Source organism: Mangifera indica, chromosome 13 (genome assembly GCF_011075055.1).
Source record: "Mangifera indica cultivar Alphonso chromosome 13, CATAS_Mindica_2.1, whole genome shotgun sequence".
Classification (NCBI taxonomy): domain Eukaryota; kingdom Viridiplantae; phylum Streptophyta; class Magnoliopsida; order Sapindales; family Anacardiaceae; genus Mangifera; species Mangifera indica.
Genome location: NC_058149.1, coordinates 435,890 through 496,158, shown reverse-complemented (window position 1 = coordinate 496,158; position 60,269 = coordinate 435,890). Strand labels below are relative to the sequence as shown.

Genomic DNA, 60,269 nt, shown 5'->3' with positions numbered 1-60,269 from the left:
TTATGACTAAAATTCATTGTAGATATCAAACTAACTTGATATGAGATTGAATTATGAGAATCGTGTTGGGTTGTGAGTCAATTGTCAATTTTAACCATCATATTGTTAACATTTAGAGATGGGTAACTTGACCCTAAATATTATGTCACTATTCCACTTTATCTCATACGGGAATAAGATTCTCTGAAATAAGCAAGAACAAGAATAAAAACAATCCCCATAAAGTAAGTATAAGGCAAGAACGAGAATAGATATATTTTTATTCCGTAACGATTTCTAAAACAAAATTTACCTAAATATTTATTACACTTTTAATTATTTACCACAATATTTTTAGTGTGATAGTACTTAAGTTAAAATGAATATGACAAGTGAGGAAACGAAGAAGATTATTTCTTATAGGTAGGGGACGATGATTCTCTGTAATCCTCGTAACAAGAATAATGAGACGATAAAATATATCCCACCCTATGATGATTGGATATCCATCACCTCTTTGTTTTGCCCCACCCTATTGTCATGCTTATTGACGACAATATTACTAAAATTCAATATTTTTATTATATTATATTAATAATAATCGCTAGACCAACTGACCTTCAAACCGACCTTTTTAACTAAATCAATATCTAAGTCGGTCTTAAAATATTAGTATAGACAAAGTTTATACAGTTTTGTATTATTCTTTCATAAGTTTAATGGTTTATTTTCTAATTAGAGGAAAATAAAATTTTAAATAAATATAAAAAATAGTCCTTTTTTGGGGAGAATATTACTAAAACCATGTCTTTAAAACACATAAATGAAAGTGAAATGTGAATGGAGTCCACTTTCTTCCAAATTCTATGTGCGAAAACGGTGTTCAACAGTTAAAACGGTGTACATCACATGCCATGACCAAAAATAGAAACTTGCTTTTTCTCAAATCTTAATCAAATTTTAGAATTCATTGCATTTTACAAATTAATTAGACATGTGAAAAACATTCATTTATAGCATGAATCATATGATAAAAAACACATAATTTCACTCCAATATGAAAACTCATTTGCTGAAACTTGAAAAGTGGGCAGAGAAAGTTACGGATTTGAGTCAAACTCAACTTGGCTCAAATCCGTGCATGACCTTGTCTTTCTTTTGTATAACTTTATGATGCCAATTGTCACAAAATTTTCATTTCCAAAGAGATTTTACTTCCCTGCCAATCTTTCTATAAGGCAGAGGTGGCACGCAACATAAGAAATCTATATGGTTGGTTGGTTGGTTGGAGATTTGATATCAACTTATATCTGGGTCTCTACTCTAATGGATGTGTCAAGTTTTTCTAATAGTATTTTAATGAAGTAAGTGCATATTCAAATTGTATAGAGTTTAAATATGAGTTTTATTTAAATTTGAATTTATTTAAATTAATTAAAGATATTATTAAAAATAGTTAATAAGATGAATAATATTATCGATTTGATAAATAGTGTAATAGATTGATGAATAATATTATAAATATAATAAATAGTGTCATTGGAAGAGTATTCAAAATTGAATTCAAACTAAATTATCGAATTAAAATTTTAACTTAAATTTAATTTGAATTGAATCGAGCAGGCTATAAAAGATTTATTTCAACTCCATGCCAAGAAATGTTTGTTTTTTTGTATAATATATTTTTGTTTTTTTTTTTCCAATTGGGTCCAATTACTTTTCAAGTATATATATTAGAGCACCCCATAAGTAAATTCCATATTGGTAGAACAAATATATATAAACATTTCACATCGTTTAAAAATTATAAAAAAAAATATTAGTTAAATAATTTATGAATTTTTAATTTATGAGATTTGAAGCTTGATTACAAGGGTTGAAAGTGGGCAGCTAAATAGTTCTCTTTAAACATAAACCCTAATTCGCAAAATTCAACAATCCTTAATATACCTTGAAATTTTATATCAGTACACAATGATTAGGATTAAATTCGATTTGAATAATTTAAGCTTGAGTTGAGTGAGTTAAGTTTCAACAAAAGATTATACTTATATTCATAAAATGAACTGAATTCAAGTCAATCTAAATATTTGAGTTTGAATCAATTTAGATCAAATTAATAATTAAATTGTTTTTAAATCAAAGTTTGTTGATCTCAAATCGGCTCTTTTACATTCAACCCAATTCTAGTTCAACCCTGATGATGTTTGACTTTGACCCAAATGAAAGCCAATCCTAAACTGTGACGTGTACAATAACGTTACTAAAACCATGGGCCGGTACGTAAAGAAAGGTCCATCAAATCTATATTAAAAATACACATAGTACTTTCAGCCTGCCTTTTTTTCACTCTTATCAGTCGGCAATTTAAGACATAGAATTAAATTTATTAGAGTATTGATGTCAACCAATATTTATTTTTAATATATAAATAATATATTATTATATAATTAAATATTATTTTATTTTTAATTCAAAATTATTTAATCACATAATAACGTATCATTTATTTATATACTTAAATTATGTATAAAAAATATGTATACATAGTTTTATTAATATCTATATAAGAATTAAAACACAGGGTATATAGATAAACTTGGTAGTTTGTGTCTTTGGTCATGTTCCGGTTTTAGGGTAGTTTGTATCTAAAGCATAGTCAATAGATAACATGTGAATATTTTTGTATTACTTTTTATTGATTCTGAGGGATAGAGGAAGTTAAGTTAGTCAAAAGATGGTTATCAGTTCAAGGATATAAAGTGTCTTTACCTTTTCAAGGTAAGAAAGGGTAGAGAAAATGCTCTGAGTTGACACAATACGATTTAAACTAACACGGAAAAAGAATGTATCGTATCAAAATACAACTCATTTTAATTGACTTTATCTGTCTGATAAGTTTTAACTCAAAATGCTAGGTTTTATATATTTTTCACTAATGCACACCATTGAATTGAATAATTTGACCTTTTTTTATTAAAACAAAAAAAGGACCAAACACAATGGTTATATATGAGTTGTGTTCGAGACTTTGAGTAATAAAAAATCAACTCAAACACAACTGGATTCATAAATAGTTCCCTATCATAAATCAAATTAGAATTTGTGTCAAAATATTCAATCCAAAACCATTTTTTATTAACAAATCATATCGAAAATTGTCAATTTAAATTATATTCTTTAACTGTTTAGAACTGTTTTTAAAGATTAATAGCAACTCAGTTATTTAATAATCAGTGATGAACCCCATTCAGCCGGCCCCGTAAGAGCTGCAAAATTTGGGATTGATGTTTGAATAGCTTCATTGGAAATTTGTTGGCAAATGTAAGAACAATATCACAAAATAAACTGGAATAAAAGTCCACCTCAGCTAATTCTCTAAAATTAAGTCATTCTCATGATAATTATTAAGTTTACTTTCTGTCAAAACACTTCCTTAAAGTTATCAATAATAATATAAACATAAACTTCCAAAGCTATCATAACATTTTGTACAAGATTTAAAATTGTATATATCTGTTATTGATGAGAAATTACAACAACATTATAAATTATTTCAATGGTGATTATAAATCAGTTCATCAATATTAATATGAAAACAGGCTAACTACGTCAATTACCGATTCCATCCAAATTGAAGTTTTGGGTGGAACGTCAATTCACCACATTGGAATGCCTGTTCTGTCGCGGGAACACCTGTTCTTGAACCTGGAGTCAATACGTCCAACATTCAAATTGAAATGGCATGGCTGACCGACCTAGTCAGCCAATAAGAACATGGGCAGTTTGTCTTCAAGCAAAATGGCAAAGACTGAAAATCATCTTCTTAATGCTTTAAGCTAAGTTGTTTATTTCCCCCTAGAAGAAAACAATCAAGCTCCAAACAGAAATCATCAATGGCTTCCACCCGTCTCTTCTCTTCCATCTTCATCATATTTTTATTCAACTCCATCAAGATCAGTTCTAGTATAAACAGAAAGGCCAATTTCACTTAACCCAATTCTCAATCTTTGATCATTCTACTAACATTAATTTAATTTTCTTTTTTTTTTTTTTTCCAGGCAATTGCTCTTTGAATTTCACACAATTCCCATATGAATCACAGAGCGAGTGTTTCGACATGGCGAAAGATCTAACAATTCAGTCCTGTTGCGACTCAGCTCTTCAATATATCTTCCGAGCAATGGCTATAAGGTCAAACCAGTCAAACTCGATCTTCCTGGAACCGTTCGAAGCTCAGGATTGTATTGTTGCATTTCAGAATCTTCACCAGAGGATTAACCTCTCCAGGTGCCAATTCCAGGATCTTCTCTCCTCTTCAGCCCTGAATCCGTGCACGGACAACATTGATTCAGTCATAAATGTCCTTGGAATAGAAAAATATACTTCATTTCGATCGACTTGCCAGGATTTATCGGGAAAAAATTACAGCGATGATGCCTGTTTTAATTGTGCGGTGTCGTTCAGAGACTCTCAGAAAATCCTGGAAGAAAAAACTGGAGATAATCCTGAAGGAAAACAGTGTGGAGAAGCTCTTCTTCTCGGCCTGGCAAGTTCAGATGTAAACTCTCCCAATTGGGTTCCCGGAATTTTCTCCTGTTTATGGAATGAAATCCGTAAGGATAATTTTTCATCCATTTTCCTCCGGAATGATTTCATCTTTCAATTTTTTCAGGTTTTGAGGTTTCTGATTTTGAGTTTCAGGTTCCCCATTGCATCAACGAAATCCTGGAAAAAATTCCGGTAAATTTCAAAACGAAGCTAATTACAATGAAATAAATTTTCTTCATTCTGTTGAGGTTTATCAATCCAGAGAGCTTCATAATAAGCTCTAATTAACATGGGCTATGAATAAATTTGCAGGAGGTTTTCCTATGGATTCCAAGATACTCCTTGCTATAATAATTTTGGCAGCAGCTTTGGTCCTTGCAGCTCCAATTCTTTACAAGTTAACAAAGAAGCAACTAAGACATTCAAGTCAAAATGATATTGACAATTTATCAGGTAAGTGTTGTATATATTTTACAAAGTTCAGAGTAGAGGTGTATTCAATTCGAATCAAGATTGTCCATAATGTCTAATTCAAATCTATTATGTTTAATTTTAGATCAAACTCAAACTCAATTAAATTGATAAATAATATCATTAGAGATTTGTTGATAGGATGAATAGCTTCATTGTTGGATGAAGCTGGAGCTCTCCCAGGGCCCTTTATCCATGGGTTTGGGCCTTGGGGATTCAGCCTGAGCCCAGACCCCTAGCCCAAGCTTACCATGGATTTTCGATTTAATGTATTTTTTCTTCCTCTGCTGCGGTTTTTTCCAATTTGGGATTTTAATGTAATATTTTACATATATATATATATATGTATATTATATTTGTGGATGCAGTTACAGCTCTAAGAAAGAAACTAGAGGATGAATCAAAGAGTTCCTTCATCTGTTCGGACCTCCTTATCTTCTCACCAGAAGAAATCGAAAAAGCTACCAATTTTTTTAACCCCAAGAATGTCATTGGAGAGGGCTCTCCTGGTAAACTACTTTTTCTAATTTCATGATATGCAATAATAACATAGTTTTGTGCATAAAAAAAATCGTCTAGTGTTCATTTCCAATTAATATGAAAATTATTTATGTAGGCAAGGTTTATATGGGAGTTTTGCCTAATGGAATGAAAATGGCGGCCAAGAGACTTGATGAAGGAAATTATAAGCTTCAAAATATGATGGCTGAAATTTATAGAAAAGCAAAAGTGAGACATCCAAATTTGGTGAGCACTTTGGGATATTGTGAAAGAGGAGATAGATACATATGTCTTGTTTATGAGTTCTGCTTTGGCCATGACTTGTCACACTGGCTTCTCGGTAAGTTAATTTCTTTTAAACAATGTTTTTAGACTTGGATTAGTCATGACAACTTAATCAAAGAGTTGGTGGTCGATCTCTGATCGATTGGACATATCAATAACATTAATATGATGTTAGTATGATATAATTAAAATTTTTAAAGTGATTTAATTATATTTACATCAACATAACATTTGGACCAATCCAACAAAACAATTGAACTGTCACCCAAGACAATTTATTTAGTTCAACTCCAAGTTAATCCGTCTTGGTAGTTAAACAAGTTTTACCCATAACTCAACTAAATTTGTCATCAGCTTTTGGTCGGACTAGCTTGTGATAGCCCTAAGGAAATTAGTTGACCATTATTGATTTTGAAAAAATTTTAATTTAGTATATGTGAAATATTAATATAACCCTTAAATATTTACTTGACCTCTTAAATTTCATTAGTTTTTCATTGACCTATTATAATTTGCTTCTATTTATCTTAAACCCTTAGTTTTATTTTTGGGTCGGACACTAATTGATCTAATTTAGGCTTAAAGCATTAACGATAAACTCTAAAAAGGGAGGCAAAGCACTGAGTTTTCTTTTTCCTTTTTTAATATACATTTCATTTTCAGGTGATATAAGGACACCAATTTTATCATGGGAGCAAAGGATCCAAATATTAATTGGAATTGCAAGAGGCTTATGTTTTCTACATACCAATCCTATTGAGCCAATGGTTCATGGAGATATCAAGGTAAAATCAATTTGGGTTACTTCATTAATAGCTCAATCCAACCATTTGAACCCACTGGCAAACATATTTATTAATATTTAATAATATATGGTGTATATTTTACGATACAATATAACATAAGTAAAAAACTATATATATAATAAAGTGTATAAAAAAATCAATACGATGTCGTGTATAAAATGTACAACATGATACATATGATCGGCATAATCAATATATCTTTTTGGAAGAGTAATGACGTGGTAAGAATGTATATAATTTTTTTTTAATTTCAAATAGTATTTCTGATATTTTCTAAAATAATAATAAGATAATTATATTTTTTAATTATTTTTATCATTATTATTCAATAAAAATATATATCCTATGATGCAAAAGATAGCTTTACAACTTACAAGCTTATTAATTATTTTTCTAACAATTTTTTTTCCTATCATTCCCAAACGACATAGTATGTCTATATATATTTAATATCTCTTTCATATTTTGTCAATATAGGATTGTTTGGGATTTTTTTTGGTTATATGATCGAATTCTTTTTTTTCTTCATTGTTGTGTTTAAATGATTTATTTTTTTTTTTAAGATGCTTAACACTTTGATGAATGAATGATGGCTCAGTTAAGCAACATATTATTAAATGAAAAATTGGAAGCCAAGATTTCAGACTTCATTACCGCAAGTTTCAAGCCAAAGGATGGAAGAAGAAGCTTGGGAGCAACCAGAGAAAATGATGTCTTTCAATTTGGGATTGTGCTCCTCCAAATTTTAACAGGAAGAAACTCAGAGTCTCTTGTTGAAGAGGTTGGTTGATTTCATTTATTTATTTTCACATATTTTTTAGAAATTAAAAAAAAAAAAAAACTAGTTCAAATCCAATTTTTTTCTATGGAAGTTATGCATTCCATCCTAAACCATCTATTCAGTTTGCATTTTTTTTTTTTACTTATAATGAGTGCTAATCTATGTATTAGTTGAATGAATAAATCCAGAGTATAGTGACCAAACCCACAATCTTGATTTGCCTTTTTGTTTTTGGACTTACAATGAGTTGAATAGATAAATCTGGGGTATAGTGACCGAACCCATAATCTCGATTTGCATTTTTTTTTTGGACTTACAATAAGTGCTAATTCATGTATTAAGGACTCCGTCCGTATTAGTTGGATGTATAAATCTGAAGTATAGTGACCAAACTCATAATCACGGTACTAGGTAAGTTAAGATTTTATAAACATGACAAAGACTCAAACATAGGCCTTCTCCCTTAAAATTATAATACTTTATTAGTTTTATTAACCATTGAGGTTATAATTGAGTGATTTTGTATTAGAAATAAAATACAACTCAATAATATAATAATATATTATTATTATTATTATATAAATTAATTTTGATTGTTGCACATTGTTTTACTCATGGTCACAAAAAAAATAAAATAAAATAAAAAATAAAAAATAGAGAAATTAACTGATATAATTTTGGGTTGAAATTTCTGCAACAGGCCAGAGATGCAAAATTGAAAGGAGGAAGAGGAAGCATCAGCGTCATGGCAGATCCAAGATTAAATGGGAAATATGCTTCCAGTCAATTCAAGAATATATTTTCGATAGGTGTTCTTTGTACAAACCCTGAAGAAAATGAAAGGCCAAACATGGATGAAGTTGCAAGGATGCTAGAGAAGTCGGATCAAAACAGAGACAAGCTTAATAGATCATCAGAATCAATCTAGGGTCTTGATCCCATTTTGATCAAATGACAATAAACTATCAACTTTTTACTCGGGATTATTTTCAAGATATTATTTATTTTGAATATATAATTTAATTTTATTTTCGAAGTTTGTAAAATGCAAACCAGAACTCTTTCTGGGTTTTATTTCCAAAGTTTACAATTTAAAACCCGTTTTAATAAATCTCATGTATATTTTAATCAATTTTTTTTTTCAATCATTAATAGAAGATATTAGGAAAAACATAGTGGGATGTTCAAAATATTTGTATGATTGATGGTCTTCTAAAGTTTGTCTTGCTATTTATACAAGATGGTGTTGTTTTGGAAAAAGGCTAAATTGACTACTACTCACCCCAACTTTGATAAAAGGAATTTTTTATTTTTTAAATTTAAAAAATTTATTTATTCACCCACTATTGACTTTTTTTAAATAAAAATTGTTTCAAAAAAGAGAATGAGTGTTATTTTACATAAAAAGTAAAACTTAAAAATAAATAATAAATTATATAAAAAATAGTCGTCTAATACATGTAACTGTCAAAAGGTTGGTCGATAAATTGACTATTTTGAGCAATCTAATTAAATGATTAGACCAAAGAAATCAACAAAGCATACTTAAATATTTAAAACAAATTTTAATTATATAATATTAATATAGTGGTTAAATCGAGCTAATTTTATAGTTGAAATACATTTAAATATTAACCATTTAATTCATTAGTGAATTAATCTAACTTAATGACTAAAATACCCATAACGCAAACTGGATTTGACGACAATCCTGACAGATCCATTCCAGTTTTTAAACTATTAATTTTCATTTTTGAGGTTATTTTTTAAAAAATTATTTAATCAATTTTCTTATTATTTCAAATAATTTAAATTAATATCTAAATTACGTGTAACGCATTAGTATGTCCATGTCAGCAACGGCGCACCATGAGTCGGTAGCTAATAATTTCTCTCTCAACAGGCAACATCAAGGACATGGCTTCGATTAATCGCTTTCAAAAAAAGCAATCGGCTTTTTTCTCACCAAACAAACACGCCCTTATTTGACCAACAAGCCAAAATTTCTATTTATTTTCAAATTTGCGTCTGCTTCTACCTCTGCTTCTGCTTCTGCTTCTGCTGCAGCTTCTTCGTTTTCCGTTTCTTTTACAACAAGTCAAGCTCAGCTTGCTCTCGTTTAAACATCTCCAAATTGAAAGCGCTTCCTCTCCATGTGCGAAAGGCGTCCTTAATTCAAATTTCATGGAGCTCTCTCTGAGAGGTTACGACAGTTGAAATGGCGTTGCTTCGAAGACTGTTCCATCGGAAGCCTCCTGATGGACTGCTCGAGATCTCCGACCGAATTTACGGTTTGTTCTTTCTTCTACTTCTTCTTCTGTTTTTTTTTTCATTTTTTGAAATTTATTTGATTAATTGTGCTGTGTTTGGTTAATTTGTGATTGTTATTCCTTTTTCTTTTTTTTTTTTGAAACCGAGCTGAGTTGACTTGAAGTTGAAGATATTAGATTTTAGTTTTTTGTTATATTTATTTTTTTAGCTGAACTTTTTGCCGCCAAATTCGGCTTCGTGGACATTATTGATTCAATGACAAGTTTATCACGTTACGTTTTACTTGGATGGAAAGATGAATTTGATGTTGGAGTTGTTGAATCGGATATTGTGTATTATGTGCTGGCATATGAAGACTTGGGGATAATTTGAAATGGATGAAAAGTTTCCCTGTTATTTGCTAGTATATGAACAAAGTTTGACTTCTAGATCAATTTTCTGTTTTTGAAATCAGTGGAGAATGGAGATTACGGAACTCCAATTAAATGAGTCCAATGTTTTCAACCTTGACCTGACATTGACATAGTGACATAGGGAAGGAGTCGGGGTTTACCGGTGGTCAGACCTGTATATGGTTTAAATATATATAAAAAAAAAAAATGTAAGATAATTTTGACTATTTAAGTATTATATATTAAATGTTGATTAAATTTAACCAAAATTAAATTTGGCCTGGTGGTAAAATGTCCATATTCATTTGCCAAGATGTTAGCTTTGACTCCCAATAAAGCCAATATAAATGGTCCTTCAAAAAATCTAATTTTTAAGCTTTGCTAACGAGGATGGTTTCAATGGTTCGACCATGATTCTCCTTGGTCCAACTGCTTAAAGCCAATCCTGGATGGCCGGTCCAGTTTTTAAATCATTGGTTGAGTTTACTTGAAGTGGCTGGATTAGTGAACTCTATTTAAAGAAACAGATTTTTGAATAATGAAACCAAAGATGTGTGTAAAATGTGGTTGGCATGGAGAACAGTTTTCTGATTATACTATCAGATACTGAAATTAGCAAAGTTAGTGAATGCATGGAAATTTAAGATTGTTGAATTTCAGCATGTTAGAATGAGATCTTGAGTGTTTAGATTGATACAGTTGAAGAATTGCAGAACCTAATTGAGACATAGTAGTCAATATGAGTTGGTGATTGTTGAAAGAAATGACATGGGTGACTGAAATGTTGTGTTGCTTGTTCATGAAAAATGAGGTAGTTCAGTTTATGGACTTTCAGTTTTGAGAGAGAGAAATAAAGGAGTTTCTATTGGCAGAGGAAGTTTTGATTTTATTTAGAGCTAATCAGGTTAGGCTTTTGATAATCAATAAAACTATGCGTACATAAATAGATACACACTTGATGTGTGTCACCATGTGTGAGAATTCAATTTCACCTGGCCTACATTTTGTTGGCAGAATTAAAGTTTTACATGTTTTCCTCTCACTTATTAGGTTTACATGTTTCACTCTCATGTTTGATTTATGGGAACTGCCATAAAAATCTTCATTCTATTAATTTCTTTCCATTTTATTCATCTTATTTACGATGTAGTGCTGGGCTAATTTTATATAATTTCTTTTCTATCTGTTCAAGGAGGAAAACATTATCTTTTACACTATTTGTCATTGTCTACAGTTTTTTTTTTTCCTTCATGAATTTTTGTCTACTTATGTAGCCCACTAATTAATATTCTTTAATATTGTACAAGAATCCCGTATATAAAAAAAATAAGAATAATAATAACCTCTATGCTTGCTTGGAAAAAAAAAATTAAGACATAATTGCCTACATGGAATATTTCATTTGAAACTTGAAAACTAAGCTTCCATTGGTGACTAATGGGTTATCATTTTGTGCATATTTAGTTTTCAACTGCTGCTTTACTACTGATGCTTTGGAAGAAGAGAATTACAAAGGGTACTTAGGAGGAATAGTTGATCAATTACGAGAACACTTTCCAGATGCCCAGTTCTTGGTGTTCAATTTCTGTGAAGAAAAGACCAAAAGTCTTATGGCTGATGTCTTGGCTGAGCATGACATAACCATAATGGACTACCCTCGACATTATGAGGGTTGCCCATTGCTCCCAATTGAGGTCATCCACCATTTTCTGAGATCTACTGAAAGTTGGCTCTCACTTGGGCTGCAAAATGTGCTGATGATGCATTGTGAGCGGGGTGGTTGGCCAATTTTGGCTTTCATGCTGGCGGCACTCTTGATTTACAGGAAGCAGTATAGTGGAGAACAGAAGACTTTGGACATGATATATAAGCTGGCTCCTTGTGAGCTTTTGCAGTGTCTCTCAGCACTGAATCCAATTCCTTCTCAACTGAGGTATCTGCAGTACATCTCCAGGAGGAATGTAGTCTCAGAATGGCCTCCTTTGGATAGAGCTCTCACCTTGGATTGTGTCATCCTCCGATTTATTCCTAACTTTGATGGACAGGGTGGTTGCCGTCCAATATTTCGAATTTATGGGCAGGATCCTTTCCTTATTAATGAGCAAAGTACCAAGGTCTTATATGCGACAATGAAAGGAAGTAAAACTCGGCGGACTTTTAAGCAGGTAACCATACACCCTTTTATTTATTTACTCGAGTTTTGTTAAATTTGAACAGTTCTTATCTCATTAGTCTGCGAAGAAGATTTTGTTGTCACCCTGACCCATATAACTCATTATTAGTCTTAGGTGGTATGTGTAAGAGCATTATAAACATACTTAAATAGAAAAGATATAGATGAATAATTAGATGTGAGACATTACATGACTCTTTAAAGCACTTCAAACTGCCTCAGGGAGGTGAATTTAAAATATGAGAATTCTGGAGAATCTTAAGATACAAGAACTGAGCTAGTTTTAGGACGTCTCTCAGGGTTTTAAATTTGTAGTTATTTCTTGTTATTCTTATACAGATTGGACTTGTGATGAACAAATTGTAGGATTGCGTTTCATAAGTGACCTTTATGGTTTGATCTGTATGCACTACTAGAATAAAAGAGGTGGAGTGTCAAAGCCTGTTACGAAGGAGAGATTTTCATGTTTGGATGGGAAGATGCATCATCTTTGCTAATTGTTGTTGGGTGCATCTTTTATGCATGTTGTACAATCCATAAATCTAGTAATATGATAGTCTTTCAACTTTTATGCTTGTCTTTCTTTGCATTTTCTCCAACAATATAAGCCTTCAGATTTGTTTCAAATTTAATGGGACCAGGTTGTTAAAATTGACATAAGGGAAGATATAAGCACTTGATATTGCCCAATTATTCACTGAAGTCAAAATTGTCTACCAGCAGCAAATGGGTCTACATGCTATTTCAATGGAACTATTCTTCTAAAAGGCCTACTGAAAGGATTCAACCTTATCTTTTTTGTTCAACTATGAAATTAGTTTAGTCTTAAAAATTTCATTTTTCTTGTGGTCTAGATTTTCATTTTGATGGTTTACATAAGCCTGTGTTGTTTATGCTTGGTGAACTGAGAGTTAGCTGGTAGGTTTATGATTGGTGGGAACCCCTTGATATTGCTGCAGGGAGAATGTGAACTAGTTAAATTTGACATCAATTGCCATATACAAGGTGATGTTGTGCTCGAGTGTATCAACTTGAATGATGACATGGAACGAGAAGAAATGATGTTCCGGGTTGTCTTTAATACAGCCTTTATTAGATCAAATATACTGATGTTGAACCTTGATGAAGTTGACATATTATGGGATGCTAAAGAATTATTCCCGAAGGGATTCAGAGCAGAGGTACATGTCTTGGCCACATTTGTTTGGCATAACTATTGGCTGGTGCTTTTGTTCTAATGTAAGTGTACTTTTTGGATGAAGATTCTTTTCTCAGATATGGATGCTGCTGCTTCTATTGTCAATCTTGATGTTTCGTGCTTTGAGGAGAAGGAGGGCCTTCCGGTTGAGGCATTTGCTAAAGTTCATGAAATCTTTAGCCATGTGGATTGGTTAGATCACAAGACAGATTTGGCATTTAATATACTCCAACATTTAAGTGGATCAAATATTATTCAAAAGATATCAGTCATTGATTCAAGCCCAAGTTTAAGAGATAGCCCGGTACTTCAGGGAGCTCGCCCTACAAATCTTCAAGATAAAAAGAAGCTCACAATTGTGGAGGATAGCACTGAGAGCTCAATGTCCTTGGCTCCAACTTCTCAGTCTGTGCCCTCACCACAAGTATCTTCATATACCAATGAGAGTAAGGACAAAGAACCCCAACATTTTGGGAATGCCCTTCAGCTACATAGTCAATCTGATTTCGCATCTCAACAGGCACCTGAATCTTGTTTGCGAGATTCACCTCTTCTGGTGTTAAGACATCACAATGGATCCCAAGCTTCTGATGGCAAACCGTTGACGCATATAAAGTCAGAGGTCCCTGATTTGATGATAGGATCTGTTACTGTCCCAAGTACCACTCTACCTCAAGATCCTGCTGTCCCATTTAGACCTCAGTCTCAAGGTGTCAACAGTGTTTCAATATCACCACCAACTCCTCCACCCCCTATCCCACCTCGACCTTCTTTAACTTCTAGTGCCTTGAAAGCTTCTCCTCCTCCTCCTACTCCACCACCACTGCCACCACCACCACCTTCAAAGAAACCCTCTCATTGTCTTTCAGATTCAAACTCAGCACATTCTTCCCATATTAAAGAGAGTGAATTCTGTTTAGGAGATCAGCAGTCAGTGGACGCCCCCCTCCCAGCTCTTGAGACTTCAATCTTTGCCACAAATTTTCCATTATCTACCACTACTATTTCACCTACAGTACCTGCAAGTGCTATATCAACTCTTCCTAAACCTCCACCTCTGAAAACTTCAGAAAAAAATTTCTCTACTTCCCTTTTATCCCCTTCTGTTGCTTCATCAATAACTATCTCACCTCCACCTCCTCCAATGCCACCACCTCCTCCAACACCACCTTTGAAAGAGAAATTTGGCATTAGAGCTAGACCTCCTCCACCCCCATCCCCTCCTCCAATGCCACTGTTGAAGGAGAAATCTAACATTGGAGCTGGAACTCCTCCACCCCCACCACCTCCTCCTATGCTTCCTTTGAAGGAGAAATCAGACATTGGAGCTGGAACTCTTCCATGTCCACCCCCTCCCCCCAAGCCCCTTTTGAATGAGAGATCAACCATTGAAGCTGGACCTCCTCCACCCCCACCCCCTCCAACATGCTTTGGACAGCCTGCTAATTCCACTATTTCATCTTCAATTTCTCCACCACCCCCACTTGCTCCCCCTTTGTCTTCAATTTCCCCTCTAGTCCACTCTACCTCCCCTCCACTTGTCCCTTCTGGTAAAGGTGAATCAAAGACTCATTCTGCTTCTCCCTCTAGCAGTTCTCCAAATCCTCCACCACCACTGATTTCTCCCTCTAGTTCAAGGGGTCGATTGTCACGAACTATCAATTCAAGGAGTCAGCAAACAAAGAAATTGAAGCCTTTGCATTGGTTGAAGTTGAATAGAGCTATTTCCGGAAGTTTATGGGCTGAAGCAATAAAATCCGGTGACACTTCCAAGTATGTTCTATTTGTTGAAGAAAATTTTTGTTATTCAATGAACTATGCTTTCAGTGTACCTGAAATCATATGGAATTTTTATTTGCTTACCTCTTTTATGTAGGGCTCCAGAGATTGACATGTCAGAGCTTGAAAGTCTTTTCTCAGCTGCAGTTGCAAACGCAGATGGTGGAAAAGCAAGTCTCCGTAGTGCCTCTGCTCTTAAATCAGATAGAGTGCAACTGGTAGCATTATTTTTAACCCTCAGCATATATAATACATAACTGAGTTTGTTTCCTTCATTTTGAGTTGTCTGTTTTTATATTCAGTTTTTGCCTTGGACTATGTGTTGTCAAGATATTTTCTTGGAGATCCTCTGAGTTTTGAACATCATTTTCAAGGCATCTTACTCTATGAATTCTTTTTTGTACGTCTTGTTAAGAGTTTTCAACCCAAGAATATTATAAAATCAGATGGCCTTTAATTTTCCAATTATTGAAAAAAATCTTAGTATTATTGATTTCATTATTGGGCGGTCATGTGGTGATCAACGAAAGTAATTCATCTCTTAGATCCTAGGACATGAATTGCTGTACTATTGGCTTATCTTTTATATCTTGTTCTGTGAATATTTTATTCTGAATGAACCTGAACTTGCAGTTAAATTTCTTCTTCTTGTATAATGTTGTCATTTCTTGCAGATTGACCATCGACGAGCATATAATTGTGAAATCATGCTCTCAAAGGTCAAAGTGCCATTGCACGACTTGATGGTAAGATGAATCACAGTGCTTATCACCTGTGATCATGTGTTTCAGTGAAATTAGTATTATAAAGTTACACTATGTTTAATAAATTTATAGGCCAACTTAACAAGGTCTTATTCCAGACCATGACACTGAACTACCAACAGCCACGGCTTCAATAGGCTATACTTGTGAATGAATAACTTGTTATAGCAAGCTTTAGCTCTACAATTTTAGAACCAATTTGACCAAGTGTAGCACACACGAAGGGGCATGTTACAGCTTACATACATTTGTTAGATCCTTGATCTATCAACTGAAACCATTTTAGGTAAATGTTTTCTTACACTATATATGAAATATATATTTTTCTTCACATGATACTAGTAAAAACATGTTTTTCACTCATTTCAGCTCTTTCAGATAGAGTTTTTTTACTAGGGTGTACTAGATCCATTTGTATTGGACATTTAAATTATGTTCCCTGCAAACCAAATTGCTTTGGTGTAGAAAAATTGAAAGCTAGGTCTTGTCAGTATAGTTGTCAGGTGGTTATGATCTTAAAACCACATCCCTGTGTCATCATCCTTGACCCACAAAAGGCAAGGGAAAGAAAATAAAAATTCATTCTTGCATGTTATCTTCTCAATATTAACATATAATCTCTGTGCATGTTACTTCTCAGTCTATTCTCATGAATGCCCTTAGTTAGAGACATGATATATTAGAAAATATTTTCTCATCTGTTATTTTATTTGATCTTCTGGAACAATGACAGAGTTCAGTTCTTGATCTAGAAGAATCAGCATTAGATATTGACCAGGTTGAAAACCTTATTAAATTCTGTCCGACGGAGGAGGAGATAGACCTACTTAAGGTAGAATGAATCTTATCAAGTTATTGTTGTATTAAATACTTATGATTTTTTATATTTCATCCAGTAGTCTTATTGCCTAAAACCAGGTACATCAAGATATTATTGTAGTACTGTTGTCTGTCTTCTTTCAGTTTTGACTTACAGTGGTGTTTATAATTTGTTTAGGGCTACACTGGAGAAAAGGAAAAGTTGGGAAGATGTGAGCAGGTCTGTCAATTTATCTTTTATTTGTCATTTGGTATTGTATTCTTTCGTCAAAATGGCAACCTAGTATTTGATTGATACTGAACTACTACATGCATATCCATTATGTTTCTCCCCCCCCCCCCCCTTAACTTCTTATTTGTGTGCACTTGATTAGAGGTATGTTAGATACGGACTTAAATTGGAACTTATTGCATTTACCCCGTCCAACCTGGGTTTTATATGAATACAGAAATTTTTGTTGGGCAATGATACAACACTATTTGTATAATAAATTCTATGTTTAATTTAAATTTGAATTCTTATAATTTGGGTTTCTTCAAGAGTTAGGTATCAGATTACATAATAACATTCATCCCCTTAGGTATTGAGTACTGGCTTTACATCATATTTCAAAGACAGTCAAAGATACTATATCTCCATGACAAGCATTTGCTGCATTAGGTCAGGTGAACCAAAACCCTATTAGTAGAGAAAAATACATCCTAATCAATACCCAAAAGGATGTAAATGTATCAAACCAGAACTAGCAACTAATCTTCAGTTTGAAGTATTGAAGAAAGCCAATATATAAGGAAAGAGTTCTCCAATATCCTAAAATATGAGACACAATTTTCAATAATTTGTTGTTTTTAATACATAGGTAAAGTGGACTAAATGTCCATGAAGACTGCAAATAAATAAAAGCTATATAACAGACCTTAGCATCCAAATATCTGCTTACAAGCGCAAAGCCCCTTTCTCTTTACAACCACAACCCAAGTTTAACACTTGCACTTTCAAAATGCCTTCCTAATTAAGATGAATGAAGGAGCGATCATGGAACTAGATACGGAAGCCAAAGAAAGCAAGAAAATTAGTTACTATATCACATCATTTGCACTTTTTCATGTATGGAATTTTTCAAAAGTTTATGGTGTCCATTAGTGGATGTGCTTTTCTACATTGTTAACATATTTCTTTGTTCATACCATGCTCTTTAAAACAAGTCCATCAGCTTAACTAGGAGGATTACCTTTGATATTGTTGGAATTTATAGCCTCTTAATCAATTTATAGCCTCAGAGAAACTTATGAATAATGGGCTGATTCATGTCAGCTCCTGTGGTTCCACTTATTGTTATCTGCCGTATACACATTAAGAAGATTGGTTTCTGATATTTGGCAGATACAAAAAAATTAGCTGCTGTGCTCTAATGTTGTCTGAAAACTTCGAAACATGCTTGGTTGACCTAATCTGCTTTCTTAATCTTAATAACAGTTCTTCTTAGAGTTGATGCAAGTTCCACGAGTAGAATCCAAGCTCAGAGTTTTCTCATTCAAGATACAGTTTCATTCCCAGGTTAAATAAAGTGTTTATCTACTACTTGCTAGGTATCCTGGTTTTGTGCTAGTTACTAATGAGGATTTTGTTTAAATTTACTTTTTAGGTTTCTGGCCTTCAAAGTAGCCTGAATATTGTCAACTCTGCTTCAGAACAGGTAAGATATATTCTCTCTCTGGTTTTATTTGTGGAACTGATCAAAATATTTAGGAATGATTATCATTAATTTCAATACTGATGTTCCTTCAGATCAGGAACTCTACCAAATTGAGAAGAGTCATGCAGACAATTCTTTCGTTAGGAAATGCTTTAAACCAGGGAACTGCTAGGGGTGAGTTAAAGCTTTTGATTGCTGTTCTCTTGGAATGTAATTAACTATGACTGTTATGATTGAGCATTTTATCAACCTTTGTACTTTTATTTTTTATCATTTCAATGTCGCAGTTTTTTTTTTTCTCTTGCTGAAATATGCACACTTTGCATATTTTTCTAACCACTTATTTATATTTTTGGCTTCAGGGTCTGCAGTTGGATTTCGGTTGGATAGCCTTCTCAAACTCACTGATACACGGGCACGGAACAACAAGATGACTCTCATGCATTATCTTTGTAAGGTAATAAAGCAACGGATCCTTATGAACATTATCATAAGGCTTGTAGTTCCCATACATATCCTGTTAACAAATCACTTGATGAAGAGCTTAAACTATCGGTAGCCAAACTCTAGTATTAATCTTGCAAACACTCTTTATTTGTTAGCAATGAACATAATATATGGCATATTTTGGTCATCACTGCAAGAATTTTGTGGATCCGGAGATTTTACTACAGCCTTAGTAGTGTTTTCATGCTGAATTCTCGTTTATGACTTGTAGGTGCTTGCTGATAAATTACCAGAACTTCTAGACTTTTCAGGAGACCTTACCAGTTTGGAACCAGCAGCAAGGGTAATCCTTTTTAATTTTTTATTGTTTGTTTTTAATAGGAAACTAATGAAATTTTATTTACTTAGTGGAATCAGATTGATAATGGAATCAAATTGATGAAAGCTTTTATGTGTGTGACTTCCATCTAGATACAATTAAAATTTTTGGCCGAGGAAATGCAAGCCTTAAGCAAAGGATTGGAGAAAGTGGTTCAGGAACTGGCCTTATCTGAAAATGATGGTCCAATATCAGTAAATTTTCATAAGGTAATGTAAGAATGTTAATCAACATCATTGTTTATTTTTCTTTTTTGGGGGGTTCCATTGAAATATTGAAATGCTTTCATGCAATGATTTAAACCCAGGGGCAAGCCTGGACCTGGCTTGCCTCAAATTTGGGGTTAGCTTTTGAACCGAGGCGAACCACAGTCCAACTGTTGGAACTGGAACCCTCCCGGTTCGTGGTTTGACCGAGGATACATCAGTAGAAAAATGTAATTTTTTTTTGCAAAGGCTGAGTTGAACTTGGTCTTAACCTTTGCTTAAATTGGGAAGAACCTCCAAGCCAAACTTTTTTTGGTTTATTTTTTTATTTATCTTTTGTATTTTATAAAAAAAAATTTAACATTTTGCAATTGTTGGAACTTAAACCCAAGACCTTATCAATTGAATTATTGATATATTGTGTATGTCATCAGACCAAATTTATTCTAATGTTAATGCACAATGTCTAATGATTAATTATGAAAAATTGTTTTAGATATTATTTTCAATATTTATTTAAATATTTCATCGGTTCGACCACTGATCGAACCGGATCGGGCCCTCCACTGGGTCAACATTCGGTCTAGCTCGTGTTAATAATCATTTGTTTATAATTTTCATAAAAGTTAATTGTTCAGTTCTGTTGTTTAGAAATTGACAGAGTCCCTCCAGTGTGCTGAAGCTGAATTTAGGACTTTGGCTTCTCTATATTCTGCAGTGGTAGGCTGCAAACTTTTACTGTGAAGAATAGTTTTTTCTGGTTTCATAGTGTTTTCTGCATCAGCCGGTTCTTTACCTTGAGCTCAATGTTTTACAGGGTAGAAATGTTGATGCATTGATTCTTTACTTTGGAGAAGATCCATCTTGCTGTCCCTTTGAGCAAGGTATGCTGATTATGATCTATTTGTCATTCCATCAATTTTTTTCTTTTTGTTCTTTCTATGCAAAGATCAATCTTAGATGTTTGCATATGACAAATTATAATTTGATGCAATGAACCAAGTTGAAACTCAGTGAGTTTGTTTGATGACTTCCTTTACGTAGAATATAGATAGTAGTAGGGGTTATCGAGCCAAACAGAGTAGTGTTTGACTCGAGGCTAGTTTGATAACATTAAGGGTGAGCTTGAGTTCAATGAGGTTAAAATTTCTCGACTTGAGTTCGAACTCATCAGAAGAATGATTAACTTGAGCTCGACTCAAAGTAACCCATTAATTGTCAAAAAATTACATTTGAACTTTATAACATGTATATTTATCAATTAACCCCCAAATTTAAAATCAGAAAATGAGATTTTTTGAAAATATAAGTCAAAATTTAAAACTTTTAAGGGTTTTTTGATATTTTACTCAAGTCGAATAGTGAGTTCACAAATTCATCAAACCAGCCAATATAAACTCGCTCTCCTCGAGGGCTGAACTCTAGCTGATCAAACTTAATCTTAGCTCAACATTAATTGAGCTTGGTTCGTATGATACCTCTAGTTAGTGGCACATAATACTTGTTTATTGATGAGTTTAGTTTTGAATTTACTTTTTTTTTTTTTTTAATTTTGGAATGTCAACAATTGGAACAGATTTAATTGCTAGAGTGACACAATCAATTTTTTGTGGAGTTAAAAATATCAAACTTTATAACACTTTTCAAACGTTGCTGCAGTGATTTCAACTCTAAACAACTTTGTGAAAATGTTTAACAAAGCTCATCAGGAAAACTGCAAACAACATGAGCTTGAAATGAAGAAATTGGCAGCAGCAAGTCAGACATCGCCAATGAATTTTGCACACAAGGAGTCTGAACGCATGTTGCATACCCCAACCTAGACTGTGAATTACAATTATTTTTTCTCGTTTGCTGTCCAATGTAAGCACTGGAAAGGTCTCGTTGATGTTGGAGTAAAATGTGTATTCAGCCAATTGGGTTTGAAATGTAAATAGAAAATGTTGTAATTTGGTGTAGACATTTAGGTTGAGCTTTGTTGTTCTGTGAGGTTAGTTTCTCTATCCCATTGCCCTTTCCCGTTCAGTCGATCAAGTCATCTTCTTTGATTTAATACACAATTCCTTAATAATGCCATCCTTTTCTTTTCTTGTCGAGCAGAGATGGAATCAGCAGAATCCGGTACTTCAGTTGGCAACTTGTACATTATCGATCAAGAAATTCATCCATGTAAGTATACTTCAAAGAATGATTTTGGCAGATATATAATCTTTTCCCCTTCAAAATTTGCCTTTCACATTTAATTGATCTTCGCACCATTAATTAATTGAAATTTGTTGTCTTTTTTAAACTCAGTTACTCTTTCTCACCATGCATATTTTCCATCAAATAATTATTTGTTTCACTTCTTAATATTTAATTCTCTTAGGTGAGTAGTTACAGACCTAAAAATAAAATTTAGAGAGATCAAAGTAAAGAAAAGTAAAATAGGAGTGTTGATAAAAAATTATGAAATTTAAGGGCGTCAATATAAAATTTTTAGGAGTTATTGATGTTTTATATCTACATAACTAAACAATTTTCAAAGTAAAAAAGAGGTCTACCACCAAATGATATGTTTTCTTACATATTCTAACATTTTAGGATTTAAAAGTAACATTTAGGACAATGTTAGTGTAGTTATTTGAAGAATTTTTGTAAAGTCTAAAATACCCCTTATTCGATAATATTAATGTCATTTACCTATTTAGAAAATAAATAAACAGTAAGTAATTGACAAAGATCTAATAATTACTATTTCCTATTTCACTTAAATTTTCTTGAACCTCGAAACCTTGAGACAAATATGTATTTAACCTCTATGGATTACAATTACTTTTAAGGTCTTTTTTATTTAAAATAATATTTCATATATAAACGTATAAGTATTAATAAGTATAATTAAAAATAATTAATGATAAAGTAAATAATTGAATTATTTAATCATATAATTATATATTATTTTGTTTTTATTTATTGATATCTATTTTTCGTATATGTAATATTACTCTTTGGACCTAATTGGCTTGGGTCATCAAAGAGGGTTAACAAATATTAGACATGAATTAGTTACGAAAGTATACTAATTTGTTAAGAGGTTGGTTATAAATTTCCATCTAACCAAGAAGTAAAGAAGTGTTTGTTAGTTGTTGGAGTGATGATATATGCCTAGTCTACTATTTCTTCATCAGTCTTGGAGTTAGTGAAAAAGTAGATGATGATATAAAGTTTGGTCAATCGGTATTGAATAAATAAATATTTGTATGTGTGAACAAGTATTTATTGCACGAGATGTCAAAATGTGGATTGAGCTTTAATTGATTCCCTTTATTTCTTATATTCTACCGAACTACCAAACCTAACCGACTTGTCATTGTTTAGATTCAACATTGACCTATTACTTGATGGTGTTAAGTATTTCACTTAGAGATAAAATTACTCTTAGAGGTTAATATTAAGAGTTTAAAACCTGGACCGGTTAGTCTAATTAGTTCAATTGAGAATCAGTGACAATCTAGTTTGGATTATTGTTAGTTTTTGTTTTAATTATGAAATCAGATTTGTTTAGGGTTAAGTCAAATAAATTATGTTAGATAGTGGTTTAATTATCAGGTCTGATATGTTTGATCATTATGTTGTTATCATTTGTCCGTCCACCAGTCCGATTGATTGACCCACATATTGGCCTTATGATCTGAGTCAAGGGTGTAAAAATCTTGCTAATGATCCCCCTTATGGTCATGAAATATAGATTAAATAAATTGGAAAAAAAAAAAGGGAATGAAATATATATGATTGGATTCAGGAAAATTATTGTTGCTATAGTATCAATTTTGTTATTGTTTTTTAAATTTTTATTTCCTTTAAAAAAATATTATGACAAATATGTGGAATGTGGGATTTGGTAATCTACTAATAATGTATAGAGTATTGTGCAAGTCACGTGACTCAGACGGAATCTCATATTTTATACCGCTGGTTTTACGATTCTCTTTTACAGTCCCAATTCTCCATGCAAATCCCAACAAATTCCCCATTTTAGGGTTTTGATTTCAGTGTTTTTTATTTTTTTTACTTTCATTTTCTACGTTGATTTCAGTGATATTCAATCTATATAGATTTTATAAATTTTGACTGTTGCTTCGAACTAAAAACTAGGCTGAATTTGTCATCATCAGATAGCTTGATTAGAAAAGTAGGGGCACCTAATCAAATTATTTACTTATTTGATATAATAATTAGAGTTAATAATATTAGAGTTTTTATCTTTAAGTTCGAAAAAGTGATCTAAATTAAGTAAGAGTTTGTTGTTATAAAAAAAAATAATTGGGGTGGGTTTGGTATGGCCATATGGGTCAAGCTTAAACAATGTCCAGTTCAAGGCAATTTCAAATTTAAAAGAGTCATGTTAGAGATTAACATGTTAAAGTTCAAATTTGGCTCGAAAATAGTTTTCTTTAGATTTGATCTTCGAATGGTTAAATTATCTTGAACGTAACTCGTTTTATTTGAGTTCGAATAACTGAGAGTGAATGTTGCTTTACTAATTTTTTATATTGAAGAGTAAACAACTCACTACAAAACATTTGTTTGTTGTCTGTTCAAATTTGCTATAAAACATTATGAGATGTACACTTATGAATCTTATTTATCCAAATTGTTCTTATGTTATTTTTTTATATAAATTTTTCATGTAAGATTAGTTTTTTATAAACCAACAAATCTAATTCAATCTCGAAAAAGGAAGAATTAAATTCAGAACATATATTTTTTCCCCCAGAATTTAACTTCTTAAAATTACCAAAATTGATATTGAAACTAAGACTGATAAAAATTTACCACAATGGTAAATTTATTACTTTGTGAATAATAAATAAATATTGGTGAGAAATAATTACAGAAGTTGTGGGAAAAAAAAATCATATATTTTGTGTCGGTGAGGGCAGCTCAGCATGTGTTTGGTCTCCAGTCACATGTTCAGAGACAAATGGGAAAAAGAAAGGAAGTGGTAGGGTCATTTGCCCCCCTTCCCCATCGTAAAAGATTGTACCGTCTTTGGATTCTTATATTACCCACCGTTCAATGCCAAACTTTCAAATTTTCGTTACGGCTTGTTGTAATACAACTGATCTAAAGTATGGGTAGATTTGATTTAAAATGTTTGAGATTAAATTCAAATTTAGGTCAAACTAATCATGTTTAAATTAAAAATTAGACTCGTTTTTATAAACAAATTGAGTATGAGCCGATTCGGCTCTAATCTAATCAGTAGGAGTCCCACCAATTATTAATATAATTTAATGTAACCCTAATCAATACAACTTATCAATTATAAGTTGATCTTAAATTGATTCTTGTTTGAGTTTTACTTAGATTAAATCTAACCCTAATCAATAGTTGATTTAGTTTCAGTTTATTCAAGAAAAACATATCAAAATAAACTGTTGTTTGAAATCGTATTTGTTACAATAGGGGTGTTGTCAAGAAGTTAGAAAAGTGTTGGGATGAAAATAAGATAAAAGTTTATTGGGAGCCTCCAATATGAACAAATAACAAAGTGGGGTGGATAAATGAATGATGCTGATAAAATAATTGATCATAATAAACGACAACCATAATGAATAATAATGGCCTTGAATAATTTAATTGCATAGATTCCTAATTAAGATTTAGCTAGCCAACAAATGCAATTATATTAGTTACTCGCATCTTGTAGCTTAATTCAATAAGGGATAAATCGATGTGTTATTATGTAATTATATGATTTTAAATTAATAATAAAATAAATAATTAGAGTATTCAATTACATTATAATTCGTTGATATGTTTATACACATCAGTATATACACTCTTTGAAAATATAATTACATGAAAATTATTTGATCTTGTTGCCGTGATGAGATTTTCAAGTTACTAGTTTAACAACATTACACCGTATCCACAATGTTTTACGTTTAAAATCGTTGAACAATCATAAATTTGTAAAAGGTTTTAGAAAAAATATGTTATATTTATTTTTTAGATGTACATATAAATAATATGATATGTTCATCTTAAATTAAGATTTTTTTGTAATAAAGAACCTCATTGATAGAGACTGAACCTTGGAAAAACTAAATTAATCGATAGAATCTTTTACTTCAATATAAATATATCACAAAGTCTATTTATTGGAGTATAGAGAGTTAAATTTAATTCTCTTACTTCACAGTTGAGATTTCACATTTTAACTCATTGTTCTATCCCTAGTCAGTCTTAGGTTAAGGTTTTTCTTCATTTTCCACCACATGTAAATGAAGGTGAAATTGTGGTTAGAACCAAACAATCAAAGAAACAGTATACAGGGAAGGTGCTTAGGTTGGCGAAGCCTAACAAAGACAATCTTCACCAACCGCACTTTCCTATTTTAATTTGTTGCTTCTCTTGGGGATTTCCAAGTTAAAACTCATAAATTAATATTCTATCAAAATAAACCTTTTAATAAGTGGAGTCGTGTATGTTTGGTACAAAAAAGTTAATCTCGAGTTAGAATTCTAGTTTAGTAATTTAGCTTGTTTGTCCTTATATTATTTACTCTATTAACAATATTATTTATCATTTTAATTATTCTATTTATTCTTATGAAAAATACTATTCATCCTATATACAGTATTGTTAATCTTGTTAATAGTCGTTTAATGATATTGTATATTAATTTAAACAAGTTAAAATTGAATATTATAAATTCGAATCAAACTTGAACTTACTTTTATTTATGGTTAACTTAATTCAATTCGAATTTATCATTACCTTTCATATTTATTTTTATTACCAAAAATTATTAGAATTTTGAAATCAATCAAATATTCACACTCAATCACGTTTTTGTTATGTTTTCAGCGATGCATATTGATGAATATAATTCATTTCAAACAACTTATATATATAGAAAATTCAATGCATATTGTTAGAACCCGGAAAAATACTATTAGGTTTTTCTATTGACATCGAACTTAATTCTCAACCAATGTAAAATACTCAACAATCAACCTCTTATTACACAACAGAGCGTCGTTCAAATCCCACTCATAACAGATCCAATAACCTTCCCTTAATTCAGCCAATTGAGGTCATTAGCCTACCACTATTAAAAAAACCTAATAGTTTCCCCTAACCAAACCAACTTTGGAGTAAAGAAGACAAAAATCTCCCTTCATCTGGATATTTATAGATAAATTTTGATCAAAGGTAGATCTAAAATCACACATACTAATATATCTCTTTGAACTTGGAGAAAGGGAATTGTACCATTCATCAAAAGCCCAATAACCTCCTCTAAATACGAGAATAAAGAAGACAAATATCTCCTCTCATTTCACTGTCTAAAATGAGATTTTATGGCATCATTAACTTTAACACTTTTAACACTAAAGTGATTAATTTTAATCTTCTTTTTGAAAACTTTTAACGTGCATATTTATCTTTATAAGAGGAGCTTGATGAGCATCTGTCTGACAAATTTCAATTTCTAATTACATTGATTGGCTGACTGTACATGTGGATTAAGACAAATTACCCTCATATTTAGCCAAATCTATAAACAATTATAAAATTTTAATAATTATTTAAAAAAATATTCTTGTGGTGGATTGTATAATTCTGACTTTATCTATTTAATTTTTTACTGCAAAATTCTGGCTTTGGTTTCTGATAAACAATAAAATTATGTATATCTATTTTATATACATAAATATCTAAAATGGATATATATAGTATCACCCTAACATAAATTGGCCAAAAGAGACTAGCGGATCTGTCTAATCTTTTATGTATTGACAAAAGAGATGAAAGGGGTGCCTTGGGAACAGTGCCAATCTCAAACCTTATTTTCCAGGATTTTTATCTTGTTTTTCTTCTTGGCCAAAAGACTATTTTCCACCCAAAGTTTAATGAAATAACAATTTTTTATTTGATAATTTTAAAAGACTTAAATATTTATTTATTTTTTAAAATTTATTGTTTGAATTAGGGATAAAAATATTATTTAGTAAAACTTTTTAAAAAAAACTATAAATTTATCATATTTTTTTTAGGTATAAAAATATAATAATTTTTTCCTAACTTAAAGTTTAAAAAATAATTGAATCCTCTGTAGGGTTTTCTTATCCCTTCTTTGGTGAGCATCTCGATCTTAGCTGACAACTGACCTTCACTGTATCATCCTCCCTCTAAAGATCAGGCGACTATATGATGAAGAGATAAAAACGTCGTCTTTGTCTTTTCAAGTAAACGAAGACAATTTATTTTTGTTCGATAATTTCAATTAAAGATTGATATACTTTGGTCGAAAAAGAGAACTTTGGGAAGGCCGATCGTTGAAGATGGTCACCAAATAAGGGAAAAAAAAACCTTAAAGTCGATTCAATCACTTTTCAAATCTTGAGTTAAGAAAAAAATGTTAATTTTTAAACCTAAAAAAAATATATATGTAAATTTTTTATTTTTTAAAAATATTTTTGTTAAATAATATTTTTATTCCTAAATCTAACAATTAATAAATGAATAAATATTTAATTTTTTAAAATTAACAACAAGATTTTGTTATTTTACTAATCCTCGGATAAAAAACTATCCTTTGACCCCTTCCTTTTTAGTTATTTTTAGTTTTTACTGATAAAATAAACCGAGAAAGGGAAGGAATAGATACCCAAACAATAATAAATAAATAAAAAAGTTCAAAAAGAAAAGAGATTATTCATTCTTCCTTTACATACCCAAAATCACTTATCTTTACTATTATCTTTTTCTCCTTTTCTAATGATCCTTGTTTATCATTTTGAACCAAACAAACCATCTTATATGTCTCACACATAAGCAGGGCTTCTTCATATGATCAGTTTGAACTTATTAATCTGATTGATGGAGCTTACAAACTAATGATTTCCTTTGAAATAAAATATAATTATTAGTCTATTTACTATATAAAATATATCTTTTAAAGGTTACGGGTTTAAAATAATTTTTTAAAATAATCTCGAAACAATTGCTTTTATCTTAAGTTTAATATAAAAGAATTTTAGTTGGGTGAACTTAAGTTTTACTTTATTAAATTTGAGTTAAATTCGAATTAAATATTATTAAATTAGGGGGTGGGTCGAATCTACAGTACCAAATACTCTGGATCATAATTATAAGACAGAATTTCCTTACGAACTTTGTCTCTGTCGCCCACTTTTTCCTTTTCTGTTTTCTCTCTTTCTCTTAATCTCTTTGCAAAGGAGAGAGACCCCAATGTCCTCCACCATCTTACCAGCTTCCATTTCTTCAACGTAAAGGCTCTTCTCCAATTATCATCATTATTTTTCACTGACTAAAGCCAAAAAGTGAACAGACAGAATTGTAATCGAAGCCAGCCCAAGATTTTCATATAAAGAAACAGCCATGGATGTCACCAGAAGAAGAGCAAAGAGTGGAGGAGGAGGAGTTGTAGCAGCAGGGTCTGTCTGGGAAACCAGAATGAAGAGTGATGAAGTTAAAGGAGGAATTAAAGTCTTCAATGGAGAAGAAAGAAGCAACAATAATGACAGTAAGAATCTTGATGAGAATCAAAATGTTGATGATAAAAAAGTGATCTTGAAGAGGGGGCAAGCCAAGAGAAAGACATGGAAATCTGAAAGCTTTGAGGGTCCAATTCAGATTGCCAAAGGAAAGAGTCTTGATGGGGAATGTAAAAGTCCAGTTTTGGGGAAGAAAAGTTGCACAATTCAGAATAAAAAGACAAGATCTGAGCTTGTTAAATCAAAATCTGAACCCATCAATGGAGGTGAAAAGAGTTCTTCACCATCATCACTTCAGTTGAGGAAGGTCAAATCACAGCCTCAGCCTGAGACTCAGCCAAGCAAAAATTCTGATGAAGAAAAAGAAGACGACAAAAATGAGGAAATCCCAGTTGAGAGATCTGAAGAAGAACAAGAAGAAGTTGAAGTTGCAGAAGAGTTTCAAGATAAGGCCATTTCAGGTGAGGTAAAGAATGTGACTGTCTCCAAATCTCCCCCTCAAACTTTCCCAGATGTTGAAATGGAAGATGGTGTTGAAGAAGATGAAGCAGATGAAACAGAAGAGATTGATGAAGAAGATGAAGAGGAATTTGAGGAAGTCACTGAAGCTGATGATGAAATTCAGAAGAAAAGGGTTGTCATTAAAGAGATTAATGTGGAAGAATTGAAGCCTCCAAGTGTTCTTGTGATAAATCAATTCCCAACTTCCCCAGATTTCAAAAAGTCAAGTCCAGGTAAAATCTCTACAACATTCTCTCAATAACTCAACTCATTTTTGTATAATTTCAGTCAAATTTTACTCTTTCTTGGCTTGTTTTTCTTCAGGTTCAGATGCAGAGGAGTGCATAAACTTCCCACAAACTCATAACAAACTGCAGAATTTAGGTGAAATTTTTCAGTTAAAAGAAAAATCATACATAAATACTCATATTTTTCATTTATTTATTTATTTTTATTATTATTTTTCAGTGGATTTAGTAATGTGGAGAGATGTACCAAAATCAGCATTGATTTTTGGGATGGGCTCATTCATAATAATCTCATCTTCCTACACTACTGATCTCAATATCAGGTAACCATTTTTTTTTTTTTAATTTTTATTTATTTATTTTAATCTGGGATTGTTTTTCCTGTGTTTCCAAACACTCCCTTTGATAAAAATCTAATTTTTATTGTATTTTCAGCTTTATTTCTGTGGTTTCCTATCTGGGTTTGGTTTATCTTGCTGCAATATTCCTCTACAGATCCATTATTTGCAGGTAAATTTTTTTTTAAAATTATTAATAAAATTTATATTTGATTGATGTTTGGTTTTTTTTTTTTTTTTTTTCAGAGGGTATATAAATATTGAAGATGATTCAAGTTATGTGGTTGGACAAGAAGAAGCAATTTGGTTAGTAAAGCTGTTTCTTCCTTACTTGAATGAGTTTCTTCTGAAGCTCAAAGCACTTTTTTCTGGTGATCCTGCTACTACCATGAAGGTATATACAAATTCCCTTTTCTGTTTTTTTTTTTTGGTTTTGCTTTCAGATCGAAGAAAAAGAATAAAACTATATGAATGTATTAACATATGATTAGATAATAAACTATATTAATTACTATTAATAAATTATTAAGATTCATTTATATATATAATTTTGTTGGATTAAGAAAAACCGCAAAAAAACTGATGCTTGAATTGTAATGGCAGTTGGCAGTGCTTCTCTTTGTATTGGCCAGGTGTGGCAACTCCATTACCATATGGAAAATGGCCAAATTGGGTGAGTTAAAATATCTTTATAAAATCAATTGATTTTATATTAATAATAAAATAATATTTAATTAGATAATAATATATTTTGTTTATATTTGTGTGTGTACTTATTGTTAATACATGTAAGTATTACTCTTTTTGTTTTTGTCCTTCGATTTGATGAGCAAAGGGGGGTATATGATATTTTTTGTCAAATGTGAGGAGATTATGTAATTTCTCATCCTTTAAGGGTCTTGCTGATATTATCTTAAACTATTAAAGAAAATTTAGTTCTAGAGTTTCATCCAATTTTCCAAACCCAGAGGCAGAAAAAAAAGGGAAAAAGTCAGAGTGGACAGAAGGCAGAAGCAGGGACTGTTCAATTCTCCGAAAGTGCCTTTCTGAAAGTGCTTTTCTGAAAGTGCTTTTCACCCTCATGATTTGGCTTCTGACAGCTTGGTTGTGCTAAATTTTCACAGGCTTTTTTGGAGTTTTCATTGTTCCTAAGGTCTGCTCTTCTTACTCCACACAGTTAGCTGCTTACGGTAAGTGCAATTTCTTTCTTGTCTTATTACTTTAGGCAGAAGTACCAATCTCCACCATCCATTTTGTGGGTCCTCCACGTGTCATCTGTCTGATTCAGTGATCTTTTAACGGCTCTTTGATTTTATGGGCCCAATTGCTGTATTTTGGGCCCAATTAGGGCCCATAATCATTACATTCTTCTTATACCAGACATAAATTTAGCAACGGATGTGATTTGCGTTGAGTCTAGGATCAGTTCAAATTTTGATCAAATCTATAATGTTTAGTTTAGGTTTGAGCTCATTTAACTTTGCGTATAGTATCATCAGAGAGTTATCAATAATAAAATTAGTGTCGTTAGAAAGATAAATAATATTACTAGTAAGATAAATAGTTTTGTCAAATGAACAAATGAATTGATTTCGAATTAAACAGTCAAACTAAAACTCCAATTCGAGATTGATTTGTTAGAGACGAGACAACTCTAATTGGATCACCTTGTAGGAATGTCTAAATTTTTCTAATTCTTTTCTATGGATCCAATATTATATTTTATTTGAGCAATACTATGTGTATCCACTTTGGGTATGTAAATATATACACACTCATATGTGTCATCATATGATTGATTATTGTTTTATTCTTAATTCAAAATCATCCAATCACGTGATGACATATATAAATGTATACACATTTATGTACCCAAAGTGGGTACACATAGTTTTATTGATTTTATTTATTATATTATTACTATAATGTTGGATTCTAATGTATATCAGTGGGCCCATAATGGGGCCCAATTTAGAATTTGCTAGTTGGCCCAATAAGTTTATTTAGGGCCCACAATTCAACATGATCATGATTTGACCATTTGATTTGGGTTGATTAGGTGTCATTAGTTGGTCTGAATTATGATAACTGGAAATGCTACTTGTTCCCCACTTATATGATAACTAGTCAACATCAATAATTCAAAATAGGGGTAAAATTGTAATAAAACATATATAATAGGATCATTTTGAACTTTCCTTTTGAACCCTTAAGAGTGTCCAAAATTCATTAATATGCTAATATTACAATAAACTCTATATGAAGGCAAATTTTGGATTCGACGCTTTCGTGATGCATGGGATTCATGCTCTCACAAGAAGGCAGTTGCCGGTGCCATTTTTACCCTTGTATGGAACCTATCGTCAATGGTTGCTCGCATTTGGGCAGGTAAGGACACTTTAGTCATTTTCCATAAATTTATGTTACATTTGAATTCTTCTCTCTCATCTATCGAACACTAATATGCATACATCATACAGTATTCGTGCTATTTGTGGCCTTCCGATATTATCAACAATCAATGATGAGAGATGAATGGGTGGAGGATGATACAACAGTAGGAGAAGAAACATGTAATGGGCCACAAATCAAGCAACAAAAAGAAGTGTTCAAACCCAATAACAATGGGCAAAAGCCCATTAATGCAAGGTATAAACCTAACAACGAAGTGAATCGGCCCCTTAGAGGATGGCGTAGGCCCACAATTGCGCAAACAAATAAGGCAAAGAAAGCATCATAAAAAAAATAAAATCTAGCCCTAAGTTTTTATTATGTATTATTATTTTTTTGTTGTTCTACATATATAGATTTTTTTTTTTCTTTTCTTGTTGTAAATATACTTTGTTTGGAGACAGTATATTCTCTTACTAACAAGCCTAATAAATATTCATATTTATATGATTTATTCGACTTATAATTTTACGTTGAAATATATCAACATTATATTTGTATTATTATTTAATTATCTTTAGTTTAACAAATTTTTAACTTAAAAATGATTGAAATAGATTCAAAGTGTTGTTAAAGGGAAAAAAAATAATACAATTTCCATATGGGTTAATAAATCGATATAAAGTTCGAAAGATTCGTTAAAAAACTTTAATATTAACAAAAAAATAATATATTACAAGGAATAAATCATTTTGGTGAATAAATTCACATAATTTTAATTTAATTTAATTTTTCTTCTAATTTTTACAATAACAAAGGTATTTTTGTCTTTTTACAAGGTCAATTGACGATTGGGATGACTTTGTTAGGTTTAAAAACCAGTGGGTCTAGAAAGAATAAAAGAACTAAGATCATCGTTAAGGTCAACCGTTTTAACGAAACTGTCAGATTCAATCTCGTACGTCCATCAAAGCTTCGGCATTTTCACGCCACGTACCCACTTGCAGTCGCAGAACACAAAATTACCCCATTGACCTTTTTTCTTTTTGTTTCAATTTCGTACCAAAAAATTAAAAATTTCGCGTTTCTTCCAATTCTCAAAACCCTAACGCATTTTGCTCGCTGAAATCGTCGATTTAACCTTGAAGGTAAATTTCTTAATCGAGTCTCAACTTTCTAATTTTTCATTTTAGTCCCCACCCTCATTATCTGCGCAATCGTTTCGTTTGATTTCGTTTTTGCTGTTTTTTGTGCTTACAAATTCGAAACTTTGTTTGTTATAGTTTTATTGGTACGTAATGTTCAATCTTGTACACGAAAATATGCGAAAAAGTTAAAAATGGAAAATATTTTGAAGATATTGAAGGACTGTTGTTAAGGTAGCTTAATAGTTGCATTATTGTAGAGATTGGCCTGGAAACTGCTAATTGTAGCAGGTGAATCCTGCAAATTGTTGACTGAAATTGCTTGTTTTTTTGTTGCTGGATTTGTTGATTTTGTTTGTCTTGAAGCTTGGTTTGGTGTAAAGAGTTGCTGTTGATTTGCGTTTGCTTTAGAAAACTAGAAAAGTGTATTGTAAAAGATAATTTGTTAATGATTAAGATTGATTGAGCCATAATGATGGAATGCATAATGGATGGATGGTTCAATTTCCTAAGTATCAGATTCAATACGGCAACATCTACATTTATGGGGGGGTTGTGTTGTAATGTGGTTCTTTTTTTTTTTTTTTGGATAATTTATGTTTGCGTTGTTATTTTGGTTGGGGTAAGATATTGGAACGGTGGACTTGGAATACTGAGCAAGTTTTGTTTACTCAAGTACGATTTAGGCTGATTGATTTTGCTTATGATAAGTGAAAGGAATTGTTGGTAATCAAGTGTTGTACTTAATGGAGATCCTGTATAAGAGTGAAACATGCAATTGTGGGTTCTTTGGCTTATGTTTGAACTAGCATCTCAAAAGTGCTTTTTACTTTTATGTTTTAAAGTATTTGATTCCACATTTCTTGCTTTGGATCTCATTAATTGTGCTTCTAATTGCAAGACTACTGAATGGTATATTGAAATTGCTACCCTGTGCTATAGTATTGTGATGGTTTCTCTCACAAGTTTCCCGGATGTCAGCTGTAGTGATTATCATTTGTTTTATTTTTTGAATGTAACTTTTATCAAAGTTCTCTCTTTTTTTTAAAAAAATTTTTTTTTGTGGTTGATCAAGCTCCCCTTTTATGTTTTATACATCTTACTGCAGTTCATCTTCAACTTATATCTGGACATTTAAATTGAAGGTGTTTAATTTTAATGATTATCAGATGAGTCTTGTGGCTGATTCTCCAGTAAATTCATCCAGCAGCGATGACTTTGCTGCATTTCTTGATGCAGAGCTGGGAGCTAATTTAGCTGAGTCATCACAGGATGAAGAAGTTGAAGATGACGACTTTAAAGATGTGGAAGCCAGGGATGAAGAACCTGAGGATGAGGAAGCCAGCGATAAAGACCCTAAGGATGCGGAGACTGGGGATGATAATGACGTCCATAACAAGAGGTATTTGTATGTATCTGTTTTCTTTTTGGGCTGCGAATGATGCACGTTTAGAAATGTTGTGATCTTTCGGAAGTTCATTCTTTTGAAATTTAGCTAAAAGAAGATTTACGTGTTTCTATCATTTAACCTGGTCTTCATGAGTGAAATTGTTCATGCTTTTAGTAGGTCCATTCAACATTTAAATTTTAATTTGTTAGTGATAGTGTCTTATTTGGTCTTCATATTGTTGAAATTGTTCAGTTGTTTGAAGGTATGTTTACATGATATAGGTCTGATATGAGAGCTGTTATGTATATTATATAAGATGATGCGCTTGTTGTTATGAGTTTTATATTATTATCTGTGTGAATAGAAATTACTATGCAATTATTGTGACAGAAGTACCTTTTAATTTTCATGGAAAAATTTTGGTGCTATATTTTATCGTGCAGTATCATCTTCATTGATCATTGATGGTTTGATTCACTGAGAAAGTAGAGTTTTATTTTCGCCTTTTAGTTGTAATTTTCATGGAAAAATTTCAGTGCTATATTTTATTGTGTAGTATCATCTTCATTGAGCATTGATGGTTTGATTCACTGAGAAAGTAGAGTTTTATTTTCGCCTTTTATTTGTCCACTTATGTTTTAATTTATATCATGTGCTAGATTCATTTGGCGTTGGGGCAGATTTGGAGATTGACTTTAATGATGCAAAATTGACATATCATTTTAATGGCCAAAGTATCTAGTTACTGGGACTGTTATCGAAAGAAGTGAGAACATATTTGGTGTCAAATCATCTTTGCATGTGATGATGTGACGTTTTGTTGAATTTATGTAGATAACTATACTACATACTCTAGGTTTTTTAAGTTTAAAAGCTTCAGTAGTCAAAATACATGCAGTTTTTTTTTTAAAAATAAATATTCTTCTCTTATAAATTCATTTTGTGATTAATTGCAGGATAAAAAAGTGCAAAGTGGAAGCGTTGGAGAGCATACACGAACAGGGGTCAACTTCGTATGCAACTCTAGAACAGCAAACAGGTATGGTTTTCTAATAGAATTTGGTAGGTCTTTTAGCTTCGTTGGACCTAGCACTCCACTACTCTCACCTGAGGATGGCTGGAGACTTTATTTGGGGATAAAAAAGATCTAGCTTGTGCTTGTGCTAGGCATAAATTGTGTTTCTCTTTCATTTGAGGGTTACTGTGATTTAGACGTACACTAATCTGGGTGGATTCAATTTTTTTGAATGTGTTATGATGTGCAGAAGCAACTACTAATGTGGACATATGCACACATCCTGGATCTTTTGGAGAAATGTGTATCCTTTGTGGGCAAAGGTTGGATGGGGAATCTGGTGTAACATTTGGGTACATACATAAGGTATATATTTTTAAAATAATTAACTGGTTTTGGAATTCTAAATTCTGATTGGTTTTTGTATCTTCAATCATATGCTTTCTGTGCCTGCGGTAAGACTAAGAGTTTAAAACTAATTTTTTATCAACAAACTGTCTCTTGTATTATATGAAAAGTTCTTTTTCTAAATTTCAGGGCTTTCATCCAGACATAGAAATGATTTTGCTAGTTGTGTAACATGTTCTGTTTGGCTTTTGAGTGAATTGATAAGGTTTGGAGAACAACTGTGTTTGCAGGGTTTAAGGCTAGGAAATGATGAGATTGTCCGTCTGCGCAACACAGACATGAAGAATTTGTTACGTCACAGAAAGCTTTACTTAGTTCTTGATCTTGATCACACACTACTTAATTCAACGCTTCTTGCACACTTGACCCCAGCAGAGGATTATTTAAAAAGCCAAGCTGACTCTCTGCAAGGTGGGTGCTGGTATCCTCTTGATGTGATTCGCCTGTGGTGGTTTTTTGTTTTTCTATTTGAATTCTGATGGCTCTAGATATTTTAATTATGCTGGTCTAATATTGCTTTTGTGTATTTTTACTTTCATGTTTTGACATAAAAAACTATGACCTTTAAATTTTTGTTCTGGAGAAAAAAATTAAAGGCCACAACTACGACTAATAAGAAAAAAAAAGCTTATTTCCTGAAAGAATAAAACTCATTGGCCATGAGTATTGTCAAGATTGCAACAATTTTGGAAAATAATCAAAATACTCATGATTCAGCACCAAAAGTATCTTAATGAAATCGGAACAGTAGTATAATAATATTAATTATCAATTATGGAACATCATTAGGTGGGTATTGTTGCAATTTGATGAATACTTGTTTAAACCTTGGATTTTAAATTGATACATCACTGTTGTTTCTAGTTTAGATAACTAGCACAATTGATTATTGCTTGGAAAAATCTTTGGGGGGAAATCTAGAACTGGTTTTAGTTGCTCGAAAGGGCGGACTAAATGAAGATTATGGCATTTTCTTTAAGCTTGTGATGATCTGTCATCATGCTCTATGTTAGTAGAGTCCATAACAGAGGATCTCTTTAAAATTTTCATCTATTAAATTTGCTTTTGACTCGGTCTGTCGTTTGCAATGAATTTACGTGTAATGTGCTTGGTTATCTAATAATTTTATTAATTTATATTCTTCTGTACAATCTTCTTACAAATGTTGGAGTTAAGTGACCTTTCTCACTTGTTACTTGGTTTTCAAATTTTATGATATTTGTAGACGTTTCAAAAGGCAGCCTCTTCATGTTAACCTATATGCATATGATGACCAAATTGAGGCCCTTTGTTCACACATTTTTGAAAGAAGCAAGCCAAATGTTTGAAATGTACATATACACTATGGGTGACAGGCCATATGCATTAGAAATGGCTAAGCTTCTTGATCCTACCAGCGAGTATTTCAGCACTAGGGTGATTTCTCGAGATGATGGCACTCAAAGGCATCAAAAGGGTCTCGATGTGGTTCTAGGGCAAGAGAGTGCTGTACTGATCCTTGATGACACAGAAAATGTAAGTGCATTTTCAACCATCTAAATTTTACTTCCATTGGCGATAACCATCATAATAACACAATTGGAATTGTATTTTGTGCAAATCAGTCTTCAGATAAACCTAATTAAATCTTGTTTCCTTGCTTAATGGATTCCTGTTTTTCCTCTTTTATGGGTTTCATGGGGATTATTGAGAGCTATTCCTCATTTAATATAAATATGAAAAATGAATACATGTTGAGGGATATTTGAGTTCCTAGAAAATGCAATTTTTTTATGTAACTTATTTAACATTTTATTTTTTTTGTGTTGAGCCACTATTTTAGGCATGGGCGAAGCATAAGGACAATCTGATACTGATGGAAAGATATCATTTCTTTGCTTCAAGTTGTCACCAATTTGGCTACAACTGCAAATCTCTTTCTGAATTGAAAAGTGATGAGAGTGAGCCTGATGGGGCACTTGCATCTGTTCTCCAAGTTCTTAAGAGAGTCCACAATATGTTCTTTGATGTATGTCTCTTTTCCTCAGATTTTATTGGTCAAATTGATAACTTCTGCCTTGTTGCTTGACTTTATTGATTGAAAACTTTTTGTAGGAATTTGGGGATGATGTCACCGGCAAAGATGTGAGGCAGGTAAGATGGTTTATATGTTTTTGAACTTGATTTTTAACTTTCTGCCTCTGTAAGTCATTTGATTCCAGTTTATATGCTCATTTTTTGTGTGCATTTGTTTTGTTGATGTATGATGATTTTTCAATCATAGTGATTATGGCTCACTTCAGGTTTTGAAAACGATCAGAAAGGAAGTATTGAAGGACTGTAAAATTGTGTTCAGTCGTGTTTTCCCCATCAGATTCCCAGCTGAACACCACCATCTGTGGAAGATGGCAGAACAGTTAGGAGCTACATGCTTGACAGAACATGATTCAACAGTGACACACGTGGTCTCAACAGATGCTGGAACCGAGAAGTCCCGTTGGGCGGTGAAGGAGAACAAGTTTCTAGTCCATCCACGGTGGATAGAAGCCGCCAACTTTTTGTGGCAGAAACAACCTGAAGAGAACTTCCCTGTTATATCACAGAAACAACCTGAAGACAACTTCCCTGTTATATTGCCAAAACAACCTGAAGAGAGCGTCCCTGATAAACTGCCAAAAGACGAGTGAATCATTTTGACAATGTTCCTTCACTGTATCACCAATTCATTAGTCATTGATGCATCAAATACGACTAGAATCAAAGATTCGAAAATGGGAGCTCATTTGAAACTCAGGTGACAAGAAAATTGTTTGTACAGTAGAATTGGTAAAATTAGAGTTATAAATTTACATATTCCAAGTTTACCACACCATAAGATGCCCTTGTTTCAGTTTTCATACTGGGTTTTCTGTTGTTCATAGCTAATCTCTGACTCCGAAAACTGTAGAATCTTATTTTTTTTAATTTAATTTTCATGTGGTTTGAATCATCAAGCAGCATTTTACCTTTGTTGAATTTGTTTTGAGTGAAAATTTTATGAATATGTTCATAATGTCAAGGTCAAACTGGCAGATTGTGTCTTCAAATTGTGTTTGTATTGAGTCATTCCCGGTTTTAGGTTAGAAGACATTTTTGACCTGGGAATGACGTATTTTGACCCAAAATAACATGTTTTCCACTTACAGATGACCCGAACACAATTTATAGATGGTTCATATTTGAGTTATGAGGCATTAACTTGAACACTTGCCTTGATTTGTTAATGGGTTGGCCAAATATGACCTGAATTAGAATTCGTGTAAAAAATACTCAATCCAAACCTGTTTTATTACTTATGTGCACGGTACACAGATTGTATCAAAAATTACCAAACTCTACTTTTCACGAAGTGTTAAGCAAGACCAAAAAAATTGGAAGACCCATTTGGATAAGCAATTCAATTTTTGTAAGAGAGATAATAATTCTCTAATACAGCCCAACTTTCTGACAAATTTCATTTGGAAAATTCAGTTCTGTGAATACAAATCAAAGGCCAATTCAAAAACAGGAAATTCATACCTTAATGGATAAGAAGTATGATGTTTTCATACGTAAGATTGTGACTTGTAAAACGATGCATTGTGTTGATGGTGGCCTCATGCATGCTCCATGGTTCCAATTAATTCTAGTATTTCAAACAATTTTTGCCACAAAGTTTGGTTCAACATTTGACAACCCAAGTCTTTTTTGGCTTCATCGTAGCTCAACCATCACTCTCCAGAGGTTAGACTGGTAGTTCCAATGGCTAGGTGTGAACAGAAGCCAAGTCTTTGATGTTGATTGATGAATGTAGGATCCATCTTCTAATTACAATCACCATCAACATATTTGTTTGTATCACTAGTTATTTATTTATTTATTTTTTGATAATAAAGAACCTCATTCCAATTAGATTGTCATACTGGACATAATCAATCACATTGAATAGGATAAATTTTAGATCTAACGATCGATTCCGTAATTATTAAACTAGGTAAATCAAAAGTTTGATCTTAATATATCAATAGAAGAAACTTAAACTTATATTATCCTATATATGAAGTCTTTTATTTTACTACTTAAACTACCGTTGAGGTTGTATAACTAATTATTCATCTAACTTTTGGATCAACAAATTACTTTATCATTATTGTTGTTATTGTTGATGATGTGAACCCCTATCCATGGGGAATAATTTTCTCCCCATCTCTCCCCTCCCATTCCCCTTCCCATTCTCTCATTGTCCTCTCCATTTAAGAATTATTATAGTAATGAAATTATAATAAATAAATAAAAATGTAATAGAAATTTTCGTAAATTATACTTTAGAAATATGTATAAAGTGGAGATAAGGCAAAATCGTGGTTTATCTTTCTTGTATGCATATTGTTTTTACTTGTAAAAATTATTTTTATTCTTATCCCTGTTTCCACTTATGTCAGATAACTCTCTCCTTGGACAACACAAAAATTATATTTTTAGGATCAAGTTGTCATCTTTAGCAAGGAGAAGGTGATGATTTGAATTCATGGTGTAATTAAGATGAGTCAATGAATGATAAAATAATATTAAAGAAAACCAGAGTGGTTTGGTTTGTTATTTGGGAGTTATACCTAGGGTGATGTGATGGTGCAAGTCCCACCTTGGTGCTCAAATTTTCACATCAACAACTATTATTATTATTATTATTATTTGTATGAACTAATAATTTTCACAAATTTTCACCTTGGTTCATACTCTAATAGTATGAATTATTATTAATATGTTATGTTATTTATTTTTAATAAATAATTTATTATAATTTTATTTATAAATTTTATTATTTAAAATATATTTTTAAAGTTTAAGAGCTTACAGATTATTTATTTGATATTGTATTATCATCCTTAAATGATATAAAATATCTATATAAATTCATTTTATATTTTATTGATATGAGATTTATTAAAACATATAAATTATTATCATATATAACATAATGAGAGAAATGAGTTATATACGTGGACATGTGGTACCATAAATTATGTAAGTTTAGAATGGAGACAGTGGCCATGGCTTGGCTCCATGAATTTATAAGAAAATGAAGGTTCATGTTTCTTCGACATTTGCAGAGATAAATATTAATAATAATGGAAGACAGATAAACTAGAAATTGACTGATCGAGAACAAACATGAATAGGGTTTACATGTGACAATATTTATATGAATTAAGGGCAGGTGGTTGAGACCAATTCAATATTCTTCAAAACATATATGAATATTATGATCAGCAATAAACAAGGTGGGGTTGAGGGCGGTGCCCTCAACTCATAAGCAATTTGAACTAAACTTATGAAGAATCTTTTTTTAGACGTCTCTTAGAAATAAAAAATTATTAATAAGGGTTAAACTACAATTAAGAATTTGAATAAGGTTTTTCTTCCATATAAGAATCTTATAAAATTATAAAAATGCTAAGATAAATGCATTATTCTATAACAACTCATTAATAAATACTATTATTATAACAAGAGAGGAGAAAAATATTAAAATAATATTAATTAATATGGACATAAACTTATTTTGGATTAATCATGAAAAATTGAAAACATTCTTTTTCTTTACCAAATCATAACCTCTCTCTCTCTCTCTCTCTATATATATATATATATAAAATTTTCATCCATTTAATAAGATTCAACAGCCTTGTTAAGGTTTGATCCATTACTAACATATTATTTGTTTTGGATATATAGTCTGTTATAGTTTTACTTTTAGAGTTTACAATCCAAAGTATATCTTGAAAGTTTAACAGTTCACATATCTCTTTGTAGGACTTAACAACCTTGCTGAGGTCCAACCCATTATTAATATATTGTCTGTTTTGAAAATATAGTCTATTATAGTTTTACTTATAAACTTTACAATTTAAAATATGTCTTGAAAGTTTAATAATTCATAGACTATTTAACCAATTTTTCTTATCACTCTCAAATAACGTGAGATATTGATACACATAAATTATCTATTGGCCAAATGACTATTTCCCACCCAAGGTTTGATGTTTTCTCAAGTTTCCACCCTTTAACTATGAAAACACCAAACACCTACCAATGGTCTGTTAAATTTAACGAAACCCTAACCCTTGAAAATTTAATCTTATTTCCCCCCCTAAAAGTTTAAAAACTAACATTTTTTCCCAAAGCTAAGTTTGAAAAGATCGCATTTTCCCCCTAAGGTTTATTTCCAAACCCTTTCACTTTCTCCGGCGCCATTGTCGACTGTTTTCCCCTCCCGACGGTTTCTCTTCCACCGACGGCCCCCCTCAACTCCACCCTAACCCATCCGGTGTAGAGAGAAGTCGTCTGAGAAGAGAAATCATCATGAAGACGACTCATCTTCCCAAAGGACGACGAGTCGTCTCATCTTCGTCTGGGAAGACAATCGTCTTCCCAGACAACGACGATTGGAAGACAAAGAACTTCGTCTTCCCCGACGAAGTTTTTCGTCTTCCACAGCTTCTCCGACTCCGATCAAGAGTCCAAATAGGAGGAAAGAGATCGCCGGAAGGAGATGATGCTTTGGGAGGGAGAGACCGTCGACAATGGAGTCGGAGATGTCACCGGAGATTTCAAAACAAAATCCTAAGGTGAAACTGCTATTTTTTAAAACTTAGGCTGAGGGAGATTTTTAGTTTTAAAAGTTTAGGGGGACAAAATTAGATTCTATTTTTAGTTTATTTTTAATATTATAGAGAAAATGACGATTTTACTCTCACCACTGTTAGAGTTTTGTTAAATTTAACCAGTCATGGGTGGGTGTTTGGTATTTCCATAGTTAAAGAATGGAAACTTAAAAAAACATCAAACCTTGGGTGGGAAATAGTCATTTGGCCTTATCTATTTTATATTTTATCGATATGAGGTTTGTCTATGATATTAGAGTATAAATGCACATTATATGAATTGACATTATTTCATGATAGGCTATATAAAATAAGCTCTAAAAGTTGTAATTTGGGTTAACTACAATCATTTAGTCTTTCTCTTTCAAACAAACTCTCATAATTGAAGTCTAAACAAAGTGATTAGTGAGCTTAATTATGACCCATCTCAGTAGCAATATGTTAATTAATTACAATCTCAAATCAAAATTCAGTGATTACATCCATGACATATTCAATCAACTACCCTTTCTATTTTATAATCTTCTGAATTATTATTATTATTTTTTTTATAAAATGAATTATGAATCTGAACGTGGCACCAAGTAAGAAATGAAAACGATGGTGATGAAGAGGCTTCTCGAAATCATTAATCACTACTTAGAATTTTGTTGCTTTCTTTCTACTTCTTTATTTATATAAATTTCCTCGTCTTAATAGAAATTGTCACAGTTTTTAAATTGCAATCACCATAACATGGATAGCAATATTGGAAAATATAAGGTTATTGGTTTTGAGTTGAGATTAGGTTGAAAAATTGTTGATCATATTAACATGACTAAATATAGGAGATAATGATCATTATATTATATTTATCGAAGATAAGGATAAAATATTATTAAATATGTCACAAAACTTTTAAAATTTATCATTCCTACTATCTCTAAATGAAAGAGTTTTTATATACGTTTAGAGCTGTTTTACGGATAAATTATGTATTTATGTGTTTGGTCATGACATACAGTTCGTATAATTACTTATCTCTTAAATCTCGTTTCCGTGAATTTGATTAAATAAGAGTTTAATCATATAACAAATGAGTATATCTCACCGTACATTTTTCAGTATATTATGTGTTTGGTTATATAATAGATATGTTTTATACAATCGATACCATTATCAAATTATACATGATGCCAAAAATTTGAGATACATAAAACCGGCATCATACCTTTTGCTAAAAAAATTTAATCAATTTGAATTCGATTTGTTTTAAAATGAGCTCATTTCATACTTTAAACTTGATTCACTCGTTTTAAACTCAAATTCAAACTTGAATAGTTCAACTAGATTTGAGCTCCTTAGTTTAGAGACCATAATGTCCATTAAGAAAAATGCAACAAAAATCTGGATTTGTTTATTTCGTCTATAGACAATAACACATTTGGGTGCCCACAAAAAGATAATTCAGCTTACAATAATGAGTATTTAATTATTAATATTTATGAAATTAATACGTCTTTATATTGAGATTCTTTTGTCGGGATGCTTTTCCGGTCTAATCTTTTATTTTCATATAAAAATAAATAAATTGACTCATATCAGAAAAATAATAAATCCTTCGAAATTTAGTTTATTGACAAATCAAAATAGTGGGATATTAAATTAAATGCCCCTTGTAAGTGGCATTAACAAAAATACCCACCTTTTAAGGGTTTAAACAAAAATGATCCCTTTTTAAGGGGTTAAGCTAAAATATATCAATTTTTTTTTTAAATATTAAAAATACATTTCATCACTTCTATATAAACTTTTAATTTCATATTTTCCTCATTTCATTCAAATTTTTAGTTTTGCTCAATATCTAACATTGTGAATTTGTTCAGAAAGAAGAAAAATTGTATTTTTAAGTTCAAATCGAAAAAAATCAATTTATAATAATAAAATATTTATACAAATTTTAACTCAAAACTTAATTTATCCATTAAATAAAGTTCAAATATTTTATATAAAGAAATTAAATTAAATAGTCTAAATTCATATGCTCAAGGCAAAAATGTTTAACATTATTTAGGTTAGGGTTTTTGAATTTGTACAATTGATTATATGGGTTAATTTTTTAGTATTTTGAATGAATTTATTGAGTGGTTTTATGTTAAAATAAGAGTAGATTTGATCATTGTTATTTTGGACAATTAATTTAATTTCTACAAATTAAATTTATGATAAATAATACATTTAACGAGATACTATTTACATGTGTCGAAGTAAATAGTGCATCGCAAAGTCACTGTTCACTTCACGTGAATACAATATTTTTGTGACAGTGTTCACTCATGATAAACAATGCATCATGAAAAATCACTGTTTACTTCACGTGAAACAGTGATTTTTCGTAAGGCACAATTTACTGCAATATTTCATGTGAAGTGAACACTGACTTTCGTGATGCATTGTTCATCATGAGTGAACAGCTCGCAAGATCACACAAGAGGGTTTTTTGGTGCTTTTACGTGATTAGGGCTTTGGATTTTTTTGTTTAGTTTTGAGTATATTAGGGAATTTAATTTAATAACCCCAAAATATCTTTTAAAAAATCTGATAATAATACCGAAATTACTCTAAAATTAAAAAAGAAAGAATCAAAAGTAGTTTTCATTGTTTTTTGCGTTATTAAAGTAAAAATAATTTTGAATATTAAAATATAATTCGAAATTTTGAATATTTTAGTTAGGGGTGGATTCAACATCCAGGATTGCCCAAATTCACTCAAATTATAATACTCAATTCGAATTTTAGCCTTGAACTGATCGATGGAGATGACTTGATTCATCTCTAATTTTAGTCTTGAACAATTTTTTTAACAATAATGATATGTTAATTTATTTATATTCATTAATATCCAATATTTATATATATATATTATTAGTCCATTTTAAATAATACATAAATTAAACCAGGCTAATTTATCAAGATCTCTTCTTAAATTGCAATTTAAATAACATATATTTTCTATTTCACTGGAATAATTCAATGAATCAAATGGCGAATATTAATTTGGAAAAGAATTGGATTCATGCATGGATGACAGATAATTTCTTCCTGGTTTCTCTCTCTTCATAATAGGGCTTCCAGTTTTCACAATATGCACAGCCCGCCACACACACAAACCCTAGCCATATGAGAAGAAAATAACAAAAAGACAACGGTCAGAAATTTTTGTCGCAGAGCCTGAAAATTGTGGACAATTTCAAGACTTGGATCGACCAAAGATTGGAGCAAAAGCATTGCATTGTGTAACACGAAATGTGAATCTTTCATCAACTTAAAAAAAGTCCACCCATCTCTTATCTTCACACCTTCATTTCACCACGTGTTTGTCGGCTCTCTAATTCATGATTATCTCATCTTAAACAACGATTAACCCACCACTAATCTTTAGTTAATCTTCTTCTTATAGATAAAATATCATACGTAGCAAACCATGAAATTAATGTGGAAAATGAGTGCTAACAGTGCAGAATTTTGACTAGTTCTTCACATATAGTTAATTGCTGCTTATCAATTAAAGGTAATTTGACTTCATTACTTCATCTATGCTCATTGGCCAATTTGGTTGTTTTGGCATTTGCATTGGCAGCAAATCCTCTGATAAATAACGTGAGCCTATCAAGTTACAATGAACCTCATCTCCTTGGACAACAATCAACATATAATAGGCCAAAAGACTTATTCCTATCGAGACTTGGTATAAACCAAACTTCTACCTATAGAATTTTAAAAACTCAAATATTAACTTTATTATTAAAATTATTTGTTATAATTAATAGTAAAATTATTATTTAATAAAAAGTTGAAAAAAAACTAAAATTTTATTTCATTTATCTCTTTTAGTTTAAAAATTAATAATTTTCTTTTATTCAAAGTTTAAAGAGTTATCATTTCACCCTAGAGTTTTTTTCCCTCTTCCCTCTCTGGCTATCATCTCCAACATGATGACTTTCTCTTCTTTCTTTGTTGCTGATGGACAAAGATCAACAAATGAAGATGATGAAGGTCGACGAACAACGATGAAGAACGAAGACGAAGAGATTTGTCTTCATCGAATTGGCTTCGAATGACAAGAATTGGTTTTGTTTTTCGTTGATTCGATTTTGAGAGAAGACAAATTGCACAACAAAAGCTTTATCTGGAGTCAATTCGATACTAAGAATATTAAAATATAATTCAAAATTTTGAATATTTTAGTTAGGGTTGGATTCAACATCCAGGACCGCCCAAGTTCACTCAAATCATAATACTCAATTCGAATTTGTTGAAGATAGTCTATAATATTATTAAAAAAACTGATAAGATAAACAATTGTACCAATATGGAAAACTCTATGATTAAATAAGTTAACAATATTGTCAATAGAATGAACAATATAATTAATGAGACAAATGGGTCAAAATTTAGTCTAACTATAGAGCTAGTTAGAGTTTCAACTAAAGTTTGATATATTTGAGCTTATTGATGGAGTTGATTCGATCCATCTCTAATTTTAGTTTTGAACAATTTTTTTAACAATAATGATACATTAATTTATTTATACCCGTTAATACCCAATATTTGTATATATACTATTAGTCCATTTTAAATAATACATAAATTAAACAAGGCTAATTTATCCATGATCTCTTCTTAAATTGCAATTTAAATAACATAAATTTTCTATTTCGCTGGAATAATTCAATGAATCAAATGGCAAATATTAATGTGGTAAAAAATTGGATTCATGCATGGTAGACAAAACTGAAAATCCTAAATTTAATAAAATAAAAAAATTGCATAATACACACTGAAGCAGTTTTATTTTGGCCTCCAAATTTGGCGCAATAGGCAAAGTAGATTGTCGTTATAGAGCTCAAAACGAGTTTCGCGATGATATATTACAAGCCTCATAACTCCTCTTGGATCAAAAGTTATGGTTGTTCAAAGTCTATCTTCTATAGATCCTATAGTTCTAAAAAAGTTAATTTCCACCCAACCCACGGTTTTTACGAACTGCCCAACGGTTCAGTGTAAAATTTCCCACGGACCCCTATGGATCTCCCCCTCTTCCCCCTCCCCGTAAAATTTTGAAAACGTTAAATTTCCCCTCCACCTCACAAGCGCCTGTGGGAGGTTACCGCAACGCTGATAGATCTAACCCATTTTCCAGCCAAAAATTGTTATTTCAACCTCTAATTTCAATAAAAATCAAATCTACATATCCAATAACACAAAACCCCTCAAGAAATTTAAGCAAATAACCAAGAATCAAAATATTTTATGCATTGTTCAAAATCAAAACCCTAAACATTTAAACCTCAAAATCTCCCTCAAATCTCAATAATCCTAACAATAAATTAATTCAAACAAGAAGTGGGATGATGTACTATCCTTATTTGTCATTTCTGGTTGCTGAAAAACATGAAAAGTAGACGAAAACCTATTAGGCCTGTGGAAGACCCGTGAGAGATTTGAATTTTCTCTGATTTTGAATGGTCAATCCGTGGGAAATGTGAGGTTTATATATAAAAACAATTTGGTCATTTTCCAAATTAAGGGCATTTTTGCTTAAACCTTAGAGTTTTAGATAATTTCGCTTAACACCCTTTAGTTTTGGATATTTATTATAATTTCCCTAATTTCTTCCTGGTTTCTCTCTCTTCATAATAGGGCTTCCAGTTTTCACAATATGCACAGCCAGCCACACACACAAACCGTAGCCATATGAGAAGGAAATAACAAAAAGACAACGATCATAAATTTTTGTCACAGAGCTTGAAAATTGTGGACAATTTCAAGACTTTGATCGACCAAAGATTGGAGCAAAAGCACTGCATTGCAACTAGGGATGGCAACAGGGAGGGGCGAGGAGGGGATATCAATCCCCGTCCTCGTCCCCATAGGGGATATTAATCCCCATGCCCGGTCCGTCCCCATTACAGGGATAACAAATAATCCCCGTCCCCTCTCTGCGAAAGAAAATCTCCTCTCCGTTTCTGCAGGAAAAAATCTCTTCCCCGTCCCCGCGGGGATTGGGCGGGGAAAAGTTCCCTCCCCATCCTTATAGGGAAAAATCTCCTCTCTATACTCGTAAATATAAATTTTAATTTCTTCCTATATTTCAATAAATAAAATAAATCATATTTTCCCAAAATATCACTTGCTACAACAACTACAAAATATTCATTGTTATTTTAGTTCAAATACAAATTATTAAGGTTACAGTTTTTAGTAAATATGTATGTGATTTAGGGTAATTTTGTAGTAACATTAAATTTAACACTTTTCATTCATTTCAATTGATTTTATCAAGTTTATAATTTGTTTTTTTTTTTTGTAAAACCTGGTGGATTGGTTGACTAAGTTTTAAAGTTGAAATAGAATTAATTTGGTGTATTTGGATTTTATGATAATGAGACTCTTAGGGTTTTTTTAATATATTAGATTAATAGTTCAAAAATTAGTAAAAGTTGATAATTGATAATTCAAAAATTAGTAAAATTAAAGTTATAGTTTTAATAAATCATAATGTAAAAGTTTTTAGAACTTAATAGTTCAAAAATTATTATATTAATATATTATATTTAGAGAGTAGAGTGGGGTGGAGAGGGGATGGGACACATGTATCCCTATTTCTGATTATGGAAATTTTTTTTGTTCTCATCCCTATCCCTTTCTCTGTTTTTATCGAGAAATCTCTTCTTTGTTAAAGTTAAAGAAGGTCAAAATTTCTAAAATCAAGTTCAAATTGTCATCTCTAATTATAACACGAAATGTGAATCTTTCATCGACTTAAAAAAAGTCCACCCATCTCTTATCTTTACACTTTCATTTCACCACGTGTTTGTCGGCTCTCTAATTCATGATTATCTCATCTTAAACAACGATTAACCCACCACTAATCTTTAGTTAATCTTCTTCTTATAGATAAAATGTCAAACGTAGCACACCATGAAATTAATGTGGAAAATGAGTGCTAACAGTGCAGAATTTTGACTAGTTCTTCACATATACTTAATTGCTGCTTATCAATTAAAGGTAATTTGACTTCGTTACTTCATCTATGCTCATTGGCCAATTTGGTTGTTTGGGCATTTGCATTGGCAGCAAGTCCTCTAATAAATAACGTGAGCCTATCAACTTACATTGAACCTCATCTTCTTTGACAACAATCAACATATAATAGGTCAAAAGACTTATTCTTATAAAGGTTTGGTGTAAACCAAACTTTTATTTATAGGATTTCAAAAAGTTAAATATTAATTTTATTGTTAAAATTATTTGTTATAATTAACAATAAAATTATTATTTAATAAAAATATTTTAAAAGCTAAAATTTTATTTTATTTACCTTTTTTAGTTAAAAATTAACAATTTTCTCTTATTCAAAGTTTGAAGAGTTATTATTTCATCCTAGAGTTTTTTCCCTCTTCCCTCTCCGACCATCATCTCCAAAATGATGACTTCTTTTCTTTTTTTGTTGCTGATGGACAAAGACCGACGAATGAAGATGACGAAGGTCAACGAACAATGATGAAGAATGAAGATGAAGACATTCGTCTTCATCGAATTGGCTTCGGATGACAAGAATTGGTTTTGTTTTTCGTTGATTCGATTTTGAGAGAAGACAAATTGCACTATGAAAACTTCATCTGGAGTCAATTCGATGGATGACAAATTTAGAGCTGACGAAGACAATGGGTTTCGTCTTTGATTCTTCGATCTTCAACCTTTGTCATCTTCGTTTGTTAGCAATAGAGAAAAAAGAGAGGGAAGAGAAAAAAACCCTAAGGTGCAATGGTAACTTTTCAAACTTTGGATTTGAGAGGAAAATTATTAGTTTTTAAACTAAAGAAGAAAAATGAGATAAAATTTTAATTTTTTTTAATTTTTTTTGTTAAATAATAATTTTATCTTAACTATAATAAAGAATTTTAATAAAAAAATGGGTGTTTCAATTTTTAAAATCTTATAAATGGAGTTTGGATATATACCAATCCTTGGGTGGGACTAAGTCTTTTGGCCATTATAATATCAATGAAAAGACAAAAGAAAAGTAGTCCTTATCCTTTTCTCTTTTTTTCTTATTTACAATAGTGAAAAGTGCATTAATTTTTTATTACAAAATAATATGTGATCCCACAAATTTGTTGAAAAAATTAGGGGGCAAAGATTATGCAAATTATATAGAAATTCTTAGATGTAGACTTAGGAAAATATAGAGTAAAAACCCAACACCAGTAGCATAATTGATTAAAATGTAAAATCTATCCAATAGAATTAAAGGGTTTACGTTCAATTTTATAATTCTATAAATAGATTTAAATACACATATTCACACTTTTAGATATATCCGTATTAATGTAAAAAACTCTAATAATAGATTGTTATACTAAATCCAAAAGATTTATTCACTCGATGATCAAGTTCTATTAAGTGGGTTTTCTCAATACTAAAAAAATATAAAATATCATAATAATAATTGAACAATATTAACTCATTTACCACCATACATTATTAAGGTTTATGCCAATTGAACAATCGAGTTAACAATTAATGTAATATTTCATAATCATCAATCTTATTATTATTTTGATCATATTTTAGCTTTGATTTCAATCAATTTAACGTCTTATTGAAGCTTTTTAGGTGGGTGTAGTGTGGAATGTTTCAATCGATGCGCGCAACATTAAAAATAAATATAATTTCATCGACTTGTCTTCTTGTGGCTCTACTGGTGGGGGCACCAGAGGGGTCAACCAAATAAACTAAAAGAGAATAAAAACAAATAAATAAGTTGAAGCATGTGGGTAGGGACCCAATCGTCTATCAATTCAGAAGCCACCTGAACCAGAAATAACCTGTCTGCACACTTTTTTCCACTTCTCCTGTCCAATAATTATTAAACAGAGTAAATCACGCTTTCCCACTCAAAATTTAGCTTGAAAATCTTCACAACCGCTAAATAATATTACTAACACTTTACCCCTCGAATAATAGGGTTGGTAGTGTGAGATGGATTGTCGAAGAAAGAGAGGGGGAAGGAGACTGAGATAGAGGAAGATAAAGATGGGGTGAAAAGAAATGGAAATAAATTTGGGTTATATTATCATTTTGAAAAATAAAATAATAATTTTATTTTTTACATTGATTTTGGATTTTTTTTTATTAATAGAGTTTATTTTTTGTGGAAAAATATTATTTGCCATTTATATGTGAAAATTTGGTTTATTTTTACTAATAATATATTATTATATAATTAAATAATTTTAAATAAATAAAAAATAATACGTAACCAAATAATAACATATTATTTAGATATTTAATTAATTATTAAAAATTAAATACATATATTTTTGCCCCGGCTAAACTTGGGTGGAACAATAATTTTCTCAATATTATATAATATACAAAATATATTATTAACTAGACATCAATCTTATCAAACATTTGTATGACAATAATTTTAATATTTATAAATATACAGTTGATGTAAAATATTTAGTTTTGAAAACTTGTCGACAAATTCTTTATCGACTTTTTATTGATAATGATGATAAATTTATCTTTTTTGACTTTTTATTTAATTATTTTTCTTATTTTTTATCTCTAACAACTTGTTCACTCGACAATTCATCAGCCGTTTGAGTTGAATTTTTTTATTCAAATCGAATTTTAACTATTTAAACTCAACTTTGTTCAGCTCATATCGACCCAGCCCCTACCCGCAGAATCGCAAACCAATATTAGTGGCTGAGCAATAGGATTAGAGTAATTCAGTTTTTGTCTTGTGGTGGTGGTGGGCTCAGCAAATTAAGGTGGACTACCTTATTTGACTGATGTCATGCATCATGCGTGCTTTCTTCCACTGGTCATCACCGCCGCCGCCACTACTGCAGCCCTCTCTTTTTCTGCAATTCGTAGCAGTTTCTGATTTCCCATCTCAATTTTGCATCACATGTTTAGACTTTCAATTTAAAAAATATAATAATATTCGTGAAGCATGCACGAATCTTCCCTTCATTGAAACTTTTGATTATATTTTTTAACAAATTTAGTTTCGAGGTTTAATCTAATTAAAAACCAATTTCAACTGAATTTAGAAATAAATAAATCCCAAGTGGGTTGATGAATTTCTTTTTTTCTATAAAATATTTTTTGAATATTCCTTCTTCATGACTTCTTTCTTTAAAATATATAAGAATTATTTATTTTTCATTAATAAAAAATATGGAAAATATTCTCTGTATATTAACTGTATTGTCTTGTATAGCAAGAAAAATATTAGTTCCTAATTACGTGTTTATTTAGGTGGTAGAAATTTTCTTTCCTGTATAAGCATTTTCTACATGCTAAATTAATTCCTAATTTCCATGACTGTAATACTATATGTATGTGTGATTTCTTAGTGAATAAAACACAACACTTTCTCTTCCAAAAACATTGTATTCTCTTTGAAATATTTTCTCATTCATTTCTTTTAATTCTAAAAGCAGAAGAATGAAGAGTTTGGAAAATATGGTGCTCAGTGGTTATCAAATGGAGAAATAGAGATTCGAAAATTTTAATGCACAACAATAAAAATAAGTGAAGTAAAATCATAGGTCTAACAAAACTGATAGAATATTAAAATTTTTAATAAGAAAATCTGAATTTTAAACTCTACCACACTTATAAAATTGTAACTTATCTAATCTAATAATAAATGTATAATCATAACAGCTAACCTGAAGCATATTTAATTTTTTTATAAATATTTTATTTATAAACAATTCAATAATTTAATTAGTTATATATATATATATGACAAATTCAATATACACAAGATTCTCTTGGGAAACATCAAACTAATAAATTTTATATTTTAAACATAATTATTAGTATGGTCACGGAATCGCATAATGTATTATGTATTATAAATTCATTTTGTTATATAATATATTGTATCATATAATAAAATAAGTCTTTTTTAAAATAATAATAATAATCAAAATTTAATTACCACATCATTTTTTCATAAAATATAACTATACCTTTATAATTCTAAATATTTTTAAATATACTTTTATCACATCATCACTTTTATCAAAAAAAATAAGTCATATTATAGTTAATTTTTTTATAAATATTTTATTTATGAATAATTCAATAATTTAATTAGTTATATATATATATATATATATATATATATATATATATATATATTTATTATGACAAATTCAATATACACAAGATTCCCTTGGGAAACATCTAATTAATAAATTTTATATTTTAAACATAGTTATTAGTATGGTAGTTGAATAGCATAATGTATTATGTATCTTAAATTCATTTTGTTGTATGGTATATTATATCATATAATAGAATACATATTTTTTAAATAATAATAATAATCAATTTTTAATTATCACATCATTTTCTCATAAAAATTAACTACTCCCTTATAATTCTAAATTTTCTTAAGTACACTCCTATTACATTATTATTTTTCAAAAAAAATATTAAATCATATCTTTATTATATATTATTTATTCTAATACATCCATCATATTATATTAATTTTTGATATATTTTATAATACATATCATTTTTTATATGTATTATATCATATAATATATACATATATCATATTATATGATATGTATCACATATTATATAATATAATATATGATATATATCGAATGATATAATATAAGTAAAAAATAATTTATATCTTAATATATATAAAAAATCAATATAATAAAATAAATATACCGTATAATACGATATATTAATTTATATTGGTAATTTTATTAATAAAGATTAATACATATTGTATAAATAAATAACGATATAATAAGAATATACTTATAAAATTTACCAGTGTTTACCATATTTTTAGAAAATTATTATATGATACTATTGTGGCTAAAATCTTCCGTCGTCAGATGCCATGTTAATATAATTTATTGATTTATTTGTTTTGTATTATTTTTATTTGCCATTAATGATCGAATTATTAGGTTCGTTGGATGGGGACCTGTCTGTCAAAACTGAATATTTCAGGCATGAACAGGATTCACATGGAAATAGAAACAGTATTTATCATTAGAATATTCCTTTATTATTCTTTTTTCCTTATAACCATCCAATCCAATCTTTTCAACCCTTATCCCCTTCTCCATTTGGCTTGCCATCTCACCTAGTAACTTATCACAATTTCTGATATTTCAACCTCCCCAACAATTATTACTAATTTCCATATTTATATTAAAATTCATATAGATTAATTATATATAATAAGGTAAGATCAATTGTTGAGACTATCAAATCTCATTTTGCACGAATTAAATGTGATTTAATTGATTTATTTCCAATTAAACTTTGATATGGTCAGTAAATTTGTCTCTCTATGGTATTATCAATTCTCACCTAACAAAAAAATAAAGGAAAAATTATTAGCTTCTTACTCGTAATACCAAATTAAGCACCCAAATAATTCTTACGAGTTTTCCCTGTCAACCGTGTGATCTGCCACGTGGCTTTCAATAACGGGAATCAGAACCGTCCGATGTAACGCACAACAAAACGGTAATTTTTTTTCTTTATTGCCTATAAAGGAGCCATCTTGTGCATTGAATCAAAAAGGAAGAGAAAGTTCTGTAGGGAATGCAGCAGAGAGATGAGAAGACCTTCGCAGCAGGCAACGCTTGAGCTGTCTGGACGAGCCAAGCGGTGCATTGGCGGCCGGAATTGCCACCGGAAACACGTCGAAGACGGGTGATTCATCAAAACACCACCAAACGTCCTCGGTGCTCTCTTTTCCTTATCTGTCTGTTATCATCAGTCCAGCACTGCGCTGTACTGTACTGTACTATTTCAAATTCAGTCGTTTTAAAACTCTGTATGTTAAAATGGGATCCGCCGAAAACTCCAGTCCGACTTTGCTTCACGGAAAATACGAGCTCGGCCGGTTGTTGGGCCACGGAACTTTTGCCAAAGTCTTCCTCGCCCGCCACCTTCACACCGGCAAACATGTGGCGATAAAAGTCGTCGGCAAGGAAAAGGTGATTAAAGTCGGCATGATGGAGCAAATCAAGCGAGAGATCTCAGTGATGAATATGGTGAAGCATGAAAACATCGTTGAACTTCACGAGGTTATGGCGAGCAAATCCAAGATCTATTTCGCCATGGAGCTGGTTCGCGGCGGCGAACTCTTCAACAAAATCGCCAAAGGTCGGTTAAGGGAAGATTTGGCTAGAGTCTACTTCCAACAGTTGATTTCAGCCATCGATTTTTGCCATAGCCGCGGCGTTTATCACCGAGATTTGAAGCCTGAAAATCTTTTGCTAGACGAAGATGGGAACCTAAAAGTTACAGATTTCGGGCTCAGTGCTTTCTCGGAACATCTGAAACAGGATGGATTGTTGCATACGACTTGCGGCACGCCAGCCTATGTGGCGCCGGAAGTCATAGGAAAAAAAGGGTACGACGGAGCTAAGGCGGATATTTGGTCTTGTGGGGTTATTTTATATGTTCTTCTTGCAGGATTTTTGCCATTCCAGGACGATAATATTGTGGCCATGTATCGGAAAATTTACAGAGGAGACTTCAAATGTCCGCCGTGGTTTTCTTCTGAAGCGAGAAGACTGATCACAAAGCTTCTTGATCCAAATCCAAATACAAGAATTTCCATCTCAAAAATAACGGAATCATCCTGGTTTAAGAAGGCTGTGCCGAAGAACATCAAATCCAGCAACAAACAAGAGCAAGATTTTGAAGCTGATGAGATAAGCTATGGTGAGAAATCAAAGCAGCCCGAAACGTTAAATGCTTTTCATATAATTTCTCTGTCAGAAGGGTTTAATTTGTCGCCGTTGTTTGAGGAGAAAAAGAGGGGGGAGAAAGAGGAGTTAAGATTTGCCACAACAAGGCCAGCAAGTAGTGTGATTTCTAGGCTAGAAGAAGTGGCAAAAAATGTGAAATTTAATGTGAAAAAGAGCGAGTCAAGAGTGAGATTACAAGGCCAAGAGTGTGGACGAAAAGGGAAACTGGCCATAAATGCTGATATCTTCGCCATGACGCCGTCGTTTCTGGTGGTGGAAGTGAAGAAAGACAATGGTGACACCTGGGAATATAACCAGTTCTGCAGCGAAGAGCTCCGGCCAGCACTTAAAGACATTGTTTGGATGTCAACTTAAGAAAAAAAAATCTCCGAAGTGGCAAGAAGAAGAACAAGAAGAAGGAGGAGGAAATTAGTGATTGTTAATAATTATGTGTCTAATTAGATTATTATTATTATTGTTAAAGGCAAAGGCCATATGGGGATCTTTCTTTCATCATAAAGGGTTGTTATTGTTATTATTATTTTTTGTTGTGTGTTTTGGGAAATTTGGTGTTTGTTGTGGGTGGGTTGTGGCACAAATTATTGTTCTTATTTGTGAATTTATGGCAACTTTTGTCTTCAATGTTATTTTGCACCTTGCATTTATTCATTCTCCTTGTTTAGCAGATCATATTCACAAATAGTTTTGCGTTCTTTATGATTCCAAGTATAACAAATGAGATTCACAAAAAGTTTTGCTTTCTTTATGATTTTAAGTATAAAATATGTGATTTAATTATATTTTTATGAATTTTTCATAAATTGTCGTTTTATATTGAATAACTTTTAGAACAAATACTCTCACGAAATAATTTAAGTGATAAAAGAAGAATCTTCGTATATAAAAAAATATGAATTCAAGTTTTTTATAAAGATATTTTAATATCAAAATTTTGAATTATTTAATTTAGTGATTGTAAGATCTATTATTGAATTTGGGTTTAACTTACTCAATAAGTTCCTCGAGATTGATTAACCGATTTGTTCGGTATAATTTTCTCTAAAGAAAAATCCAAGAAGAATTTGGTAATGAGAAGCAAAGGGGTCATGATTCAAGGTTTGAAGTTGAATTTGAATAAGTAACTCTATCTGTCAATTAAGTGATGCATTGCATTCATGTTTAGGTGGATTGATGGTATATGTCTTTCTTTGTTTCTTTTCTTCTTTCTTTATCATCTTCCATTTTGGCATGTCATTTCTGTCTAATTATGTCTTAATTAAGCAAGTTGATCAAGTTTCTCTTTTAATGAGTAATAAATGTCTAAATACCTAAAACCATTTTTCATACTTCCTCCATGTTTTATTCTACTTAATTAAAATAAACAAGAATCATTTATAAAATATAACAAAATTCAAAAAATAAAATTCATTCGTCGTGAGTAGTTTTAATTTTGGGTTTTGTAACTCAAAATACTTCACAAAATTTTGTTATTATCACCCCAGTGATTTAACCAATCTTCTAAACGATTAATTTATAAACTCACAAGTCATTTAACTAATTTTCTGATATCATTTATGAGCAATGTAAAATTTTATACATATCCATCATCTCTTTTATATTTTATTAATGTAGGATTTGAATAGTTCATTACATTTAACAGTTTTAACAAAATGATGTATCAATATGTTATCGGGTAATTTGAATTAAAAATAAAATAAATAATTATACTTACTACCTAACAGCATGATAATTTGTCATACACTGATATATATTAGTACAATTTATTTATACACGGGACTGAGTAATTTATAATGCTTTTTTAAAAACACCCACAAAATATCAAATCTATTAATTTTATGTAGAGCTCAAACCTAAAAACTTTTTTATTAGTTAAACCATATCTTTGACTCTGAATCGATTACATCAAATATAAAAAAGAAAAAAAATTAAATTTAATAATTTTTGTACTAAATAAATAAAAAAATTGATTTTTACATGTTTTTAATAAATTTCAAATGTATATCCTCTTGTTGTCCCACCATTACCTCCGGGGTAGCTCTTGGGGCCAGACTTAAAATTTTTGGAAAAGGAAAACCGGAGGCTATGCTTTACAGCCTTTGGCATTGTATGAGAATCCCTTAACATTATCATAAAGTTGCGCGTCGTTTATCATGTTCAGAAGTCCAAGTGGGTACACGCGTGGTCGGACTAGGGCCAGAATTGCTTCAACTTGGTGACCTGAAATCTTTATCTCTCTCTCAATAATTGTCCGAAATTTTGTCATGACTGACTCAATTTGCATCCACCAACTGTGCTTGAACCTTTTAACTTTTTTGTCCTAATCGGTTTGAATTATTCACATTAAATAAGTTAAATTTGCAGTTGAAAATTATCTTTTCCCCTTAATTTAGTTTCAACTAATCATGCAAAGCACTTGAAGCCTTTATTCTAGTAACTAATTGTCTTATTAGTATATTAAATTATAAATAAATTTAAAACTCATTTTTTTTCTTTATTGTTTAAATTCCCCACTTTTAACACTCAAAATTATCCTAAAAAGTCATTTGATTCAAGTAAATAAAGATTATCTTAGTAATTTATCTTTTATTATTTATATTATCTTATTTGATTTGTCAGTTATTATCAATAATGATATGATAGTTAGTGTAGATAATAATTTGAATATTATTTTTATCTTAGATATTAAATAATTATATTTTTATTTATTAATTTTTAAGATAAAAATAACTTAGGTTTACAAATGCCACATGGAAACCCAAAGAGTTAGCCATGGGCTAACCGAGGCCCATATATGTCATAATGGTCAAATCACATGGGAGCCCAAAGAGTCAGTTCAGGGTGTTTCTAACATTCTGATCCAGGCCCATGCGTGTGAAGAGTGCTCTCCTTTATTTTTGTCTGAAAATCTCCTTTTCTATCGTGCACACCCCTGATAAAACCAGTTGTCGTTGATAAGTTCTTCTCGGTTTCTTTCTCTTCTTCTATAATGTGAGGTTGAAGAAGAAAAGAAATAGAACTTTGTAGGTCTAATAAGAAATATTCATTGCCATTGGCTGTCGATCTCTCCTTCTTGCCTTGTTGGTCGCTCTCCGTTCTCATTCTGACTGTCTTTGTCTTATAAGAAGATGACCAGTCTTCATCTAACAAAGACTCGTCAGATAAAAATCAATCTTTTTTGTCTCAAATGAGGAAGATTTTGTTTTCATCTCTAATGAAGATGACCAAAGGCGGAGAAAACTAATAATCGGAGACTATAGATGGTTGTTAGAGATTAAATCTGAAAATTGAGGGAGAAATAAGAGGTGAAATTAAAATGTTT

At 31.2% G+C, this 60,269-nt stretch overlaps 5 protein-coding genes across 10 annotated transcripts; all 5 read left to right on the top strand.

Annotated features, from left to right (window-relative positions):
* Positions 1 to 3,778: 3,778 nt before the first annotated feature.
* Positions 3,779 to 8,471, top strand: LOC123195164 (proline-rich receptor-like protein kinase PERK15). 2 transcript variants are annotated; one of them, XM_044608795.1, is made up of 9 exons: positions 3,779 to 3,945; positions 4,041 to 4,595; positions 4,684 to 4,722; positions 4,843 to 4,983; positions 5,376 to 5,510; positions 5,618 to 5,842; positions 6,451 to 6,572; positions 7,192 to 7,374; positions 8,075 to 8,471. In XM_044608795.1, the coding sequence occupies exons 1-9, from the start codon at positions 3,876 to 3,878 to the stop codon at positions 8,300 to 8,302; spliced, it is 1,698 nt and encodes a 565-aa protein (XP_044464730.1). In that variant the 5' UTR covers positions 3,779 to 3,875; the 3' UTR covers positions 8,303 to 8,471. The 2 variants fall into 2 exon arrangements, with proteins under 2 accessions (XP_044464730.1, XP_044464728.1); XM_044608793.1 differs by having other exon boundaries at positions 3,780 to 3,945; positions 5,370 to 5,510.
* Positions 8,472 to 9,340: 869 nt separating this feature from the next.
* On the top strand, positions 9,341 to 21,724 carry LOC123195006 (formin-like protein 13). Its single transcript, XM_044608554.1, has 18 exons — positions 9,341 to 9,665; positions 11,502 to 12,202; positions 13,170 to 13,391; positions 13,473 to 15,181; positions 15,285 to 15,405; positions 15,862 to 15,933; positions 16,685 to 16,783; positions 16,949 to 16,990; positions 18,248 to 18,328; positions 18,417 to 18,467; positions 18,560 to 18,641; positions 18,830 to 18,924; positions 19,186 to 19,257; positions 19,386 to 19,502; positions 20,151 to 20,219; positions 20,317 to 20,383; positions 21,159 to 21,489; positions 21,600 to 21,724. The coding sequence occupies exons 1-17, from the start codon at positions 9,593 to 9,595 to the stop codon at positions 21,320 to 21,322; spliced, it is 3,837 nt and encodes a 1,278-aa protein (XP_044464489.1). The 5' UTR covers positions 9,341 to 9,592; the 3' UTR covers positions 21,323 to 21,489; positions 21,600 to 21,724.
* Positions 21,725 to 28,659: 6,935 nt separating this feature from the next.
* On the top strand, positions 28,660 to 33,002 carry LOC123195170 (reticulon-like protein B21). The gene is made up of 9 exons (XM_044608802.1): positions 28,660 to 29,748; positions 29,840 to 29,899; positions 29,984 to 30,086; positions 30,199 to 30,273; positions 30,348 to 30,495; positions 30,705 to 30,774; positions 31,226 to 31,291; positions 32,367 to 32,489; positions 32,582 to 33,002. Exons 1-9 carry the CDS (start codon positions 28,899 to 28,901, stop codon positions 32,839 to 32,841), a joined length of 1,755 nt encoding a protein of 584 aa, XP_044464737.1. The 5' UTR covers positions 28,660 to 28,898; the 3' UTR covers positions 32,842 to 33,002.
* A 491-nt stretch (positions 33,003 to 33,493) lies between these two features.
* LOC123195292 (RNA polymerase II C-terminal domain phosphatase-like 4) lies at positions 33,494 to 39,418 on the top strand. 5 transcript variants are annotated; one of them, XM_044608963.1, is made up of 9 exons: positions 33,494 to 33,640; positions 34,807 to 35,039; positions 35,984 to 36,066; positions 36,293 to 36,408; positions 36,681 to 36,861; positions 37,676 to 37,965; positions 38,273 to 38,458; positions 38,545 to 38,583; positions 38,733 to 39,418. In XM_044608963.1, the coding sequence occupies exons 2-9, from the start codon at positions 34,807 to 34,809 to the stop codon at positions 39,114 to 39,116; spliced, it is 1,512 nt and encodes a 503-aa protein (XP_044464898.1). In that variant the 5' UTR covers positions 33,494 to 33,640; the 3' UTR covers positions 39,117 to 39,418. The 5 variants fall into 5 exon arrangements, with proteins under 5 accessions (XP_044464898.1, XP_044464896.1, XP_044464895.1 ...); XM_044608961.1 differs by having other exon boundaries at positions 37,670 to 37,965; XM_044608960.1 differs by having other exon boundaries at positions 34,807 to 35,045.
* Positions 39,419 to 55,740: 16,322 nt separating this feature from the next.
* Positions 55,741 to 57,576, top strand: LOC123194806 (CBL-interacting serine/threonine-protein kinase 6). Its single transcript, XM_044608238.1, has one exon. The coding sequence runs from the start codon at positions 56,018 to 56,020 to the stop codon at positions 57,302 to 57,304; it is 1,287 nt and encodes a 428-aa protein (XP_044464173.1). The 5' UTR covers positions 55,741 to 56,017; the 3' UTR covers positions 57,305 to 57,576.
* The last annotated feature ends 2,693 nt before the right edge of the window (positions 57,577 to 60,269 follow it).

What these genes read in the sequence shown, in the direction of transcription:
- LOC123194806 (XM_044608238.1), top strand. Translation starts at nt 56,018, where the DNA reads ATGGGATCCGCCGAAAACTCCAGTCCGACTTTGCTTCACGGAAAATAC.
- LOC123195292 (XM_044608959.1), top strand. Translation starts at nt 34,807, where the DNA reads ATGAGTCTTGTGGCTGATTCTCCAGTAAATTCATCCAGCAGCGATGAC. An exon ending in AACTCTAGAACAGCAAACAG is followed by an intron (nt 36,067 to 36,292) that starts GTATGGTTTTCT and finishes TATGATGTGCAG; the next exon opens with AAGCAACTACTAATGTGGAC. An exon ending in CCAAGCTGACTCTCTGCAAG is followed by an intron (nt 36,862 to 37,669) that starts GTGGGTGCTGGT and finishes ATTTTATGATAT; the next exon opens with TTGTAGACGTTTCAAAAGGC.
- LOC123195006 (XM_044608554.1), top strand. Translation starts at nt 9,593, where the DNA reads ATGGCGTTGCTTCGAAGACTGTTCCATCGGAAGCCTCCTGATGGACTG. An exon ending in TCAACTCTGCTTCAGAACAG is followed by an intron (nt 18,468 to 18,559) that starts GTAAGATATATT and finishes ATGTTCCTTCAG; the next exon opens with ATCAGGAACTCTACCAAATT. An exon ending in TTGCTGTCCCTTTGAGCAAG is followed by an intron (nt 20,384 to 21,158) that starts GTATGCTGATTA and finishes ACGTTGCTGCAG; the next exon opens with TGATTTCAACTCTAAACAAC.
- LOC123195170 (XM_044608802.1), top strand. Translation starts at nt 28,899, where the DNA reads ATGGATGTCACCAGAAGAAGAGCAAAGAGTGGAGGAGGAGGAGTTGTA. An exon ending in TAACAAACTGCAGAATTTAG is followed by an intron (nt 29,900 to 29,983) that starts GTGAAATTTTTC and finishes ATTATTTTTCAG; the next exon opens with TGGATTTAGTAATGTGGAGA. An exon ending in GGTTGCTCGCATTTGGGCAG is followed by an intron (nt 32,490 to 32,581) that starts GTAAGGACACTT and finishes TACATCATACAG; the next exon opens with TATTCGTGCTATTTGTGGCC.
- LOC123195164 (XM_044608793.1), top strand. Translation starts at nt 3,876, where the DNA reads ATGGCTTCCACCCGTCTCTTCTCTTCCATCTTCATCATATTTTTATTC. An exon ending in TGATATTGACAATTTATCAG is followed by an intron (nt 4,984 to 5,369) that starts GTAAGTGTTGTA and finishes TTGTGGATGCAG; the next exon opens with TTACAGCTCTAAGAAAGAAA. An exon ending in TGGTTCATGGAGATATCAAG is followed by an intron (nt 6,573 to 7,191) that starts GTAAAATCAATT and finishes ATGATGGCTCAG; the next exon opens with TTAAGCAACATATTATTAAA.